General features: G+C 36.1%; 2 protein-coding genes across 2 annotated transcripts in view; one reads left to right on the plus strand and one right to left on the minus strand.

The window, feature by feature from the left end:
* Positions 1-5,411, plus strand: part of MGST3 (microsomal glutathione S-transferase 3) — a 23,610-nt gene extending 18,199 nt beyond the window's left edge. The window contains exons 3-6 of the mRNA XM_074266481.1: positions 247-320; positions 1,458-1,515; positions 4,593-4,665; positions 5,160-5,411. Of these exons, the coding sequence (XP_074122582.1) occupies positions 247-320; positions 1,458-1,515; positions 4,593-4,665; positions 5,160-5,296 (342 nt within the window). The 3' untranslated portion in view covers positions 5,297-5,411. The remainder of the gene's footprint in view (positions 1-246; positions 321-1,457; positions 1,516-4,592; positions 4,666-5,159) is intronic.
* Positions 5,412-34,600: 29,189 nt separating this feature from the next.
* Positions 34,601-53,631, minus strand: ALDH9A1 (aldehyde dehydrogenase 9 family member A1). The gene is made up of 11 exons (XM_074266482.1): positions 53,315-53,631; positions 51,328-51,473; positions 47,338-47,467; positions 46,126-46,260; positions 44,667-44,863; positions 43,527-43,667; positions 41,804-41,992; positions 39,468-39,555; positions 36,828-36,969; positions 35,415-35,527; positions 34,601-35,100 (listed from the first exon to the last, which is right to left on the minus strand). The coding sequence occupies exons 1-11, from the start codon at positions 53,496-53,498 to the stop codon at positions 35,006-35,008; spliced, it is 1,560 nt and encodes a 519-aa protein (XP_074122583.1). The 5' UTR covers positions 53,499-53,631; the 3' UTR covers positions 34,601-35,005.
* Positions 53,632-72,089: the final 18,458 nt, after the last annotated feature.

Below are 72,089 nucleotides of genomic sequence, written 5' to 3' on the forward strand. Positions count from 1 at the left end.
TTATAATCTATCAGGAAATAATATGTAACTATATAAATAAATACAAAGTAGCTGCTGAAAGCAGGGCTGCCTCTGAAAAAGCCATCTAAGTCTTGAAGCAAGTAAAACCTTTAAAGAGCTGAAAGTAAGGAGGGAGTATGTTCCAGTAATAATTTTGAATATCTGTCAAAAATACCTTCGAAAATTTGCATTAAATTATGTGAACCTATGGCATAAGGACTAACATGTGCTCTGTGTTTGTTTTAGTATCCCAACATGTACAGTACTGATCCTGAAAATGGGCACATTTTCAACTGCATTCAGAGAGCTCACCAGAATACGTGAGTATGGATTTAAGGTTTGCTCATGGGGCTCTAGTTTCTGTCCTTGTCAGGCAATCAGAAAAATTCCTGAATTCCTGAGTGTTCTGCCTCCTATTCCAAAGCTTCCTTCTGAGAGCCTGAAATTGCTAGGGTTATGTCAATGAGCCATAAGTACTGGCAGGTTCTACTGGGCTAGAAAGGGTTTGATCATAAGCCAAGCAAGAGACTACATGACAAAAAATGTTGAAATTAGTGTGTGCAAAAAGGATTATTTGTGCTCTCTAAGCTTCTTGCAAGCATTGATCACTCAGTGCTAAGTGACAAGTGTACAATCATGGTAACCATTTCTAAGTAGGCATAAGAACTCTGGTGAGAATAACTATAGGACATCAAATCCAGTGTTGCTTCCAAAGGGCTGATATTGGAGCACAGTTTAGGCATAACAGCAGAGAATTGGTGGACTTTGGGTATATAATATTACTTGATCAGTCACAGTTGCTGTATGAAGAAGTTCTGCTTAATTTTTGTGTATGTGAAGAAGGGTATATATTTATTGGAAAGTACTGTAATATCTAAGGAGAGGAAGGTATACATCAACAAACATTTTCTTTTTTTTTTTCATTAATAGTATTTTATTTTTCCAAAAACATTTAAAGATAGTTTTCAACATTTGTTTTTATGAGATTTTGTGTTCCAATTTTTTTCTTCCTTCCTTCCCAAGACAGCAAACAATCTGATAAAGGTTATGCATGTACAATCCTTTTAAATGTATTTCTATATTTGTGATGTTTAAACATTTTCTTTAGGGGGAAAAAAAAAGACTAGTTGCTAACAAAATAGGACACCAGGAATCAGAGTTTCCTGAAAATCTTTGACCAGATAAGATTCCAAATGCAAATTTTTATAGCATCTTTTTTTTTTTTTTTTTTTTTTTTAAATACTGTGAGCAGACCTTGATTCCCTGATCAGGAAGGGAAGAGTGACCTCTAACCCTTATGGGGGATTGCCATTGGCTTAATCCATCCTTTGCAACCCATTTGTGTGGGCAGGAGGAGAGGAAGGAGAGGGTGCTAAGTTAAGATGCTCTATTGCTGAAAACATATTAAACAAAACTTTCATTTCTGAAGAATTAATCTTAATGTATCTGTATTTCAGATTGGAAGTGTATCCTTCCTATTTGTTCTTTCTAACTGTTGGAGGCATTTACCATCCTGTAAGTGGTATTTTCATTTTATTTATTTTTATGAAAGTATTATCTTTGTATCCTATTGCCCTCCCTCAACTGAATAATCAAGAAAAAATATATACAAAATAAGCATAGTCCAGCAAAACAAGTTTCCATATTGACCATGTCCAAAAATATATGTCTCATTCTCTCTTTTAAGCCTATCACTTCTGACTCAGAAGCTTCATTTTCAGTGTTCTGGATTCAGGGTTTACCATTACATTTTATCAGAGTTTTAAAGTCTTTCAAAGCCACTTTATTCTTTTATTGTCATTGTAAAAATTATTGTTCTTATTTTTACCCATTTAACTCTTCATTAGTTTTTAGAGATCTTTCCAGTTTCCTCTGAAATTGTCCATTGTCGGTGGTACCATGATGTCCGATTACATTAATATATCATGATTTGCGTAGCTATTCCCAAAACATGGGCTCTTCCTTAGCTTCCAGTTCTTTACAATACTAGCTCCCCATTCCCACCCCTCCCCCAAAAAGAACTGCTATAAATATTTTTGTACAAATAGATCTTTTTTCTCTTTGATCTCTTTAAGGTATAGGCCTAATGGTAATAGAATAACTGAAATAAAGGCAATCTATTGGGGGAGAAATTTAAACTGCTTTCCAAAATAGGTTCCATTGATTCACAGCTTCCTGTAACCCCTCAGAAATTTGTCATTTTCCTCTTATGGCATTTTTGCCAATCTAGATACGAAGTAGAACCTTAAAGTTTCTATTATTTGCCTTTCTCTAATTATTAGTAATGTAGGGTGTTTTTATGTTGTTGTTGAAACCTATTTGCATTCTTTGACCACTGTTCTATTGGGGAATCACTATTTCTTGGTCTTATACATTAGAATCTATTCCTTTTATAAAAATGTCCTCAAAAGTCTTAGGGAAGATTTAAGATTTCATAGCTTAAGATTTTTTACAGCTTAAAACTACTCCAAGACTTTTGGGATATCCTATATAGTTTTGAAATGAGAACTTTATCAGAGAAATTTGCAAAGGTTTCCCTACATACTTATTTCCTGTCTCATTTTAACTACATTAATTTTGTTTGTACAGAAGTTTTTAAAAATTCTGTTATCTTCATTTTTTCTTTTGCTGTCCTTTCCATTTCTTATTTGGTTATGTATCAATAGAACAGAAAAATATTTTTTTCTTTGTTCTAATTTGCTTATGATGTTACCTTTGATGAATAAGTCATAAATAATATTTTTGGAATTTGTCTTGTTCTTGGTTTAAGTTGTTTGTCCCTACTTAATTTCTGTCAAACTGCTTTCCAATTTCTTAGAACAGTTTTTGTTACATACGAGTCCTTACTCCAGTAATTTGTGATTTATCAAGCACTATGCTACTGTGTTCATTTTCTTCTGTATGTTGTGTACCTAATCTGTTTCACTGATCTTTTTTTTTTTTTTTTAAACTATTATCAAGTCATTTGGTGGTTACTACTTTATAGCAAAGAGTAGTAGTTCTGCAAGACTCCATAGATCACTTTATCTTCAAGGATCCTGGATTTTGGCAGTGTGTTTGCTCATTCCACTACAGCAGATCATGGCAGGTTACATATAACCTCTCAGATAATTTTCAAAATATACAGTGGCTAAGTTCACCTTTTAGCCAACTTGTTGGCCAATCTCTATACTAAGGTTATTCTGAGGCCCAGTGTAGCTCTCACTCAGTTTTTCCAGCTTGATGACATTTTCTGTGGTTTGAGTTACTTGTGTTTCTTTTTCATCACCAAATCTACAGCATAGATGTGGCAGACTCAAAGCACTGCCATGTTATAATTAAGTGATGCAATAGGACTTTAGTGAAAGCATAAAGTCTTTTTTTAGTGCAATGTTTTTTTCAATAAATCTATTTTCTTTCCCTCCCACCATCCTCTCATATTGGAGAAGGGAAAAAAATACAACTCCTATAAGAATATAGTCAAACAAAACAAATTATCATAGTAGCCATGCCCCCAAAATATGTTTCATCCTATGCTGAGTTTATCATCTGTTAGGAAGTAAATAGCATCCTTCATTGATTCTTTGCTATAATAGTTGGCCAGAGTTGCCTTGATCAAAGTTTTAAGTCTTTCAAAATTATTTTTACAGTATTGTTATTGTATTTAATAAATGGATTGATTAGCAGAACCAATTAGATATATGATATGCATCAGAAAATAAACATAGTATTCTAGCATTTGAATCACCCAAAGACCTTATTATGGGGATAAGAACTCACAACTTAACAAAAATCTGGGAAAACTGGAACGCAATATACAAAAATTAGATATAGTTACATCAACCTCTCATACTGTATGCAAACATAAGTACTTTATGAATGTGTGACCTGAAGAATGACAAAAAAAAAAAATAAAAGAATAAGGAAACATAAAAGACTAACACCTGATTCTGTGGATAAAAGAAAATTGAGGTAATCCTAAAGGTTGTCTGAATTCATGACTGTGGCTTCTGATGTCACCAGTTCACCTGACCCATTTTACAAGTCCTATCTTCCCCATAAGTGTCCCCTCCTTCCCTGTCATCACCCAAGTTTTTGAATATCCATAGAATAATAACAAATCAGAATTCTATCTGTACTTCAGTATTTCTGGGCTTACGGAAACTGAGATAATAACAACAGCAGCTAATATTTATATATGTCCACTATATACCAGGCACTCACTGTGCAAAGTACTTTATAAATATCTCATTTGATCCTCACAACAACCTTGGAAGGTAGGTGGTATTATCTCCATTTTACAGATGGGGAAACTGAGATAAACAGAAATAAACTGAGATAAGTGACCTACCCAGAGTCAATCAGCTAATTAAATGTTCCAAGCCAGGTCTGAAGTCACATCTTCCTGATTCCAGACCCAGTGCTCCATCTACTGCCCCATTTAGCTGCCTAACTTCTCAGATATACCTGACTTTTGGGAAAAGGGAAGATATAAATATGCCAAATGCTAAAAGGGTTAAACTGTGTAAAAAAATTCTGCCAAATATAGATATTAAATCTAATATTTTTCTGGGGTTTTTGGTGATATTGAAATAAATCTACTTTTGTTTTAGCGCTTAGTTTCTGGCTTGGGAATGGCATGGATCATTGGACGTGTACTTTATGCTTATGGTTATTACACAGGAGGTGAGTATATTTATATGAGCTTCCATCCACATGTAATTTGTTCCATTAATGGATAATTTACTCAATCATCTTTCAATTAAACATGGCTTTAATGAAGGTAATAATGGAAATGGGGGTGTGAGGATATACTAGCCTGAGATTTAGATCAATTATCTAAAACACTATTTAGAAATTCAAACTTGTTAATGGTGAGTTTCCCCCAAGCCAAGAGTTAAAAAAAAAAAATTAAAAAAAAAATTAAAAAAAAAAAAGCTAGTTGGGATGAAAAAGCAGGAATACATGGGAAAGAATTTTTCTCAAAAAAGCATGTCTTATCAGATACCCTGTAGTGCTGTTTCATGATAATATTTCTACATAGTATGCTGAATGCTGATAACAGCTTTAGCCTGAAATTATGACTTTCTGTGTTAACCTCCTGAAGATCAAGTGCCTGCTACCCAAAAACACTTTTCATGGAACCTCCTGGTGACGACTTCTTCTTTCTTCTTTTATAGACCCAAGCAAGCGGAGTCGAGGAATGGTGGGTTCTATTGCTCTCCTGGGGCTGATGGGCACAACTGTATGCGCTGCTTTCCAGCATCTTGGTTGGATGAACCGAGGCTTGTCCCATGGGCCTAAGAGTTGTCACTGAAGAAACAAAGGCTTAACTATCTCCTTCTTTGGGATGATAAATGTTTCACATTCAAGTGTGCTTTTTTCTTTTTCTAAATACAATAAATCTATTTGGCATCAGCCTCATACCTATAGCTCCAGAAATACCAGTTTCACTTTTGGTCTTTGGTGAAAAGCGGGTACAGAAATAACTAGCCACGTGAACTACCAAAATAATTAGCTGCCTCTGAGAAATTAAATTTGCAAAAGGGTATTCTTTTTATCTTCTTAGTATGAATAAAAAAGGTGAATTCATCTGAAGAAATTTTTGGAGTAGGAAATTAATCAGACAAATTACATAACATTTGGCTTCAATTACCTTCTATATGAATGGGTGGTTTTTGTTGTAAATTAGCCACTATGAAGGGGAGGAAAGAAATAGTGCATGTATAGAATTTATGTAATGTAAACAATATTCTAAGTGATGTGCTGGATGGAGTGCTGATCCTGAAGTCAGAAAGACTCATTTTTGTGAGTTCAAATGTGGCCATAGACACTTCCTAGCTGTGTGAACCTAGGCAGGTCACCTAACCTCATCAGTTTTCTCACCTGTAAAATGAGCTAGGAAAGAAAATCACAAACCACTCCTATGTCTTTGCCAAGAAAGCCCCAAATGGGGTCGGAAAGAGTTGGACAGGGCTAAATGACAACAACAGAATATTCTTTAGAGCTAGCATAAGTCTTGAGGTCAAGAAAGAAGTGAAGAAACAAGCTACCTATCATATATTGTAAATAGTCTTATCATATGAACCTCACAATAGCCCTGGTATATAGGTACTATTATTGTCCCCATTGTACAATTGCTAAAACTGAGACAACTGAGTGCCCAGAGTCATAATTTGTAAGTACCTGAAATGGAATTTAAATTTAGGTCTCCCTAATTCCAGGCACAGCATTGTACCAGGACAGCATTGATTTTTTTTGGTCCTAAATCTGAAATTATCTTTAAACTGCCCACATGACTCATGGGGATTGCAGCATCAAGTGTATTGCAAGTCTTATTTATTTAATAAAAGTCCCATTTCTGTTGATTATTAGAGCAATATTTGTTTTCTCCTTCAGAGACTCTAAAACCATGATTAGCTAGCTAAGGGAGACAGCAAGCATAAGCTTGAATTCTAACCCTTGGAAGAAAAACGTCTTCCAATCTAAGAAACTAGAGTTCTTTAAAAAAAAAAAAAAAAAAAAGTTTTATTTGGACTAAAATGAACATTCTGGATAAAATCATAATTTTTAGAAACCTAGAAATCTCAGAAATTTGGGAATATAAGGCCAAAAAAAAAAAGAAAAAAAAAAAAGAAAGAAACTGCACAGGCAAGTAAGGAAACAAAATATGAAGGAATTTAAGTATGATGATGAAGTTCTTTTGTCTTTGAGCCTCACCAAGCACCCTAAAAATCCAATGTAGTTAGCAGCAGCACCCTTTACCTAATGGAAAGGACATTTCTTTCAATGTTTATTGCTTGAAGTAATGCTTTTAAGAACCGCTAAGTCAAAGAAAATTTTAAATTACACATGAGATAGATCATAAACAAAAGCCTTCAACAATCCTTCCTTATCTTCAACAACACTTTAATCAGTCTTCCATTCCCTTAGTAATGAGAATTTCATCAGTTAAAGTCTCCAAGGTACAAAGAGAATTAAAAAGTGATAGTACTGAGGAAATAAGAGGAAAACTCCTTAAAAAAAATTAAACATGGGACAAGGGGAAGTGTTCTAGAATAAAATGTTAAAAGATAATAATTATCGTAATAATCTCAGGAAAAAAAAAAAAAAACATGAAGTACCCATAATGATTCTGTAAGAGGTTGGAGGACTTAATAAAGAGTTGAAAAGAGGTATAGACTGTCTCAAATGAAAATTATAAAACTTCCACATAGAAGACACCCAGGAAAATAATTGATTAAAAAAAAAACAAAATGAATGATATCAAGTTGTATTTTTTAAAAATATTGAAAGAGTATGTGAGATACCTAGAGCAGAAAACAATTGACTCAGAAGACAAGGCAAAAAGAGAATGCAAGAATCATAACCTTATCATAAGACCATATTAAAGCAATAAGCCCAAGTACACTTTAAGAAATCAAAAAAGAAAATTTATCAAAAATCAAAAAGTTTCCCAGATGATCCAGAAGTCAAAGTGTAGTAGCCTGGTAAGAATTCACGGATAGCAACCATAAAGAAACTCCAAATACATGGCTGAAGCAGGCACTGGGAAGCTAAAAGCTTGGTCAGATCAGAGATGACAAGAGCATTCACTGCATTCTGGGTCGTTACCACTTATCTTGACTTTTATCTCGCCAATAAACTTCAGTGACTCAGAAAGAGAGAGTGAGGCTGCCAATTTTGCACAATTCTGCCTCAGTTCAATTCACTCACAAATCAAGACATCAGCCCATGACTTTACTGATCCTCTTTGAAAACAAAGGCCCATATGCCAAACAAAAACAATATGTCAAGATTCCAAATTCCCTGAGAGTGATAGATATAGAAGGTGTTCCTGAAGTTTAATAAGGTTTTAAGTTATTAAAACATACATACATATAAAAATATATACATGTGCACATATATATGACCTATTACATATACTTTATTATGTATAGTATGTATATATGACATATACTATATATTTAACTTTTAATATGTATTACAAGGAAGAGCTAAATTATAGCTCAAGTGAACAAGCATTTGTTAAGCATCTAATGTGTCAGACACTGCACTAAAGAACTGGGGATATGGGTGGAGGGGTGCAGAGAAGAGAAGGAAAGCATGCATTTTATATCCTCTCAAGGAACTCATAGTCTAATGGCAGAGAATATATATAAAGAACTATTTATAAATAAGATATATACAGGATAAATCATAAATAATTCTGGAGAATATGCACTAGTGAAATTAGGAAAGACTTTTGTAGAAAATAGAATTTTAGCTGAAATTTTTAAGGAAGCCAGGAAATCCAGGAGTTGGAGATGAGAAGGGAAAGAATTCCAGACACAGGGAAGGAGGTAGTCAGTAATAATGAACAGAGTCAAGAGATAAAGTGTCCTATATGAAGCCACACAAAACTGGAGGAGAGTAAGATATAAAGATTAGAATGGTAGGAAGAGGCCAGGTTTTGAAGAGCTATAAAAGCCAAACAGGAGATTTTATATTTGATACTAGAAGTAATAAGGAGCCATAGCAATGAAATAGAAGAGCACAGAATAACAACTTACTTTGTATCAAGCACTAGAGTTAGACATAGAAAAGTCGGACTTCAATCTTTTCTCAAAGATTTCACATTCTAAATGGGTAAGAACACATAACAGAAGCTTCCAATTTATAGCAGATGGAAAAACTCAAAGGTACTTAGAAAATGTCAAGCAAAGTAGAAGGTCAAGATGATAAGGTCCCAGGGAAGTTAAGTATAATGATAAGGCAAATGCTCTCTCCCAACCAATGACTTTTGGAAAGAATAGGTTCTGGGGTAAGAGTAAAGTGAGATTCAGAGTTACCAGAGAGAAGTGGGATGAGAGAGAAACTCAGCATTTAGCTGAGAGTGTGTGCCTAAAACCTGTAAAGTCCTGTTGTCTCCAGAGACTGCGGATCGCTCTCTGGGCAGAGATCTGCTGTCTCAACTCAATCTCTCGGCCGCCAACTCTGACCTAGAGCAGAGACTTCTCTTCCTCCAGAGAGCTGCCCTCTTTTATCCTCCCAGAGAATGGGCATGGAATAACTCAGGGGCTTCTGGGAAAAAGTACTTCAATCAATGAACTAGCTACTCTTAAACATTAAGCTCCTCCCCAGAAGTTCAAAGGGGTAAAACTCCCTTTAAAGGCCAGAACTAGAGAATTGTTAAGTGCCGACTTAGCACTTAGTAAGAACCTAATATCTCATTATCTCATTAGCACTTAGTAACAACCTAACATCTCCCCTTTTCTTTTGATTTAAAACATAGGGTGGTCATGACCTTGAAACATAAACCCATCAATATGGGAGGCATTACACATAATTACATAGATTACATAAACACATAGTAACATAACACATGCCAGAAGTATGTAACAAATAACATGATCAAATAATCATAAATTGAGAATTTATACATGTCCATAAGTCCATTGTCCATTAGTCTCATCTTGTGTTAAGAAGTCCAATGATTCCTGCTGGGTTTAAAGTTCTTTAACAGTCTTCTTATTAGCCATGCTCTTTCAGTGTCAGATGTTTCTTAGATTTTCTCCTTTGTTTTGAGGTCTTTCTCTTTTTCTGTCTCTCTCCAGGCGCTTATTGCCACCTATCTGTTTCCTTCTTCATCTGTTTCCTTCTATCTGTTAAAATACAAGCAAACCCTCTCTCCCAGGCAGTTAACCTATCTGATTTCCTTCTATTTACCACTTTCTTGGTCTCTCCACATCACCTGGTGATTATCTAAGGACAGTGGAGCTGCTCGCACTGGACACTGCCCTTCTGGTGGGTTATAAAACCTGTCTGCCGGAGCCAGTGCATCTTTGTCAAAAATTAGAAAATTAATGGTATAGAGAACTAAATTTAGAAGTTCTCTAGGGTTACCTGTGGCTCCCCCTTTCTTTTGTTTTTGGAGGAGTGTCTTAATGTCTCTGTTTCTTCTATTATTGCCTGACCTTGTGGATTAAAAGGTATTCCAGTGGTGTGTAAAATCTTATACTGCACACAAAAGTGTGCAAAATTTTTAGAAGAATATGCAGGTCCATTATCTCTTTTTATTTCTTGTGGCACACCCATAATTGCAAATGCTTGGATAAGGAATTCAGTGACCACTCAGGCTGTCTCTTTTGCTATTGGCACTGCAAAAGTGAATCCTGAAAAGGTATCTACCATCACGTGGATAAAAGACAGATGACCAAAAGATTTATAGTGGGTAACATCCATTTGCCAGATTTCATTGGGTTTCAAACCATGAAGATTCTTCCCTGGAAGGAGTATAGGAGAGTGGAAAGGAAGGCAAGCTTTTTACTATGCTCCTAGCTTCCTCTCTTGTTATTCCAAATTGTAAATGTAAAGCTCGAGCAGCCTGATGATATTTAGAATGAGATTCTTGTGCTTCCTGAAATACAGGGCTACTGGCTAACATAGTTAAAAGGCTATCTGTCTTTGAATTTCCATCAAAAATAGAACCTGGAAGTCCGCTATGTGAGTGGACATGCAAGATATAAATCTTGCCTATATGCTTTCTCATTTGCTCTTGAAGTTCCTTAAAGAGCTGATAAATATTAGAGGCTGCAAATTTTATTTGGGCTGTGGCAATTCTTTGTACTACACCTACTGAATAGGCTGAATCAGTAATTATATTTACGTCTCCTGGGTAATAAGTAAGAGCTAGCATGATAGCAAATAATTCATTCTGTTGAGTGGACTGAAAAGGAGTCCTGACTACTCTCTTTATGGTTAAATCATGAGAGTATACAGCACAAATATTTTCTTTGGAGGCATCTGTAAAGATTGTTGGTCCTTTAAGAGGAACCTTAGAAACCTTTTCTTCAAAAATCCATCGCCAATTATGTAGTAGCCGGGTTATCTTTAATGGAGACCCATGTGCAAAATTTGGAGCTGTGGCCAATAAAATTTGCCATTCTGGGATGGTCTCACAGCATACATTAATTTGTGCATTAGTATAGAATGTGTATATTTTTTCAGGACTTATCCCAGATAATTGTATTACTCTCTTAATAGCCTTTAATAAAATTCTTGCCACAAGCACTGAGTAAGGAGTAGGGCTTTGTTCTGGTTGTGCTGGGAGGTTCACCCACTCAATCACACTGTCTCCTTGATAAAGGACTGCTGTGGGTGCCTCTTTTGTAGCAAAAACTGATATTTCCAAGGGTTTTTGAGTGACTCAGCCACATTGGATAAAGCCAGTTCAACTTCTCTCAAAGCCTCTTGTGCTTCTTTTGTAAGCTGGCATGGGGAATTTAAAGCACTGTCTCCCCTTAAAATGTCATATGGAGGTTGCAGTTGATTGGTAGTTAAACCTAACACTGGTCGCATCCATTGGATATCTCCTATTAATTTTTGAAAGTCATTTAAGGTGTTCAACTTCTCTGTTCTTAAAGAAAGCTTTTGTACTGTGAGTGTCTTAGGATATATTCATATCCTAAATATTGAAAAGGAGCATGTCTTTGAATTTTTGCTGTAGCTATATGCAGTTTGTAGTACTTTAGTGTTTCCATGGTCTTTTGTAGACATGCTTCTAACATCTGTTCCTCAGGTGCACATCCCAAAATATCATCCATATAATGTAACAATATTACTTTTGGAAAGGCTTTCTTACTGGAGCAAGAGCAGCAGCAACATACATTTGGCACATAGTAGGGCTGTTTTTCATTCCCTGTGGCAAAACTGTCCATTCATATCTTTATAAGGCTCAGACAAATTAACACTAGGCACTGAAAAAGCAAATCTTTTCATATCCTCCTTATCTAGAGGAATAGAATAGAAACAATCCTTAATGTGTATAACCCAAAGAGGCCATTCTCTTGGCAACTGAGTAGGAGATGTAAGTCCAGGCCGAAGAGTTCACATAGTTTTCATCTGTTCATTTACTCTTCTTAGATCAGTTAACATCCTCCATTATCCAGATTTCTTTTTCACCACAAACACTGGGAAATTCCAAGGACTTAGAGAAGGCCACAAGTATCCTTGGTCAAGTTGTTCATTCACTATGTCTAATAAGGCCTGAATTTTATCACTTCTTAAGGGTCACTGTTCTACCCACACTGGTGGATCAGCCTTCCACTGAATAGGAACCGGTGAAAGTGCAGGTAGGCCTTCAACAGCAGCCCTGCCTAAAAAGCCAAAGTGCTTATTTGTAATCCTATCTACTGTAAAATGTCTCTTCCCCACAGATTGATGGGGATTTTTTCAACCACAAAAGGAGTAAAAACTCCAGTTTTACCTTCAAATATCCATCTCAAAGGCCTAGCACTAACTTCTGCTGCTATTGATCCTCCTATCCCAGACATGTAGGTGTCTGCCTTAATCTTTGGCCAGTGACTGGGCCAATTGGCACCTCTAATAACTGTACGATCTGCACCCATGTCTACCAATCCTTCAAATGGTATTCCATTTATATAAATAGTAAGCATAGGTCGGTCAGCTGTCACAGCTGCTGTCTAATATATTCCTGGATTTTGTTCATTGGAGTCAGAATCTGGGCGACTATCACCAAGATGCTTATTAGGGGTACGTAACAATAAGCCTGATGCTACTACTTCTCCTGGTTGATAAATCACACGTTGTCTGCCTGTGTTAATGACTGGGATATTAGATACACGTTCTCCAGTCTCCCACATCAGTGTATGGATGGACACTGTTTTGTAAGCACTCTCAGAAGGTGAAATGGTTAAGCCTACTGTGCCTGGAGGCAAAGGATCCATAGGCTGAACAGGAACAGATTTCACTTCTCCAGGGAGTATCTCAGTAGTCTCTAGTGCACACAACTCTATTTTTCCTAATTTCAATCCCTTTCTTCCATCTGATTGCCTTTTGCCTGATTGATCATGTTTTAAAATTCTCTGGATGTAACCTCGGCTGCCATCATGCCCCACTTGGGGGGCTGAAGCTGGGCCCCGCCTCTCATTTCCCTGGTCAATCTACATTTGGAGGCCCAGTGGAGAACCTTGTGACATTTTGGACATGGAGTTTTAGGTCTTCTCTAATCCTGTCTTCTCACTCTATCTCCATATCTCTCTAGGAACTTCTTGAAACCTTCTAATGTTCTCTCTCCATTATAGTCAATTACCGTTCTGTCAGCACTTGCAGGGAAGAACTTTAATATGGGGAAACTGTGGACTTTAACTGCCTTTACTTCATTAGCTGTTGAGTCCATCTTGGCGATGACTATACTTTCATGATCCTTATAAGTCTCTCCCAATTTGTCCCAAATGGGAGCCAACTGTTTGCAGTGACCACACCAGGGAGCATAGAATTCTACAGACATTCTTTTTTTCATCAAAAGCAATAATGCTATATATAATACTAATAATATTATACTAATATGGCCTATAAGAACTATACTTAAACTAGGGGATTCTGAATAATAAAAAAATAGGATTAGATCTGAGAAGATTAAGATTGCTGCATCTCAGTTTGCCTTTTTATTTCACAGTTACTATTATTAACTATATTTCCCTCCATCTTATTTCTTTCCCTTTTTGTTCTATTCTTCTCTCCTTTTACCCTATCCCTCCTCAAAGATGTTTTGTTTCTGACTTCTTTCCTCCTTTCTATCACCCCCCTTCTGTTATCCCCTTCCCTTCCAATTTCCTGTAGGGTAAGATAGATTTTTATACCCAATTGTGTATGTTATTCCCTTTTTGAGCCAATTCTGATCACTCTTCCCCTCCACTGTAAAAGCTTTTTCAAAAGGAAAAAAACTCTGCCTTTTTATGTGTGATAATTTACCCCATTCTACCTCTCCCTTTTCTCCCAGTACAATTCCCTTTCACCCCTTAATTTTATTTTTATGTGTCATCCCTTCATATTCAACTCATACCTGTAACCTCTGCCTATATATACAAATTCCTTTCAACTTTCCTAATAATGAGAAAGTTCTTATAGATTACAACTATCATCCCACATAAGAATGTAAAAAGTTTAACTTCATTAATTCCTTGTGATTTCCCCTTTCTGTTTATCTTTTTATGCTTCTCTTGAGTATTGTTTTTGAAAATCAGATTTTCCATTTAGCTCTGGTCTTTTCAAGAATGGTTAAAAGTCCTCTATTTCATTAAATATCCATTTTTCTCCTGAATGATTATACTCAGTTTTGCTGGTCAGGTGATTCTTAATTGTACTCCTAGACTTCCTGCCCTCCAGAATTCCTAATTCCAAGTCCTCCAAACCTCTAATGTAAAAGCTGCTAAATCTTGTGTTATCCTGACTGTGGCTCCACAATACTTGAGTTATTTCTTTCTGGATGCTTCAAATATTTTCTCATTGACTTAAGAGTTTTGAAATTTGGCTATAATATTCCTGGTAATTTTCATTTTAGGATCTCTTTGGGAAGGTGATGGGTGGATTACTTCAATTTCTATTTTCCTTCTGGTTCTAGAATATTAGGGCAGTTTTCCTTGATAATTTCTTGAAAGATGCTGTCTAGGCTCTTTTTTTGATCATGGCTTTCAGGTTTCCAATAATTTTTAAATTATCTCTTCTAGGTCAGTTGTGTTTCCAATGAAATATTTCACATTGTCTTCTATTTTTCATTCTTTTGATCTTGTTTTATTGTTTCTTACTTTCTCATAAAATCATTAGCTTCCATTTGTTCAATTCTAATTTTTAAGGAATTATTTTCTTCAGTGAGCTTTTGTACCTACTATTCCATTTGGCCGATTCTACTTTTTAAGAAGTTTTTTTTTAATTATTATTCAGTTCATTTTTGCGTCTCTTTTACCATTTGGCCAATTCTGCAAAAGTTTTCTCATTTTTGTACCTCTTTTACCATTTGGTTTAGTCTGTTTTTTGAGATGTTGTTTTCTTCATTAATTCTTGTACCCCCTTTACTAAATTGTTGACTTGTTTTTTGTGATTTTCTTGCATTCTTCTTTTTCTTCCCAATTTTTCCTCTACCTCTCTTACTTTATTTTCAAAATTCTTTTGAGCTCCTCCATGGCCTGAGATCAATTCATATTTTTCTTGGAAGCTTTGGTTATAGGAGTTTTTAATTTATCTATTTTGATCATCCTTATCGCCATATGTATTTTAACACCATTCTGGAAACATGTATCTAAATTATGCTTAGGTTCTATGCTTCTCTAATAAGTTATACAACTGTAACTTCAAAGGTTCTCATCACCTTAAGGAAACCCTTCTACAATGAGGTAAACCTTTCATTCCTCTCCAATATGCCAGACTCTCCCTGACTTCTCCCATGATATCTTGCCTTCCCTGCTTTTTAGCTTTCTTATATGTATTGTCTTCCCCCATTGAGGGCAGGGGCTGCTTGCATAATATTTCCAGTGCTTAGCATAGAGCCCAGCTTAATAACAATTTACTAAATGCTTGTTGACTTGACTTTTATGAGCCACTTAACTTTTGAGATGCAAGGATAATTCTTACCAAAAATGGTGAAAATTCATTTTTGCTGTAATCTTAAGCTATCACTTTATATCACTGAAGGACCAAAATCCACTGATAACATTATAGAAAACTCATTTAACATCCTGTGATCATGCTGACTGTCCCTGTGGTAAAAAAGGAGATAAAGGGGAAAGTTTAATTATTATTGTAAAGATATTAGAAGACATCGGAGCTAAGACCTTGCAAGCAGGTTGTGCCATGAACTTGGGATAACAACAATCTTTTTGCACTCTGAATGATCTCACCCTCTGAAAAAATGTCTTGCTTTGTGAAATTTAACTTCTGTTTGATTGCTGACTTTAGGATCTTTGTTCAACTCATATCACCCACAGGTTAGAGGCCAGTTCCAATCCAATTGACATTATTAACAGAGATCAAATATATCAAAGTATCAAATAGGTCAAATTAATAGAGATCAACATACATTCAAAAAGTTTCAAGGGCTATTTAGTAAGATGTAAAAATCTTGATAAGAAAAATATTTTAGAATTTCAATGTTGTATAAAGTCTTCAAAACTCATTACCAGCTTATACAACTACTTTTTTAAAGAAGATAGCATTGCTCTATTTATGCTGGCCAGCTCACATATTTTAAAAAGGGGTCTTCCTCAGTTATTTATATCCTACAAACACAGAGCTCTAAATCAAACCAAAGATCTGAGTTCTTTATTCCAACTTGAAAATAACTCTCTGGTTTAAAGCCCAAAGTCTTCTAAATCTTAACCTTATCCATTATCTGATAAATGGTATAAAGATTTTCATGAAAACCTGCCAACTATTAATTAAGAACTAATCAAAGTTCATATACTCTGTAATTGTTCTAGATTTTAAGGGAAGGACAATCATTTTTATCTTATAAACCTTTTATATGCATTCTAGAGCTTAATGGAGCAGATTCACTTGTGGCCTCTTCCAGTTTAATTTAATTTTAGCATTAAGTCTAAGAGTGAATTTCAGTGTCAGGCTGAGAACCATGGCATTGGAATGGATTTAGTTCCACGTGACCCAGCTTTAATCCACTTTCTCCAAAAGACACCAGCTCACAATCTTGTGGAAATACCAGGGGCTAGCCCAAAGAAATATTATTAGCTGTCTTTACTGCTTCAACTTCTATGTCCAGTGGAAATGTGCATAAATGGCCCAAAGATTTCATTTTTCTCACAGGTAATGTGTGCATAACCTACAACTTACTGAAAGCATTGCACAAAAACATACTTTAACTAACCAATCCACAAGCATTTATTAAATGCCTAAATATGCCAGATGCTGATAATACAAAGACAAAAAATGAAATAGTCTCCACTCTCAAGAAACTTATGCTCTGTCAAGGAAAGCAGCATATTTTCATAACAAGGTCCCAAAAGTATCTTCATATTTACGTATAATGAAATATAAGTCATTGTGAAAATTGCAGCCATATGACTAGAATGTTCTCAACTATCCATCTCCACTTCACTTTTTATCTCTGTGAAGTATCCCTATGCCTTGTCATGCTGAACCCTCTTGCAATTCTCGTTACTCCATCCCCTCCTATCTCATCTCTTCTGGCACTCTATAAATAAAAGATTAAGGAGGCATAGATGGCTAATACTTTGTTTGAAAAAAAAAAAAGGCTTGAGATTTTAATGAAATATAAAAAGATAGTATCTTATTGTCAACAAATGGCAATTTTTACAATTAAAACCATCTCTGTCTTCAAAGAACTTGCATTGTAGGAGGCATGTGTGTGTGTGTTACAATGTTTATGGGTTTCCTAAGAAACTTGTTTTTTGTGATTTTCTTGCATTACTCTCCTTCTATTTTTTAGCTTTACATGTCCAAGTGCCCTTTTCCTTCCCTTTGACCTCTATATAACATCTTTCAATTCTGACAGGGTTTAAATCTCTCCTCCAACTCAGAATCCATTTTCTTGCCATTGAAATTTTGCTTCTATTTTCTTTAGAAATCCCTCTTTCTCTTGTATCCCACAATGTTGAAAGATATTCTACCACTCACTTCATGTTCTGATCTAGGTTCAGAATTAGCTTCCATTTGGGATACAGATAATAGTCATTCAGCTTCTGGTGGAAAAATAAATATCATAAGTCATTGCACATTTTCCCTATTAGTCATAATGGTTGAGTTTTTTTGGCCCTGTTTTGTAAAAGTACTTGTGATTATTTTCATTTTAATTCTAAGTACCTAGTTTAAAAAAGTCTATAAGCAATAAAAAATTTTAAAGGTTAAAGTTCTTTATATATAATTTGTTTTATCTACTAATTTTCTCCATAAGTCTCCATTTGTTCCACTTATACACTCTTTTCTTGCCTTGATCTGCCTTGTCATTTGCCTTTGCCTTCTCCTTCTTGAATCTGTTTCTTTGTCATTTAGTAATCCTCCTTTATTCTCTTTAATATTTTAATTTCCTCCTTAATTGTCTTTCTTCTTGCTTCTCTTACATTCTGGAAGTAGAACCAAAACTAGTATATGAACCTAGAGATTACATTTTTCTTTAATTTCTCCCAATTTTTGACGACTTTCTAACTCCCCACATCTAATCTCTTATCTTTCATCAGCTCAACTCATTCTAATTCACCTCCATGCTTTCCTTTTTCTTGAGCAGATCAAATTCTCTCTCTTCCTATTCCTTCTCCTACCACCTTGAACTATTCCTACTGCCATTAGCTTAGTACAGGTCATCATTATCACCTATCCTACATTTTTTTGCACCTCCTAAATTTTCCTTTCTTTTCTCCCTTCCTTCCAAGCTTCTTTCTTATGGCTAACAAATTTATCTTCTGATTCTAAACCAATCCCAAATTAGGCCATCATGGTGATTCAGGTTTGGGGTCTGAATGCAATAAGAAACTTATACGTCACAAAATGCAATAAGAGCAATTTTATTCACAATAATGGATAAAAATAATAGAATTCTAAGCTTTAAAAATATATATAAATTTAGATAAAATAGCTAAGCACTCTTCTTCTGCATTCAACACAGCAGCCACAGACAGATCAAAAAGGCCTTCCCAAAAGGGCAAGGAATTGCACTAAAATCTCCAATATCAATTCCCCAAAGGCCCAACTTTTTATGCTCCAGGCAACAAGGAAGCCATATAAGGGACCAATCCTGTCCATTCATGTTGGGATTGCCTCAGAATCAAAGAAATGGCCATCACATTCCAAGGATGTACTCATCAGGTCCCTTTGCTCAAAAATGTTCAATGGCCCTGTATTGCCCACTGAGTAAATTCAAATTCTTTTGCAAAATGCTTGACAATTTTGTGGTTTCTGCTGCATTTATAATGTGACATGTTTCTTCTGCAGCTTGGAGTTTCCTTCTATAGTTTTTCCAAAGCTTTCACTTCAACAAAAAATAAAAAATCTTGACAAACTATAGCTCTGGGACTGGAATTCAACAGAAAAATTAGAGCTGGTTCTAGAAATGTTGGAGTTATAACTGTGTTTGTAAAATAACTGAATCAAGCAATCAGTTAGCATTTCTTCATTATCTACTAACTTGTGCTGGACAAGACAAAAATGAATGAGTCCCTGATCTGAAGGTACAAACATCAGTGGGAAGGGATGAGGCACTAAAGGAAGGAATGTAGAGAGAGAGGAGAGGAGAGGAGAAGATCCTAAAGAGAGGACAAATATACTTAGGCATGTGAGAGATAGAAAATGATGTAGCAAAAATAATATGACAGATAAATTGACAGACACATACATATGCATATAATATTTATGCATTATATATGCATGTGTACAAATGAATGCATATATGTGTATACATATGTATATAATTTGTGGGTATATACATATATATTACACACATGCAAACACACATATGCAGGGAAGTTCAATATCAAGCATTACTCTGACTTTCCTGAAATACAAGAAGACAGTACTTCCTATTTCTGGCCATATTGAAGCATTAAATAAACATCATTGCAGTGAAGGAAAAGACAGAGAGAAGGCCTTGATTATAATAGCACATTCCCCCAAGAAAAAGTTGAAATACTGATTTTTTTTTTATCAGAATCCCTCCATATCTTCCCACTGTAAAAAAGACATATGAGTAAATGTTAAAGCTTTAAAAAAAAAAAAAAAAAAAAAAAAAGGAAATGAATTCCAGAAGAAACAACAGAGCTTCTTTCATAATCTAAAAAAAAAAGAAAATCAGAAAGAGAAATCACACTGAATTGAAAATTCTCAATAGAAAACTTATACATGATATTCTATTACTAAAAGGATACACTTATTTGTTAGAAATTTCATTACTAAAGCCAAAAATACTTTGGGAGACAACTAATATTGTGATTTTCCTCTTTGTCAATCCCTCTAAAACTAGTCAGTCACTTAGTCAAAAATACATTCTTATGGCCTTAATCATGTACCAGGCATTGAGCTAGCATTCCTTTGGTATACTGATGAAGGAAAATTCCTTAAACTGAACACTGCCTTTACCAGTTCTTTGGGAAAGTAGTGTACCCTTTTCCCCTAGCCAAAGAGAGGGTCAGGGCATGAGCCAAGCCTCAAAAGCCTGAGGATGATGAGAACTTCCCACAGTGGAAAGTATGGCTCAATCTTGACTCCAGTTGCAATTCTGAAGGCCCTAGATCCACAAGACTGAGAGGAAATCCAAGTAAGATTCCTATCCCTTTTTCCTGCACTAGTTTTGGAAGCTATCAGAAATAACTTCCTTCCTTCCTTCCTCATTACCTCTGATTTGCTACAATGGTGGATTCATAAGAGACCCAAAGTCTCCCATGCTTGTGATAGGTCCATTATAGACAGGTCCAATTAACACCCTATGAAAAAGTCAATATAGCCTTAAGACTCCCTCAGACTCAGAGTTCTCAATATTCCCTGTGGAGTCAGGGATCAAGAATTTTTGCTACCCTGGAGATGGAGGAAGAGGAAGGAATCTTTCTGCCTTCTCCAAATATGATATCTAGCAGTTAGAGAGTTAATTCAAGAGGAGACAAAAAAAAAAAAAAAAAAAAAAAAACAACCTTCTGTTTGTGGGAGACTTCCCTGAAGTCCCAAGAGAGTAGAATTTGAGAGGTTTCTTACAGGTCTTAGATAAAAGTCCTTGCTCTTTCCAAAAGAATACTGCTGTTCCCCTTTTGAGAACTTCAGTCTTGCCTGAAGCTGGAGGCAATGAGGAACAAGCCCAGTATGTCCAGTAGATTCCTTGCCCAACAGAAACAAAGAGCCCAGCTGAACAGTCCCACTATGGGAAATAAAACAAGCACATAATAAGAAACAAAGACAAAACCCTCATCTGCCTCCAGAAACTCATCTTCCTGTAAATGAACATGAGCTCTGAAACTCACCTCAGAGGTACCTCCTGCTTCTGGAGCCCTGCCTAGAATTGGAGAGGGCAAGAGAGATAGATAGTGCAGACATTGGTCCTCTGCTTATGAAAAGGGTCCAATCATCCCATCATTTCCCCAGTAGTTGCAGGACTTCTTCATGCCCCTGAGTCAGATAACCTTCCCTCTGCCCCCTGATTTTTGGCTTCTTTTTTGTATATTATCCTTTACAGTTAGTTGGGAGCTCTTATTATCTCCAGCACTTAGTCCAATAAGCTAAGTAGGAACTTAATAAATATTTATTGACTGACTTATTTGACTTATTCTATATTACCAGAGTTGTGCGATCATTGCAGTTTGTGGCTACTCTTCTAATGGGTGCTAAATGTTTTTATGAGAGAGGAGAGAATAGATCCCAGATCTATATAGAAGATGTTTTGTAGTTTTTATTCCTATTATGTCATCTAACAAGTTCCATTTGTCCTAACTGGGTTTACTGGATGATTGTGAATGGGAAACATATTGACATTGATAAAAAGCTACAGCATTAAAAAATAAAAACCCACTGTAAACCCTAGAATCTAGGAATATTAGCCATCCTTTCTTTGATGACTCAATCTGCCAACATGAGTGCAAGGTGAAAGAGTGTCACTATAGTTTCTCCAGAACAAAATCTCACCTTAAAAGCCCCAATGGAGTCAGAATAGGATTCTGAATATTAATAGGATCCTAATAGGATTAATAGGATCCTAATAATAACAACCCCAAATAGAACTTGACCATGTTTTCTAGGGAAAAATGCTGACTCAATCCTTTAAAATGATCCCTACTTCTAGGATTATTAACATGAAATTTATGAATGTTTGTTTAATTGAATTAATTACAGATATTTATCTGCACTAAAAGGAACTTTAAAAGCCATCGAGTCCAATTTCCTAATCAATACAAAATCTCCTCTACAACAGCCTTAAATAATTGTTTATACTTATCTTTAGTCTGAACACTTTGGTCAAAGAGGACTCCCTACCTTATAAAGCAGCTGGTTCCATTTTTACACAGTTAACATTTGAAGAAAATCTTTAAATTGAATTGAAATGTGCTTGCTTAAAATTCCTATCACTATATCCCCATATATTCTAAACCCAATAAAAGTAATCTTCCTTCAATTTTCCCATAACAGTTGGTCAAATATATAAAAACCTGTAAACTCTCATGTCCAGAACAAACATCTCTGGTTTCTTCAGTAATTTTTCAAATGACATTTTTTCTATAATTTTTATCTGCCTGGTAAATGTTAGATGGGCTTCTATTAATCAACTTATCTCTGAAAATATGGCACCAAAAGTTAAACATAGCTCTTCAAATGCATTCTAACCAAAGGAGATCATAGTAGCACTCCTTTCTCCCTTTATATTTCAAATCAATAGAGACTCAGATGGCATTATTTCAGGTAGATTCATGGCACTGTTGATTCATAAAGAGCTTACAATTCACCAAAACCTCTAAGTAGTTTTTAACATATGCTGATGTTAATACAAGATTCTATCATCCTATCCCTGGCACACTTTCTTTTTTTTTTTTTAACCTAAATTTAGCCAGATTAAATTTCATCTTGTTGGTTCAGGCCCATATTTTTAGCCTGTCAAGATTCATTTGAATTCTGACTCTGTCATCCAGCATGCTGTCACTTTTTTTTACAGTTTTACACAAGTCATAAATCTTATTAGAATTTTTTCCTTGGTTCATTCAACTCATTTTACAAGTTCTCTCTGGTGAAAACAGTATCTTGTTTTAAATAATATTTACAGGTAAAGGGAAAAACTGTCATATATGTAGGACTACAAAAACTGTGTTGTGTGGAATTAAATATGCAATCAGTTGCAATTCAATGTTATAATTTTTCCCCATTATTTGAAGCTGCAATTGACTGTGGCAAAAACATTCTATTCTATATATACATATTAGCAGTCAGGTGGAAATAACTGAAATAAATAGATGATAGAAACAAATAGTATATGACCTAACAAAGAAGAATAGGACACTCTCTGACTTTTTTTTCACTTATTTCTTTACCCAAGAATACATTGTTAGTGTGCTCAATTGATAAGGGGTCCCATTCTTGGGTCTTCCAGAAGGGGGTCCCCAATTTTTGTCTTGAGTTTGTTTCACCACTTCTTCTGTGGATTTATTCAGAATTTCTCTTTGCATATACAATCTTGTGTCATTATAGTAAACTGGAGACCAAAAAAAAAAAAGAAAAGAAAAGAAAAGAAAAAAGGAAACTGAATATGCAAGGGAAAGAGTTCTCAGCATAAGAGAAAAGATTTGCAATTTAATAAATTTCCCATATTAGAAGAAATCCCAATGAGTATACATAACTTTTCAAACAGATATTCTTGTGAATCTTTTGTTGTTTGGCGGGACACTGGCAAGAAAGGAAATTTTTAAAAATTTCCTTCAAGTCATACAATAGCACTAATCTTATCCTACTTCTTTTTTTGATATTTATTGATTGATTGATTGATTACAAATTTTTATGCATAAGTAATTTTTCAGCATTGACAATTGAAAAACCTTTTGTTCCAACTTTTCCCCTCCTTCTCCCCACCCCTTCCCCCAGATGGCAGGTTGACCAATACATGTTAAATATGTTAAAGTATAAGTTAAATACAATATATGTATGCATGTCCAAACAGTTATTTTGCTGTATAAAAAGAATTGGACTTTGAAACAGTGTACAATTAGCCTGTGAAGGAAATCAAAAGTTCTTACCCTACTTCTTAACAATAGCCATTCAGGGTTTTAAATTCTATTTCAGTGGTGATAATATAGAGCATGATGGAGTTGCCAAGTGAAAACATTTAAGTACTTTTGACTTTAAGCCATCAGCAACAATATGAAAAATGTCTTAAATCATGAATAGAGAAATAAAAGTTAAAACATCTCTGAAGTTCTACTTCAAACCCATCAAATTGGTAAAGATAATCCAAAGAAAAAAAGATAAACATACTCATTCTTTACTCTGCACTCAACTGTGAAATGATCCATATTGTTTCATAATGCATTCTGTTTCTGGGATGATACATAACATTGGTACTGATAGTGATATGTGTGTATGGCCTCTATAATGGAGAAACTACCTCGGACTAAATTATTGGTAAATGAATGAACATTGGGATGTGCTCTAATAAACTATACCAAGAGTTCCTGCTGTGATTTTATTTATTTTTTATTTTTGCTAAGAAGAGAGGAAAAGGAGGTCAAGAGTTTTTTGCCTTAAGTATAGGAATGTAAGACAAAAGTTGCCATCTCTTTCCACTTCCTTTAATGTTATTACTATGTGTCTCCTCAAGGCTTATTGAAGCTTCAAGGCAATTTATATAGCTCAAGCATTAATTTCCAGGAGCATCAAAGAAAATATAAGGACAAATGGAATATATCATTGTATTTGTCTGTTTAACCTTCTTTAGAAAGATTTATTAAAAGGCCAAGAGAGGAATATAGACTTTAACATCTTTGAGAAAGGTGGTAGTAAGAGCTGAAAATAATTTATTCTGGCCTAAGCAAGAATGATGACTATGGAGGGAGGGTATGTGGATTTAGGGGAGGGAAACAATTAAAACAGATATTGATAACTATTTTAATGAGTGTTCTATAAATCTAGATAGATATCAACTAATTAACAAAAGTGCTTTTAAAAAAGTTTTAAAGTTATGAATAAGTATGCTAGCCCAGGGTCATATCATTAGGGAAAAAAATTTAAACTGACAAACATATTAATCACAGAAAGAAGTTTTTTTTTTTTTTTTTTTTTTTTTTTTGAGGCTAATCTGAGCAGACTACAATGACAGTAGTTCTCTGAATAAGAAGCTATAGACATTACAGAGGCAGGGCAAATGATGTCCACAGAGGTGGAATGGAATGACTTTTAGTCAAGAAAAATCCTGGAACCATTCAAAGGAGCTGAGAGAGGTCAAACCCAGAAGGAATGAGATACAGTTGGTTGCCAATAGGTGGACGTGAGAGACATGTTGGACCATGACACTCTTGAATTACAGAGCATGAATGTAGCAAGCTCTCCTCTTCCCAATTGACCTCTTACTCTATGGAAGATTATATTCTTCAAGATTGATTTTCTCTATTTGCAATGTGCATATTTTGTAATTTTTATTTTGTATTTTGTATATATGTATGTATATATGTATTTTTGTATGCCTATATGTGTATTTTGTAATTATATCAATTAAATGCTTTGCAATTTGATTTATGATTTCTCTTTAGTTTGTTGATTGAGAATGAACTAACAGGAACTCAATCATATTTACATGATTACGTTTAATTTAAAAAACTCACCACATTCAATCTGTGATAGCCGGAGTTCCAGAATTCAAGGGAACCCACTAAAAAAATTCAAAGAGGGTAAAATTATCATAGAGGCATCATAGAGGTCATAATAATTACTGAACTATGATATGAAGGAATAGGTGGTAATGTAAATCTCCTAATTCCTATTGAATATAATTAGGGGAAAATGTTGGTTCCTTACAATAGTCTTCACTGGATGACTTCATTCTTATTCTCCTTTTCCCAATTATGAGTTCTTCCTGAAGCTTCCATTTTGGTGATTGGCTCAAGTAGTTGATGCTTCATTCCCCTTCCAACTCTGCTTCTTATTCTCAGGGCTTTACTCCCATGCTCCCATGTGGGTATTTTGCCACTCCCACTCTTTTTATCTCCTTTTTGTATTTTGTCCTACCCCATTAGAAAGTAAATTTCTTGAAAGTAGGAACTATTTTTGTATATTTGCACGCCCAGAGATTATTTGCCATTATAATTAGAAAGAAAATGGATAATTTGCAATATTTGTAAAACATTTCTCCAGTAAAGGTCTCATTTCTAAAATATATAAGAACTTATTCAAATTTAGAAGAACCAGAATCATTCCTCTATTGCAAATGATCAAAGGATATGACATATAAGAAGTTTTCAAATCAAGACATTCAAGACACCAAGAAGCAATTTTTTTTAAAAAAGCTCCAAATTACTAACAATTTAATAAACATAAATTAAACCAATTCTGAGATTCTACCTCACATGCATTTAGATTAGCAAAGATGGCAAAAAGAAAAGAAAATGACAATTGTTGGAGAAACTGAGGGGAAACCAGGTATACTAATATATTGGTATAGCCTTTCTGGAAATCAGTTTGGAATGTTCTCTAATAGTCACTAAATTATGCATTCCCTTCAATACCATCATTAAGCCCACTAAGCCTATTATCGAAGAGATCTAAGAAAGAGAAAAGAGATCCATAAGGATAAAAATATTTATAGCAACACTTTTTGCAATTTCAAAGACCTAGAAACTAAAGAGGTACCCATCTATTGAGAATTGGCTAAATAAATTATGGTATAAAAAGCAAATAAATAAATTATGATATATGGATATAATGGAACATTATTGTGGCATAAGAAATTATAAAATATATGGTTTCAGAGAATATAGAAAGATGTGTATGAAATGATGCTCAGGGAGGTGAGCAAAACTAAAAGAATGATTTGTACAATAACAGCAATATAAAGGAAAATATTGAAAGACTTTAAAAAGGCTAGAAAAAAAGTTTCAATAAGCAGAAAATTGAACTTATCTATTTAAAAAGAAAAACAAGCTGTGGAGATCTGGGCTCCACAAACAATTCTATTATAATAAAACAATTGTGCTCTGAAAAATCATAGCACTATGCAAAATTGTGCAACAAAAACCACAAGACTTATGAGGGAATGGGATCAGATAGATACATAATACTTAAAAACTTCATTAGTGATACATTTTTAAAAATTGAAATAGAAGCTGATACACGTTAAATTGTTAAGAAGTATATAAATAGTACAAGAAATAGTGTTGCATTACCAACTTTGGGCTACTAACACAATTCCCATGGACCTGGGTCGGCAAAGTCTCCCATAGGTTGGACAGGTAGCAACTCTAAATCTCAGGGGCAGAGGCCCCAGCAGAAGGTGGGGAAAGGGCATGATCATTCTTGGCTCTGCACTAAAAAGTATAAGTAAATATTACATTATACTTTGAAATAGAACTGAAGTTTTGCCTTGTAGAAGTTCTGAGTTATTGTGAAGTGATGCAGTTATTGTGAAGGTGATGTGGTGAATTAGATGACAAAATCACACAAAAGCATACATGAAATTCACATTATAATCAAAATATTGCCTAATATATCAATTGTTCTGGAACAAACTTACATTTTCAAAGCAACTGCTATGGCAAAATTAACTATATAATCCTCTTTTTTCTGCCGTACCATATAAATGGAAAAGCCCATCTTATTTGGCTTTTTGTTAAATTCATAATAATCCTGAAAATAGATTTTAACATAATTGGAAATTAGTTACTTCATGAATTCCCAAATTCTAAGTTTCTCAAGAAATCTAGAAATACTAAAAGATCTTGGGAAGAAAGAACAGTTTATTGGATTATTCTGAAATTATAGGATTAAGGACACATTATGCAGGCTGTTTCTTCTGAATAAGCTATCCTATAAGGTATGGTAATAAGCTGTGAGCTAGTTATAACCAAGCCCATGTGATAACTTCCGAGTTCAAATTTGCCTTCTTGTATTAGGGCCTATTGTTTGTTGGCTAAATTATAGACATTTGTGACATAATGGGTTGCACAACAATCAAGCTGGTTTTCTTTCATCTCCTGTGACCTTCTGCTTGTCTCATTTATTATTGTTCTTTCTTCTTCATACTTTCTCTATTTTATCTAACTTGTATAATATATATGTGTGTGTGTGTGTGTGTGTGTGTGTGTGTGTGTGTGTGTGTGTGTATACACACACACACACAGAGTCTTGTCTCTACCATCCCTTATAATTTAAAGCCCTTTTTATTATATTGGTGGAGAGGGACAAGCATTTATTAAGAGTCTACTGTGAAGGTGCTGGGTGTTTTTGCTTATTTCATAGTTGAGAAACCTGAAGCACAAAGAGGTTAAATGATTTGCCCAAAATCAAAAAGACAATAAGTGTCTAAGGTCACTTTTGAACTCAGTTCTTTCTGACTCTGAAGAGTGAAAAGCTTGAGGGATCTGAGACTTCTTAACAGCATAAAATCGAGAGATACTTCTGTTCTGGGCTGATTTCCTAGTGATTTCCCTTTTTCTTCTTATAAGAAGTCCAGAGATCAGCTTGCCTGCCTTGGTTTAAATATCAGAATGTGTACTATATGCGCATGATTGGGGCAGCTAGGTGGCACAATGGATAGAGCACCAGCCTTGAATTCAGGAGGACCTGAGTTCAAATCTGGTCTCAGACACTTAACACGTCCTAGCTGTGTGACCCTGGGCAAGTCACTTAACCCCAGCCTGGGGGGTGGGGGGGGGGAAACTATGTGCACATGATTATTAATGAATTGATAGTGAACTAGATGAGGATATTTAAGAATATGACAAAAGGCTGTCTCTCTGCCTTGGAACTGCAAATGTTAAATGATTTATCCAAGTGGTTGAGTGATAGAATCAATGATTTGAACCATGTCCTCTAATGTCAAATCCAAACCTTTCTGCTCTGTACCATGCTTATCACATTTATGGATGAGGGATTCATCAGAAACAAAATCAAACTCATAAAGAGGGGACAAGAAAAAGAGAATGAAAAAATAAGAGAATTGAATGGAAACACACAATTAACAATAACAACTTTGAATGGGAGTGGGATAAGCTTGCCCATAAAGTGGAAAAGGAAAGAAGAATAGATTAGAAACCGGAATCCAACTATATATTACTTATATAGGTTGATTCAAGGCAATTCCAATAGACTTGGAGACTCTAGAGAGACAACTATGGAGACTGAATGTGAATAGAAACAGTATTTTCACCTTTTTTTTTTTGTTTGCTTTTTTCTTTCTTGTGTTTTTTTCTCCTTTTGGTCTGATTATTTTTTGCACAACATGACAAATATGGAAATATATTTAAAAGAATTGCACATATTTAACCTGTATCAGATTGCTTGCTGTCTTGGGGAGAGGGAAGGACAGAGAAGGAAGGAGAAAAAAAGTTGAACACAAAATCTTACAAAAATGAATGTTGAAAACTATCTTTACATGTATTTAGAAAAATAAATTTAAAATATATACATGTTGTTTGTAAGAAAACACTTGAAACAGAAAGATACACTAGTTAAAATAAATGCCTAGGGTGGAATCTGAAGCAAAAATGTTATAGCTAAACTTAAAAAGACAGAGATATCATGATCTCAGTCAAAGCCATAGCAAAACATACATTGAATGAACAGAATCAGGATACAAAAAGCCATTAAGTCAAGAAGAATAAAGTGGCAAATGTACTTGTGGTTTAAATTAAAATAAAACAAAACTCCACAACAAAAGATGGGAGAAACATGGTAAAAAAAAAAAAAAAAAAAAAAAAAAAAAGTTTCTGTGGCAAAAAAAATCTGGGAATTATTTACATAAGTATTAATTATTCATAGCATTAATTAATCATAGAACTTGCATTGCATGTTTCAATATACCAATAGTATAATATGGCACTTAAAATATCAATGCAATTTTTGGCCTATAAGAGCAATTATTTCCACAGCAAGAGATTTTAAATATCTACTATGCAGTAAACAAAAGTGCAAATCTTGGAGTCGGGAAGATTCATCTTCCTGAGTTCAAATCTGGCCTCAGACACTTCCTTCCTGGCTGTGTGACTCCAGGTAAGTTACTTTACAATATTTGCCTTAGTTTCCTCATCTGTGAAGTTTTATATCCATCAGCTCAGGAGGGCCTGAGTTCAAATCTCGTCTCAGACTTTTAACACTTCCTAGCTGTATGACCCTGAGCAAGTCACTTAACCCCAACTGTCTCAGCAAACAAACAAACAAAAAAAATGGGGTTAGACATGACTGAAACAATTGAATAACAATAAAGCTGCTGGAATTACAGATGTGAAAAATGCCAGTTTTTAATCTAAAAAAGCTCATGGTGCAGTAGGGGAGGTAAGCACATACATAGGTATGACTATAATGCAAGACAAAACATGAGTTCATAGAAAACAAGAACTATTCCATAAAAGCTTTGAGGATGCTATACTTCTAATTAGGGACAGATAGGAAAGGTTTCATGAAGAAGGTAGTTGAGAAGGATCCTGAAGGAATCTCCAAAGGAAAAGCTCCTAAGAATTATTCTGCTTGGAGGTGAGAGGGAAGGCTGGTATTTGCAAATGCAGAGACAGTAGATGTCAAGGTAAGATCAAAGAATGGCAAGAAGCCCAGTTCTAATTGCCCCGAGAGTACATAAGGGCAGCATGCTCCAAGGCAATGTGATGTAAGAGGACAGACTGAAATCAAGAAACAGAAAGTTTCTTGGCTGAAATTCAGGACCATAGATTTAGAGATAGGAGTCCTCTGGTCATATACTATAGCTCTCATTTTAAAGATAAGCCTAAGAAGTCAAGTCACTTACCAAGGTTAACATTTAATCTAATTCCAAATCTAAAACATTTTCCATTACACAAGTAGTTTATATGAAATAGGGACATAACATAATGCTCACCTCCTATGCTCAAATAAATCTGTGCCCTTCTTCCCTTTACAACTTTTCCATGTCTTCCCTTAAGTTCATCAGAATATCCTTTAGAGGTCTTCCTCTGTCCTGTAATCAGGAGACCATCTGGGTCCATAGGGGTCATCCATCAATCTGTTGCCTCTTGTTTTTGCCAGCTCATTTTCTCTTTCTGCATACTTGCTCTGATGACTTTTTATTCAAGTTGTTTCTAAAGTTCCTTATTTGTAATTTTGCAGAATGCTTACATTCAGCATATGATCCTCCATCATTTTCTGCCATATTCATTTTTAGTTTCTGGAGACTGATATTCCATATCTCACAGCTACATCCTACCAATCTAATACTGGTATTTTAAAAGATGGATTTTTGAAGAAGTTAGGAAGTCTCATATGAACTGATGCAAAGTGAAATAAGCAGAAACAGGAAAACAATTTATACACAGTATGTGCAATAATATAATCAATTGAAAGACTCCTCCTGATCATTACAATGACCTACCACAATTCTAAAGGAGTCAGATGAAATTGACTCTCCAGAAGAAGAAATGAAGCATTTTTTTTCTTCCATTCTTAGTCCTTTTTTTAAAGGAATATGGCTAGTGCGAAAATTTTGTTTTGCATGACTACACATATTTGTAATGGATAGGAGAGTGCCTTCACAATGGATAGAGGAAGAGAGAAGTGGGAGATGATTTGGAACTGAAAACAAAATTTAAGTTTAACAAAATATTTTCCTTCAAGCATTTCAATATTTCAAGACTTGCTGAAATCAACTTATCACCTGTTCACAAGATAACCTAGAGAATCTCATCTATCATAGGGAATCCCTTCTTCAATTTGGACTTTCAAATTGGATCTCCTTTAACACAGCAACAAAAATCTTCCTATTTTATGCTCTGCCTTGCCTAATGTTTATGATCAGGAAGTTACTGATTATTATCTTATATCATTCAAGGAATCCTGAATGGTTTCTGAGACACCTTGTAGAAGACAAATTCCAAGACAGCATTTTGTTCAACCAAATCACATACTTTTTCACAATTAACAACCAACATAGTGAAATTATCTCATCTTTCTGCTAATAGTATTCAGAAAAGATGTAGAATGCCAAAATACTGCTTGTAAAAAGGCAGCATGTTTCTTACTAATAGTTTCTTATGTCTTCACTAAGATAATTCACTTATAATTGTGTATATATGAGAAAAGAGGCCTCTCAGTTAGTAGCTGAATGTACCCGTTACCTTTCCAGGGCATCAATAACATCAAGGTTTTTTCCATTGTTTTGGGTATCTTACCCCTTCCTCCTTCATTTTGTGGATTAATCCTTGAATGTCTTCACAATTGACATGTCTAATGTGGCTCTCCTCTCCCTATATTTGATACAAACAACTACTTTTTTCCATTTTATTTTTTTTTAGTGGCATTTGCCTTTTATAAGCACATCTAGAACTATGAGATTCACTGAGATGATTATACCATCTTTAATGGTGGAAATAATTTATGAAAATCCTTGCAGGCCATTTCCATTTTTCTTTAGCTTATTATCCTCATTCTGGTGTTATCCTTCAGTTCCCTCTTGACTTGTTGAAAATTTCAAAACAAAGTGAAGAAATAGAGTAAAAACCCCAAGTAATGAAAGTTTGGTGAAACTAAACAGCAGTCATCTGGAAGGAACTGCCTCCAAATTTCCATCATTCTTCCTTACAAGAGTTATTACTTTTTTAATGTTTTAACCAGGGCTACCTTCAGTTGCTCTATTTGTCAAGTGTTTGCTGACTAAGGTATCCTTTTGTCTCTTTTGGTCACATTATGGCAATTGATTTTCATCTGTTAAAAGTTCTGTAAAAAATCATAACTAATGTTGACGAAATTGCTTGCTATCCATTTTTTGCAAACAATAACTTGTTTAAACATTTCAGGAGTAAGTCATTTAATTGCTTGTCATATTAGTTTCACATTATTTTCTGTTCTATCTTGGTTCAACCAAGTCAATTGTCTAGCTGATTCTGGGATGTTTCTCACATCAATAGTTTGTTGAGGTTTTTTTTCTCATTTATTAAAATCTAATCTAAGAGGTGGAGCAGTGGGGGAAGAAGTGAATTCCAGGCATAGGGGGCAGGAGTATCATACAACTGTATGAAGACAATTTGGAACATGTGAGAGTCCCCTGAATGCTGGTAAAATAAGGAAGGGCCAGATTATGAAAGACTTTAAACACAATAGCCCAAGTGGTTAGTAACAAGGATCTGAAATGGGAAACTAAGATTAGGGACAAAAAAATGGAGTGAAAGAGTTAAACTTAGTGCCTAGTCATGGGTAATGATGGTGAGAGAGATGACTGATGTCTTCAGCTTGGATGCCATCTACTGAAACAAAAGTTATGAGGAAACATTAGAAAGGGACACTTCCCATCAACAGGAAAAGAGAGCAGTGGAATATGCAGTTCAGAAAAACATCTATAATTTAAATGTTTATAATTATATTATAATTTAGGAATATATATATATATTGAAGATATAAAAATAAGTTTGAAAATAAGATCTAAGAATCAGTTTGTAAGTTCCTGCACTAAAGAATGTGCATTTCCTTCTTCCTTCTTAAAATCATTAGAAATATTCTCCAATTTTTTATGAGAAGCAGTGTGAATAGTGGAAAGGGAGATGCTCTCAAAACCAGTAAAATCTAAATTCAAGTACCACCTCTGACATAGATGGATTGTGTGACATTGGGAAAGTCACAATCTCTCAGCGCTCTATGGAACCCTAAGACAATAACTGCAGAGAATGCACTGCATGTAGAGGGAGTTTCTGTACCAGGAGTTCCCTAGATCAATGACATCACAGATGTAGTTTCTATCCTATTTTTTGTTGTTTCCAAATCTATCCTCCTCAGAGAAATATTCCTTTTAATTAATGAAATGCAGTTAATAAAGCACTTGTTCCTGTTCTCAAACAGTTTATATCCTAACAAAGGAGACAGCACACATGAGATAAGAGTTCCCCTTCTCATGTAGGCAAACGGCAAAGAACCTTAGGGGTATCTATCTGTGATGAGCAGAGAGGCCATGGGAGAGGTAGAATACTGGGAGGGGAGGGGGAGATGGGAGGAGGCAGTAGCTCTGGCCCAAGTCTCTGCCTGGGGTGACCAGATCCATGCTGAAACAAGAGCAACCAAAGCAACCAGATGAAGAAGAGAGAGAGCAGGAAACCAAGTGAACAAAAGCCCCAGAGACTACCTAGCAGCACTCAATCTAGTCCCATGATGAATCCAAGTGGAGTTAATTTCATTGCCCTTCCCTTTCCCCTTAAATTCAGAGGTTTAGCTCCTTACCTTCCCAACCTAATTCATTTCCATGGTGTGGAGAGGCAGGGGCTTTGAGACCTTTTCTCAGGGAGCTGAGAGCAAAGTCAGAAGGAGCTTTCCCCTTACATTTTCAAAATGTTAAAAATGGGCAAAAAGAAAGCTGTCTGCTTCAACACATGGATTTCAGATCTGCTTGTAAATTTTATTTTTCTTGATGACCAGTTGTCAAGCTACTAATCAGGTCAGTAGCTGAACGGAAACTTTTATACAAATAGAACAAAAACAAAAACAGGAAAATCAACGATTAGGGAAAAAAAAGGCTCCTGAACAAGTTTCACAAAGAAGTAGGATCCTATTAGTCAGTGATCACTTCTTCCTATATTACCATTAGAAGAGGAAAACATTCAGCAGAGACCAGGAATGCCAGGAAAGCCGAGGAGCGCCATCTGTCCCATTAGCTCCATCTAAGCAGAAGGAACAGACTGTCTGCATATCTAGAGAAGAGGAGCTTCTAGAATTATACTGGGACAGGGGATGATGTGATCTTGAATCAAACTGAGAGGGAGGAATGTGGGAAGTGAGACAGAGAACAGCAAATTCATAGTTCTCACTGCATGCTCTCTTCCAAGATAGAGGTTCAATGAGGTCCTGAAATCATAAAATTTTTATTTCTCGCTTTTTTTTTTTTTTTTTTTTTTTTTGCTCAGCACATATATTTAAATTCAGTTAAGCCAGATGTTCTTATAAGGGGATTCTAAATGAGATTTATTTGCTTCAGCTTAATTTGAGTGATTCACTCCTATATAAAAACTTTTCTACTAAGGATTTGCCAGAAGAGGATATCTCAAGAAGGAAGTGAAAGACACTTCCATAATGACTCAGATAATAAGCAGTCTTCAATATGACTATGCTAAAAATTCTGTTCAATATTTCAATTTAATAATTCTAACAAGTAGGAGAGAAGACTATCTATTTTTTACAAAGATGACTATCTCCAACAACAGGATGAGAAGAGGATATTTATTAAAAATAATCACTAAGCAAAACTATCATTTTAATAACTTTAACAGGTTAGAGAGAATACCACTGCTGGAGATAATCTGTTAAAGTCTTAGGCAATCCTGCTCTCCTAGAGAGAACTAAGAGTTGGCACTTTAGGGTCATGTAGAGATTCAGAGCAGAAAAAACCCCCAGCTCTTTTGGTTAATCTGAAGAAAATGTTATTACATGTTTTTAACAGGGAATCTGGGCTGGGAAAAGACGGTCACTCAATCCTCTCCTCCCAAAGGGCCAGAATTCCAAAGGCTGAACAGGACCAAGTCCCAGTTCGTATTCAGTCATGTTCGGTGTCAAGATGCTCATCTTGCGACTCCACCACATGATGCTGTTTTCGCATTTTTGCCTCAGCTCATCAGAATACAGACTCCACATCACCCATCTCAACACAGACGGTCTTTAGTTGTGAATAATACTCAATTGTCACCCGGCCGTTCTCTCTGCCAAATCCTGAATGAAAGAAAGAAAGCCTAAGTGACTGAGAGTGAGATATAATAAATGTTTTTTTGACCAATAGTGTTAATGTAAAATAGCAAGTAATGTTCTAAAAGTTTTGTGAATATCACTAAGACTCTTTGCCTGAATTGGGGAAGATTTTGATCACAATGGAAGTGATTCCATCAGCTAGAGAGGAAGCATGTATGTGTACATGTTCGATCAAGCACATATGCACACATTTCTGAGTTCTCCAGTACTAGGATGTCTAAAGCCTCAAGTGTCCCTAGGGTATCCCTCATTTTTCTCTTTTTTCCCATGTTCCTCACCTGACATCTTATAGCCGCCAAAGGGCAACTCCACTGGGCTAACATTGTAATTGTTAATGTAGCACACTCCAGCTTGAAGCTCGGCTACCACTCGGTGAGCCCGCTGGATGTCCCTGCGGGGAAAAGAAACAATTATTTATTACTTTCAGAGATCAAAGTTTGCAAGCAACCAACAGGTTTCAAAGGTTATTCAGCCAGGAGAATGAGTAAGAACCAGTTATCACTTCCAAAATGGTTTTAAGACCTTTGCCTTTGGTGCAGAGCAGATAGGGTTTTGGATTTTATGGGTTCACATCATATAGCTTCATAAAAATCAATGGTGACTATCAAGATGTGCAAAGCATTTCTCTCCCTTTGTGAAATAAGGTCAATGTTGACAGAACAGAGCAAAACCTGAGGCCTATAAATTCAACTAGCTCAAATCCTAGATCCTAAAAAGGGCTTTCTGGGATATTGTGGTCCCTATACATGCAGCTCAGAAGCACAGCAACAATGGGGATTCTGCCTCATCTCAATGGACAGAAGGATGCATATCTCCAGATTATCAAACACACAACATAAAATAGGAGAGGGCCAGAGTAGCCCACTCCTATTTCAGAACCTTCCTGCAGCCATCTTTAAGGCTTCCCTCTCACTGCCCAGATCCAAGCTGAGTCAGATCCTATCCATTCTATCTTCCTAATCTCGCTGGCAGGTGTTCCTTTTCTTTTCTGACACTGCAGGGACTACTGCCCTTCTGGTTGCTCTCCCTGACTCATCTTTCCCCATTCCAGTTCATCAGCTGCCAAAAAGATCTCATCTTGTTTAAATAACTCCTGTGGCTCCCTATTACTTTAGGGATCAATTTCAAATCCTTTGTTTGGCATTCTTGTTATAACGTACTCCCTCACCCTTTCCAGTCTCCTTATATCTCACTGGCTTCCTGACTATTCCTCACACAGGATGCTCTATCTCCTGATACCTTCTCCCTATCTCCTACCTTCTTTGACTTCTTTCAAGTCCCACTTTGTACTTCAAAAAGCCTTCCTTGGATCTCCCTCCCCTTAATTCTAGTGCTCCCTCTCATGATTAACTTCACCTTATTCTGTATATATTTTGTTTATGTATAGTGTTGTTAAACTGTGACCTACTGGAGAGCAGGGACTAGGCTTTTTGCCTTTCTTTGTATCCTAGCACATAGTAGGTATTTAATGTCTGATCAAATGGTACAAAGCCAAAAAAAACCCTATCCTTGCTCTCATGTTTACTAAGAAAATCATTTTCACTTTGCAAAGTTCTGACACGAGGACTTAGCTCTTGGCTCCTACCGACAAGCCTGGGCCATGAAAACCAAAAAGAAATGCCAGAACAGCAGCACCTGGACAGAGATCCCAGCCCCATTCTAGGAAACAGCTTCTAAAAAGTCAGGCACACCTGGTGAAGACACCAGCTGCCAGACCAAAGTTGGTGTCGTTCGCTCTCTCAAGGACCTCCTCCTCTGTGTCAAAGGGCAAAATGGACATCACTGGTCCGAAGATCTCTTCCTTCACACAGGTCATGGCATCTTTGCAATTTCCTGTAAGCAAGAAAAGCAAAACAAAAACATACATTAGGGAAGTAGTAACTGGTCTTGATACATGAAATTATGTTTCTTGTCTATATTGTTGAAAAAAGCCTTTATTCGACAGCCCTAAAGTCAGGAGGACCTGAGTTCAATTTTGTTCTCAGATACTTAACACTTCCTGGCTGTGTGACCCTGGTCAAGTCACTTAACCCCAATTGCCTCAACAACCAAAAACAACAAAAAAAAAGCCTTTATTTACAAGTACATACTTCTTTACCTAACATGAAAATCTGAAATAAGTTTAATAAACATAAAACAGATAAATGAAGAGCTAGTTATTCACTTTATGATGAAAATGAATAGTTTTTTTATACTTAAGCTACCCTAATAGCATTACTGAATCGACATAGGCAGAAACATGAACAGTGATTTATTTCATGACTTGGCAAACCACAGCAACTCTAGCCCATTTCTTGCTTTTGGTGGGAAAAAAAAAAAAATTCGTAGCTTAACTGCCATACAAAAGCAAAACTTGGCCCCAAATGAAGACTGCCAATTCCCAATTTAGATAGCAACCTCCTCACCAGACTTCTCAAACCAATGGGCCTTTAATACAATCTACAGCATAAAAATTACGATTGTCTACAAGGAAGATGCTGCAAGATAAGCACTAAATTAAGAGGCTCTAACACCCAGGAGAAACAGTTAAATTATAATTACTTTAGATCTAAAGGATTTTTGAAAATTCATAATCCAAATGACAACTATTAACCACAATATTTAATTAACTAAAAGACTTCATTATTACCAATATTTGGCAGATAATAATGAATGTTATATTATCAGACCGTTCTGCCAATCATAAGTCTGTAGACCAGAACTGTAATATGATAAAGAGGAATGAGGGAGATGAAACATGCTCCCCATCTCCAGATAGACTGTTATGGACTCCAGAGTGAATATGGAGGCACATTTTTAAGAGACATAGTTAATGTGGGAATTTGTTTTAGATGATTATACATGTTTGTAAGGAGTTTCATTTTTCTTGTTTTCTCAATAAGGAGAACAAAAGGAATGGGAGACAACTGATACCTGTAAATAAAATAAAATTGAATTTTTTTTAAACTTTTAAGAGAAAGAGAAAGAAAAAAATGAGAACAAGACAGGAATCAAATACTCAAGGAGCAGGAAGGGAAAAAGTGGCCCAATTCTTACATAAAATTTAAGTCACTAGACCTTTATTCAGAAATAAAAATGACCTTCAATCACCTATGACTCTCAAGGGAATGGAGACAGGTGAAGACTACTTCTATGTTAAGAACTTTCCTTAGCCCTAAGTTCATAATTTTTAACCATACATTGAGAATTGCACTGAGATGAGGCCCATTTTCAAAGTTAAACTGCATGTATACCTGTGTCCTGGTCTTTATGCCAGGTTTCTTTAACCATTCTCTCAAACATACACACAAAAATATCACTCCAAAATTTATTAAAAATTAGCTTGTTCTTATCATTAAGATAAAATATACTAACCTATCATAAATTTTTATTAGCTCCAGAAATACACAAGAGGCAATTAGTTAAGACTGTTTTATGTTATGTGAGGGTACATAATTAAATAAGTAGGAGAAAATAAGTAGAAAGAAGAAGGGGGAGAAAGAAAGGGTCAGAATTGTCTTGCCAAGTTATGTTCTAATCTTCAAAAAGCACAAAATCAAAGCTCTTCTTCTCTGAACTTAAAGATAGCTAAATTGGATTCAGTGAAACTATATTTTTATATTACGGGCCTTCATGTGTTATTCTAGATACAAGTTTTCTTGTGTTAATCTCCTTACCCCTACTTCTCAGGGTTGCTCTGAAGATCAAATGAAATAAAAATTCTAAAGCATTTATTAGCACAGTGCCTATAACAAGCAATAAATAAATATTACCTATCATTGTTATTATTATTACTCTTTAATTTATATAAACTGCTCTTAATTGAGGAAGAAAACCCTTAAGGCAGGACCTGGCAATCAATGCTGATTTCAACACGTATTAAACTGATAAAGCTGTCCGTGGCCTCCATCTCTTGGTACAGAGGTGAAGGACTGTAGGAGAAGCAAGAGACATACATTTTCAAACAATACAAAATAATTCTTGGGATCTTCAAGCATATACTTGATTTTAACACACATTATAATTTACTTTTCTTCATTTGTTACAAGGAGACTTTATTTTGAGAGTAATGAGGTGGAGAAAGAGGGATTAGTGATAATGAGGCAAAGAGAAAAAGAAAAATTCCACTAACAAAAGCAACTAGGGAGCAGAAGGAAGTTCAGAAGACAGCAGACAAGCAAGATAATGTTGGGATTACCCTGTTCAATGTTCTATTTCTAAAACCAAGCTGTAAGAAACAGATTCATAGCTTCTTATGGAATCTTCTTTTTTTTAATAGTTCTCCTTGTTTATGGTCCTGCTCACAGAATTAGCTTCCATACAATTCCAAATGCAAGGGCAAAAGGACATACCTAGAACACAGGGTGTCATATAGTAGCCATCCTTTAGTTTGGGATCCTCTGGAACATACAAGTCTCCACCACACAACACCTTAGCACCCTACAAATAAAACCAATGTAGATTGTAGGTAAACACAAGTCTGCAAGATAAAATTCTCCCAGGCATTTCCCAATTATGCTGCCTGTGCTTAGCAGGGGAGGCCAAAAGCATGAAGCTAAGGAGATCCTGGTCCTGTTTCACAGGACGTATAGAAAAAAAGAGTTTTAAAAATTACCAGGAGAGTTCATTGACCCTCCCTCTTCTCAATGACTCTCTCAAATACTTTCCTGATTTTTCTTCCAGGTCTCAGCCCCAACCCACAAACAGATGGTGTTTTCAATTCCACTCTTCTCATTATGCCATATGGACATTTGGTAATCCAAGTTCAAGAAAGAAATTCGGCTAAGACACACAGACCTGGGAGTCACCCATGGAAAGATCTAATGGAATCCACAGAAGCAGATGAGAACACCAAGGGAAAAGTGAATATCAAAAGAGAAGGGAGAGGAGCTACAGCACAGACCGAAGAGGAGATATATAAGAGAGAAAGTATGCATCCTACCCAGACAGCAAAAAAATATATAAAATAGTTTTAAAAATACACCAGTAGGAGCTCCACTATCAAACACTTTATTATCTCCATTTCAGAGACAGAAAGAAATGAAGGAACTTGTTCAGGATCAGAAAACTACAAAGTATCTGAGGCTGGATTTGAACTCAGATCTTCCTGACTTCAGGCATGGTATTATACTGCATTCTTCAGTCTGTTGATCCACAGAAAGACAAGAATCAAATAAAAGGCAAGGACCTGTTTCTGGCAAAATTAGCATACAGAGAATGGTTAGAATAAGTGATGACTTGGGTTTTAATAGCATGTTTCCTCAGAAAAGTTAATATATTAAAACCCTTCTACCATCTGCTCCATAATTTCATATCAAAAGAAACCACACATGGGTTAAATTTCAGTCTTTCAACTAAATGGATTGTGAAGGAAACAAGAAGTCTTCTACAAACAAAACCATAAATGAGAAGTTTGGAGGCCTTGGTGCAAAGCTTTCAAATTATGCAGGGTAATTAATGAACAGGACCCCTTCCACCAGCAGCAGGAAATCACATTACTGGAGGTGAAAAAACATAGGCAACATAGAGATGATTTCCAAAACAAGGAATCCCTCCTTACCTTCCCTCAAAAATGTATACATGCCCTCTCTGACCCTCTTGAGGAGATCACTAAAAGGATACATCCATCTCTCCAAACTAAACAGAGTCTACACCCCACCCAAGTGGGCTACAAATGACCACAACCCCAGGAATTCCTATCCCGTGTCCTGTAACCAGATGTTCGAGAAGTCCAAATCCCACCTTTGAAATCATTCTACTTCTGAACACCTGTAATCCTTCTAGCATTTCCAAGTTCTGAGATAGCTGAATACAAGAGAGTTACTTTTCTTAAACACAATCTTGGGTTACATATATTGTCAGAAAGTTTCCCCAATAAAGTTCTACAACCATCAAATCCTGTAGCTCCAACCTTTTGTATTTTGTGGACTTATGATTCTATCACTTAACATATTGGCCATTCCTCCCAACTTCTGTCATCCCTAAGAATCAAAAACTCAATAAGCATTTATTAAGCATCTATTAGGTGCCAGGAAGTGTGCCAAGTGCTAGGGATTGAAAAAGGGACTTCTGTGTCTTATTTTAACAAATTTACTCTAGACGTAGGGTTATAAGATACAGAAATGTCTAGGCAATGTCTCATTCTTTAAAGAACAAGATGTAAACACTGACAAACAAAGATGCCTAGAGAAGTCTTGCTGTCAGTAATGTATATGATCGGAAGTGTTAACTATCATATATTATTAGTCCATCTAGAGCCACCGCCATCTAGTGGCAGCTCTCTGAAGTAGTAGGCCAGAAAAGAGGGATTGGGACAGGATACCACGGACATATACCTGGGTAGGAACGGGGAATGTCAGGAAGATGGGACTCCACTATGTCTGAGGGAAAAAGCCCAGCACCTAGTTTTGTTGCCCCTAAAAGTCATTTGAGGCAGAGATCTGGGAAGGAAGTCAAAAAGTGGGCAATAAGAGAAAATAAGATTTTTAAAAAGAGGGAGAAGTAATCAAAGATCTTGGGGGAAAAAAGCCTAAAGACTTTGAACATAAACAGATAAATAAATAGTATATGGCGAAGAACGCTTTACAGGTTAGACTAGTAGTAGCCAGGTAGAAATAAGAATATAGAAGAATCAAATATTGTAATAACTGACAAGAAAAATGAAATCCACAATCTCCTTATTTCTTACCTCCTTCTTTGCTTGCTCAATGAACCCAAGGACATGTTGCAGATGTGATTGATTGATGAGGGGACCCATTCTCGTGTCTTCCTGAAGAGGGTCCCCTATCTTTATCTTTTTGGTTTGTTTTACTACTTCCTCTGTGAATTTATCCAGAATTTCTCTTTGCACAAATACTCTTGTGCCATTACAGCAAACCTGAGGGTGGGCAGAAAACAAAACCCAGAGCATAAACTGTACAAGAATAATAAAACCTAAAATATGAAAAGCTTAAGAAGAAAAAAACAAGAGTTCTTGCTATCCCTGAGCATTTTTCAGTTTTAGATACCATCCAACAAAAGACGTAGTCTTTTTCATCAGACATAAATTTATTCTACTGGATTTATGATTTGGGAGTTTTTAAATTATACTGTGTAGAAGGACATGGGGTGTGGGAGGGGGCAGCAGAGAGGAGTTAGTACCAAAAAAAAGTTTAAGAATCACTGATTTTTCTTCTCCCAAGAGAAATCATTTAGTTCAAATCTTACTTCTGTTTCTGTTCTAAGGAGAATCATTTTTTGCAAACAAAAAGAGCCAAGGAAGGAGTTCAAAATACAACATAAATAGGGAGAGAAAAGAGAACACCCAAATTTACTCAAACCTAGAAGCGTGGTAAAACCGGCAGATGGGACTGCTGGGCTATTTTAAGTCACCTTTGGAACCTCATGGTAAATGAGACAAGCAATACATAACAAGAGCAAATGTGCCAATTTTCACAAGAACGGAATCTGTGAAGTGTGAGCCTGTGAGCCTGACTTTGATTCTAGCAAAGTTACTGAGCATATTATAGGGATGATTTGTCTAAAAAAAGATGAGGTGATCACAGAGTTACGCTCACTTCATCAAGAACAGGTCAGGCCAGATCAAGTTTTTTTCTGATCAGGCTACAAAAATGAACAATGAGGGTGATTGCTAGAGAGTTGAGCAAAGAAAAGAACTGATTTAAAAAAATTTTCTCATGCTCTTGTATGGACAAGATGGAAAAAAAAAATGTGAGTTAGACATAGTATAACTAAACAGGCTTGGAACTGGCTGAATTTCATGATTTTAAGTTAACTTAAAAGTTCTCTAGTGGAGTTGTCCTTGGCACTTTGCTATTTGACATTTTCATTAGTGATTTTGATAAAAAGCATAGCTGGTATATTTATCAAATTTTCAAATGACCCAAAATTAGGAAAGGTAGCTAAGACACAACTGGGACTCAAAAAAATCTTGATACAATACAATAGATACCTTCAAGTATATGAAGTACTGGGATGTTGAAAGAAAATTAGATTTGTTCTTCTTGGCTTCAAAAGGCAGAAAAAGAAGCAAAGGAAAAATTATAGTCACTCAGAAATGAAACAGGAAGTATTGCAAAGCAGGAGATTCCCCCTCCCTCGCTAGAGACCTTTTATCCAAGACTGGATGACCACTTGGTATGAAGGATGTAGAGAAATTCTAATTCCCCTATAGGTGGGGATATATGGCCTCTGTATTCCTTTACATTTATGAGATACTTTCATTCTGTGACTTAATCCAATTAAAAATTAAGTACTTCACAATTATTTATCTTTAAAATTAAAGCAAGTAACTAAACATCTGCTTCCTTCTCAGCTCCCCCAAGAGGAGCTCAACTAATGAACAATTGTCCTTCATATACAAGAGCTTTTTACTACTATCAGCATTTCTTTTCATAAGGGAAGATGCATACCTCTCCTTGAGTAAGGAAGTTGGCCATCATTGCCCCCCTCACAGCATTCTCCACATCACAGTCTGAGAAGATGATAAGGGGAGATTTGCCTCCAAGCTCCAGGGTGACAGGTTTGACGCCTTTAGAGGCCAGCTCCATGATCTAACACAAAGAACATTCACAAATCAAAAGATAATCACCTTATTTTCCTCCCTTTTTGGCCTCCTCCCACACATCATCTCCCATGAATACTGGTGATTGGTCTTCAAAGCCCACAATGCTCTGGAGCTCCTTGAATCCTTGGTGTCCTTCAAGACCCAGCCCAAATCCCACTTTGTGCAGGAGTATGTTCCCAGGTCCACTTACTTACTGCTAAAGTCTTCCCTCTAAGATCCCTTCCCTTTATAATGCATACATCTTCTATCTAGTTATTTATATTTTATCTCCCTTTCTGATACCACTCCCTGTACTGGAAAAGGAGCTCCTAGACAGCAAAGACTGTTTTTCCCTCTTTCTATATCCCTAGCACTAAGCATAGCTCCTGGTACACAGTAAGCACTTAATAAATGTTTGTTGACCAGCTGGTTTGGGGATCTAAGCGTATTTAAAATATATTCTTCTCCACTGATGCTTAACACCAAATGCTTATTAAACTTCTAAATTAGAACAGAAAATAAGCCTACACGAATGGTTAAAAAGGTCTTTTTGCAATTATTAGGCATGAGGTGGACTGGAGGTCAAAGCATATAGTAAGCTGGGAAAAAAGGAGGTTTATCTAAAAAATACATTTTAAAACTCTTTTCAAGTCCCACATTCAAAGTAGTAAACCACTAAACAATATAGCGAAACAGTTACCTCTGAAATATTAAACTCATCCTCTGGCACATACAAATAGAAGGAGATAATGATTTCCACCTTAATTTGATCCTACATAAACATACCATTTTAACTGCCTGGAGTCTGCTGACTGCCTACCTTAATACCATTTTGATTAAGTCTAGACTTTCAATCAAAAACACACCTCCCCAGTACAAGCTAAGGAAAAAAAATTAAAATCAGTGGATAAGCATCTTAGAAAATCTGCTAAATTTGAAGGACCACAGCATCTAACTGATCAATGTGGGAACCAGATCCCAGCTGCCCAAGCACCCTTCTAAGCACCTTCTTGCCAGTGGGCACACTGCCAGTGAAAGAAACTTTGGCCACATCCCGATGCTGGCATAGAAACTGGCCTGTGGCAGCCCCACCTTGCACCACGTTGAAGAGCCCCGGAGGCGCCCCAGCCGCAGTATAGATTTCAGCCAACAGCAACGTTGACACAGGCGTGAAGGGAGAAGGCTTAAAGACCATGGCATTTCCTGCACAGCAAAGAGAAGGACAGCTCTGGTTGGGAAAGATTAGCAGGGAATGTTAGAAAAGACTTACATGTTAATTTCCTTTCCATTCATCTTTGTGCTAAAGAGTACATTTCACTTTTCTTCCATACTGGTTCTTTCCATTTAGTTCATTCCCTTTTAAAAGGATGACACTCTCCCTATCAACTTATTTCACTAATCAATATCAATGTGAGGATATGGCTCAAAATGAGGGCATAAATCAATTGAAGAATAAAATTTCAATAGACTCCCCAATTATAATGTCTTAGATCTATCTATTCCATACATTTCTCCAAAAAGAATTGAACTTCTTTCCCTCTAGATGATTACTTTAAAACCATCTGCCATACTCAATGCCTCTTGCTTTTTTCAACTTCATTCTTTGTCTTACCCCTCTGCAATCTGATTGGATTTTGACCTTATCAATCAATGGAAAGTGCTGTCCAGGATTACCAATAATTTCTTTTTTTTTTTTTTTTTTTTTTTTTTTTTTTGAGGCTGGGGTTAAGTGATTTGCCCAGGGTCACACAGCTAGGACTAAGTGTCTGAGAACAAATTTGAACTCCGGTCCTCCTGAATTCAAGGCTGGTGCACCACCTAGCTGCCCCCACCAATAATTTCTTAATTGTCAAATCCAACAGTCCTTTCTCAGTCTTTATTCTTCTTGACTGTTCTATAGCTTTTAATGCTAGTACCCAACTAGCATTAGTTCTGGACATTCTCTCTCTAAAGTAGTCATGACACGTAACTCGTCCATCTTTTTTGCAAATCTCCATCCTTGGCCCATTGCCTATGGATGAGTGTCCCCTAGCATACGGTACTAGGCCCTTTTCTCTTATCTCACTATAATCTCTTCTGGTGATCCTCATAAGCAGGTCCTGTGGGTCCAACTCTCATTTCTATGCAGCAGACTCCTAGATCTGTAAAACTAGCACCACTCTCTCTAGCATCAACTGCAGGTTCCATCGGTATACCAGACTCCAAATGTCTAAAGCAGAATTTACCTTCCCCCCCACCAATTTTCTAACTCCTATTTATAGTGAAGGCACCTTCACCACCTATCCAGTCTTTGGCTGTTTGGAATACTCTTCTACTTTTCTCTCTCTTTCAACATACAGGGACTGGAGAGCAAGTTTTTGGCACATGCACTAGGGCCTCCCTTTCCTGAGTTACATATAGCAGGAATACATTCAATAAGAATTTATTGCTTTAACTTGAACAGGCTGTAATGTCCACAACCTTACCACAAGCCAAAGCTGGGGCAGACTTCCAACTAGCAATCTGGAAAGGGTAGTTCCATGCTCCAATTCCAACACATACTCCAAGAGGTTCCCGTCTGGTATAGCCAAATGATCCACCAGGCAGCTGGACATGTTCACCTAAGGAGAAACACAAAAGGGAAGATACAATTCTATTCTCTGTTCACAACTCTGTTATCTTCAACAAATACCTCTCCTTGGTCAGACTGTCTCCTTGATGTTCTCCAAGCATAACAACATGTTTACGCCTGCCATCCTGTTGTCTTTCCCACTTAGTCCTAATTCTCCACTTAATCCAATTCCCCTCCATCCTTCAAAACCTAGCTCAATTCTTACATCACCCATGAATCATTAATTCTCTGATAACTAGTTTACACGGATCTCTTTCATTCCTAACTAAACCTGAAACTCTGTGTGTGAAGATGTGTGTGTGTATATATGTATGTATATATACATATATATGTGTATATATGCACATATGTATAAATATGTGTGAATATGTAAACCTACATACATTTGTGTATAAACACAAACATGCAAAGATACACATACGTGAGAGAGACAGAAAAAGAGAGGGTTGGAGAAATATTTACATTATGAAACTAAAAAAGTCATTTTTTTCCTTTACTTCAAATACGTAAAATCTGTCTTTTCAACAACACTGCAAACTTTTTGATGGCAGGAACTGTGATCCATACTTTTGTATCTTACATAATAGTTTTGGCCACATGATGAGTAATCAATAAATAATTTCCCAAATACTGAATCTTAATGGTGACAACTTAATCCTCATTCCAAAATTCAGCTAATCATCTCTTTTATTAAACAGAAGGGGTCACTGGAATATAGAGAATTAAGTTGATTTATCCAAATTTATTCAATAAGAATATAGTAGAAGCAAGAAGAACATTGCAAATGGATTCTCACACTAATAGTTAGCAAAACAATTAACACTTTCCTGGTCAGATGGCCCCAGTCAATCAGTCAGAAAGTGTTGAGAGTGCACAGGTCACTATACTAGATGCAAACATCTAAGAACTTTCAGACTTGTGGGTCAGAGCACAAGAGACACCAATATGAAATAACTAAATCAGGTAAGGGTTTCTCCAATGAAGGTTAAAATCTTAACTCCCATTACAATAAATTTATCCTAGTTATGGCTGAAGACTCAGTGCCTTATTAACAGTATGATCTTACCTCCCATGGAAGCAGCCAATCCTGCATAATATTCTAAGCACTGCCAAGAAGTATCAATATCTAATTGAGCCTCAAAGACAGATTTTCCATTGTTGATGGTTTCCATAATCGCTATTTCATCCCTCCGTTCCTTCAAGCAATGAAGAAAAAACAGATTAAGGACATAATACCTTCTGAGTGTATTCACGATCAAACCATTCAAAATAAACAAGATGTCTAGTTTTTGCAATAAAAAAAAATTGTCCCTTGAAGAGAATGAAAAAAATGGTAATAACTATGGAGAAAAATAGAAACACAACTACAATAGTAGTTCTTCCCCAAATACTTGTAGAATTGATATCAAATTAAAGTTTCATTTTAGGGTGTTACGAAAAGAGGGTTAAGAGAAATCTATTCATATCATACACATACACCTATGACATCAGGGAAGTAATCCAATTTACTTACATGTCATGGTGTCACCTCCCTGATATCATGGTCCTCTTCAGAATAAAGGACAAACAACAACAACAACATATACTTATATCTACACACACACATATTTATGTGTGTGTATGTAGGTAGCATATATATGTAATACGTATATGTATGTGTATATATTTATTTATTTATTTATTTATTTACACTATATATTTAATTAGTTTAGTTATATTTAATGAATATGTATACATATTCTCTAAAAACCTTAGAGAATTTTTAAAAAATAATCTGGTACACAATTGGCATTGCAATATTCATAAATATTAATCCCTTGAATTCTATCCAAAGGAATTCAACAGGCAGGAATTACAAAGTAATTCTTCCATCAAACTTGGCACATGATACTCATTTGGAGTCCTGGGTTTGCTCAGCTCACATTCCACAGCTCCCCAGAGATATAAAGAAATATAAAAAAGGAAAGCAACAATAATTACAACCTTTGGAAAACAGGCCCTTCAAGAAAATTCTAAAAAGAAAGTGGATTCATCTAAAAAGAAAACCTTACTTCAATACCCTGGAATACAGACACACACAGAACAACATAAAAGGATAATAGGGCAGACAAACAGAAACAACAAAAATTAGGCAGCTCTCCATTGTCCTTTGGGAGTTTTACTGTAATTCTTGGGAGATTGCAGGATTTTTCTGGCTTACAAGAAGATAGCCCCGATGAACCCTGATACTAATAAGGTAGATTTTTATTTTAGGGAGAAGCTTGGGGTTACTAGGACAGATGCAATGAGCACAATGCCATTTGCAAACAAGAGCTTCTGGAGGATATCACAGAATCCCTCTGCCATTGGAATATATACTGGAGATGCTCCACAACAATGGTCAATGTCTTGATGAGCATATACTCTCTTTTTTTAGAATCTGTTTGTTCCAGAGTATGGAACACAACATAGCATTTTCACTCTTTCTGTTGTTATTTGCTTGCAATGTGTTTTCTTTTTCAATTTTTCTTTTCTTTCTTTCTTGATCTGATTTTTCTTGCAAACAAGATAACTGTATAAATAGGTATACATACATTAGATCTAACATGTGTTTCAACATATTTAACGTGTATTGGATTACCTACTGGCTGGGAAGGGGGTAGAGAAGGAGGGGGAAATTTGTAATAAAAGGTTATGCAAGGGTCAATATTAGAAAAATTACCCATGCATATGCTTTGTAAATAAAAAGTTTTAATAAATTAAAAAAAAATTTTGTTTGTTCCTAATAGTGAACAGAGAATACTCTTCTATGACTTATCCTGCCACTTTATTAGGAGCCTCTAAGAAGTTTTAATCTAGCAAATAAAATGTTGTTTCTTATAGTCAACAAATAGTAAGCACAATCTTATCTTATATTGGCCACATCATTTAATCAACTATGAAACCATAATGATGTGGTCCATTGTATAACATCATCTATAACGGCCTGCTATCATATCCATATTAAGAATGTCCCTGCTGTATATGTGGATTATTGTCTGAAATTTTTAATAAAGATGGAAAAGTTGTTACTAATATTCTTTAAGTTCTCTTAAAATTATTTGCTTCCTTTTTTTCTACTGACTTTCATGTTCAAAGAAATCTTCCAATTCTGGTTTCTTAATTGTAATAAATGTAAATGGATGACTGCTATCAATTACTGAACCAACCATCAGTGATCTTCCACTGTAAATGAACATGTCAGCAAAACAGCTTATAAATACATCTATTCTAAGTCCAGTTAGCAAAATTCGATTTGGCAACATTAATCAACTATATGAAGTGATAAAAATAAAGATTTTTCTGGACCAACAAGGTTAAGTACTAAACATCCCTAAATGGCTTGAATAAAGTTATAACATATAGAAAGACAAAATTAGTGGCTAGGTGTAGGTATTCTGTTTTATTATAAAAGTACAAGAAGCAAAAAACTTAGGAGAAAAAAATTTATTGACTTTTTGACTTCAAGGTTATGAGACACTGGAATATTTCCCAGAAAAGACTGGGAAATCTCATTCTCTCAATTCTTTTTAAAACAAGTTTACAGACGTCCTTTGACACCGATTTAGGCCATTCTGCAGAGAGAATAGAGTGTAGTGGCTAGGCCTTTGAGATTCTTTCTGTCCTTATGTTATCATTTCCTATGTTCTTTAAGAAAAGATCACTTAATTAAACAATTACATATCGTTATTAATAGATGTTTTGACATAAGACAACAAAAAGCACCTGAATATTTCAGAGGGCTTCCTTCCATCCCCCCAAAAAAGCTGAGAATCTGGGTTCCTTCCTAACAATTCAGAATGCCACAGAATCAACAGAGATCTTTCTATTTCTTAAGACATAAAGCTTTCCAGACCTCACTTCCGAGACCTAGAGGAAGTAAAACTCTCTACTACCATGTACCCAAAAGATTTCCAATCTTATATCTCAAAGGATTTGCCTAGCTAAGTTTAGAGAAGTTCATCAATGTAATTACTACCAAGATGATGAAAAGTTGAGAAGTCATTCTCACATCTGTCAAGGGCTTTTTTTTTTTTTTTAATATTTTAATAGTTTTTATTTACCACCTATATGCATGGGTAATTTTAGAGCATTGACAATTGCCAAACCTTTTGTTCTAATTTTTCCCCTCCTTCCCCCCACCCCCTTCCCCAGATGGCAGGTTGACCAATTCATGTTAAATATGTTAAGGTATATATATATACATACACGTGTCCATACAGTTATTTTGCTGAACAAAAAGAATCGGACTTTGAAATAGTGTACAATTAAGGGCAGCTAGGTGGCGCAGTGGATAGAGCATCAGCCTTGAAGTCAGGAGGACCTGAGTTCAAATTTGACCTTAAACACTTAACGCGTCCTAGCTGTGTGACCCTGGGTAAGTCACTTAACCCCAATTGCCTCAGCAAAAAAGAAAAAATTAAAAAAAAAAGAAAAAGAAATTGTGTGCAATTAGCCTGTGAAGGAAATAAAAAATGCAAAAAGACAAAAAAAGAGGGATTGGGAATTCATAGTCAACTCCCAGAGTTCTTTCGCTGGGTGTCAAGGGCTTGTAACCTGCATTTATAGCAAATTCCTAAAGAAATCAGAGATTGTGCATCATTTTGAATAGTATATAAAGCAAATTAAACTGAGTGTTTGTTATCTAGAAAACAGGGCAAAAATATATGAAAGAAAACATATATATATATATCATGAACTTCAACAGATTCTTGAAGACAATAAATAGGCCAGAAAAAGTTAGGAGGGTCACTGAAGGTTCAGTGGAATTAAGAAGGAAGGAAAAAAGAACATAAAACGATAAAAAGTGAGCAAACTACAAGGATGAATTACTGTCAAGCAAAGATAAACCAAGTATAAGGGCCCATTTACAGCCCTATGTGATCAGCTGAGCTAAGCAAATAGAACCTCCTCCCAAACTAGATGCCATATCATCTAGTTTCACAGTAAGCCCAGGCATCATAAAGAACCAACTGAACAGTTCAAGGGTAACTTTCCAAAGGGGAGAGTCCTATAAAAGGGAATAAAACCAACATACTCTAATTATCCTGGCGGCTTCCAGGAGGATTCGGGAACGTTCCATGCCTGATTTTTTCTTCCATATTTTAAAAGCAGCTTTTGCATTCTGTACTGCCAAATCTACTTCCTTCTCTCCAGAGCAAGGGAAAGTAGCTATGACTCGGCCTAAGATGGGAATAAAAAGAAGAGCTATTTCCAATATAAACAGTCATGCAGGAAATATAGTTAGGAATGTGCAGAGAATAAAGCACTGGGCCTGAAGTCAGGAGTGCTTGGATTTAATGCAGCCTCAGACACTATCTCTGTGACCCTGGGCAAGCCACTTCATCTCTCGGTTTCCTTAACTGTAAAGTCAGCTTCTACCTCCCCGAGTTATGAGATTCAAATGCAATATTTATTTTACATTTATTATGTTATATGAAAAGCCTGACATGGTAGGTGCTTAATAAACGCTCATTACCTTCATCTTCCTTCCTTCACCAGTTTCAACACCCTCAAAACAAAGGATGGTCTAACTGTGGAAGACAGTAACTAGCCCCACCTTTAGAGCAGGAGAATCAAACTCAAATAGAAAGAGACAAGCACATAACACACTGATCACATATTAACATATCTGTCATTATATTTTATTTATTTGGCCATGTATTTCCTAATTACATCTTAATTTTCCCAATTTTTAATTATTTTAAATGTTTCCCAATTATATTTGGTTCTCAGCAAGTCCGTTTGCCGCCAGTGTTTTTAGCACAGAGTTCCTTCTAGGACCTCATCGGCAGGCTTGCGGGATAGCTCTGATCCCAGAAAAGGTTTCTTAGCCTCTGGCCAGGTCTGTCATTTACACTTGCACTGAGTCACTTACTCCATTAAATTGTTGTTAATATCACTGCTGGGTTGGCTAATTAGGCTATCTCCCTTCTGGGGCACCAAAACTCTAAATTGAGCAAACAGTCATTTAAAAAGATTTTAAAAATCGATTTCCAATCAATATCGCGCAATCTCTGAGGCAAAGAAATCCTTCTGGGAGCCGAGGGACTTCCCAGGGCGGTTGTGAGTCTCTACTACAACTTCTAAAATAGGGGTTCTCAGTCTGGCCCGCTGAGGTGTTTATGGGGGGGGGGGCTTATGGCAAATGGGCTGAGGGGCGGAGACAGAGCGTGAGCTTTTGTTTTTACTACAATCCGGCCTCCCACAGTCTGAGGGACAGGGAACTGATGAACCCCTATTTAAAAAGTCTGAGGACCCCTGTTCTAAAATGTCCTTCTGCTCTCCAAATGTGAGTAACGTCTTATAAACCTTGAGTCCCAAACAGCTGTGGCAAAATTTACTTCAGGCTCCTCCTTTCCCAACCAGGACCACGGAAAGAACTTTGTCCCCAACCTGCTTTTCTACCCCCTGCCGAGTCCAAAAACCTGGCCAGAGGAAAAAAAAGCTTCAGCCTCATTCTCCCACTCTCATCCCTCCTCCCTCCTCCCAAAGTAGTTTCGGACTTGGCACCCTGGGAAGCTGGGAGCACGGCGCCTGGAATCAACAGAACCTGAGTTCAAATCTAGCCTCGGACACTTATCGGCTGCATTTAATCATTTAAATCTGTGCCTCAGTCTTCATCTGAAAAGGGGAGTGGCTGACATTAAGTGACATCTACCTCCCAGGGCAGAGGCGAAAGGGTCAGCACACTAACGCGCGCCCTTAAACATTATCTATCCCACCCTGCCTGGGATTACTGCCGTCCCGGGGGGGTCGCGAGCATGGCAGGGGGCCACGCTCACCGTTCCGAAGGGCGTCTCAAACCCTCCTTCTCTGGCTGCTACTGCACAATATGGGAGCCTCAGGACCTTCTCTCCATTTCAGAGATGGGGAAACTGAGGCCAGAAGTCTAGATTTAGCACCGCCCCCTCCCCGTCTTTCTTTTCTCCTCTCCATCTTCCTCCCCTCCCCCTTCTCCCTTCTCTCTGCACTCCCCCCTCCCGCTTCGAGCCCTTTCCCGCCCTCCCCCTCCTGCCAGTCACCCGTAGCCGGCTCGTAAGCCTTCTCGGTGCCGGAGTCGTCGGCAGGCTGCACTCGGCTCCCGCCGCGGTAATTGAGAGGCTGCGAGACCGTGAAACTGCCGGTATGCATAGCGGCGCAACCGCGGGGCGGGAGCACTCGGAAGAGGGCCGCGGCCACTGCTGGGCCTGCTCGGAGGAAGAACATGGGGGGCGGCGGAGGGAAGGGGAGGGGAGGGTCACTCCCGGGCGTCGGAAGAAGAGGGGCGGTGAAGGGGGCGGGTCTAGGGCAAGCCCCGCCCCCTAGGGCGTCTTACCAAACTGTCGGCAGAGTCGCCCCCGCGGGACCGGGGGCGTGGCGTTCAATTTCTCTGCTGGACTCTCGCACCTTAGAGAGTCGCAGAACTCCGCGGAGGAAGGAAAGGAGGAAAGGAAGGGAAATTCTTTTAAATGCTCATTCTGTTTGGCTGTGCCAAACAAAAAATACCCTGTTTTCATCGGATTTTCTTTGGAAATCAGATGGAGCATTCCATGATTTTGTGGGTGCAACTCAACGTCATTTCTGATGTTGAATCACTTGACGTCTTTTCTGGGTCCGCAGGCCCTGTGTGTCCCTCCAGGAGCAAGGACCAGGTTTCGGGACTCCAGAGCCTGATTTTTCACAGACTGGGCTAGAAACATAACTAGTACACTTCCATGACCAGTTTTGTTCTTTTCCCTCTTGAAAAATAGTTCTCGGGCAGCTAGGTGGCGCAGTAGATAGAGCACCAGCCCTGAATTCAGGAAGACCCCAGTTGAAATCTTATCTCAGACACTTAATACTTACTAGCTGTGTGACCCTGGGCAAGTCACTTAACCCCAGCTTCAGAAAAAGAAAAATAGTTCTCCTTGATAGAAGAAACAGAAACAAAAAAGTTGAGTAATTGTCTTTTCTCCAGTCACTTCCATGCCAATTCACACCAAGCGATGCGCCTATCCCTTTTTTTAATCTTTCTTAATCCCAACATTCTTTAAAAAAAAAAAAAAATACTTTTTGTTGATCTCAGCACCCACCATCAAGCTCAGCTCAGTTAGCATTTCTGACATTATTCTTACATGATCATGCTGGGCCTTTGCTTCATGTCCTCACTTCAGTTTCATGGATGTCTTTAAAATCTAGGTTGGTTGTTGAATTCCTTGTCGATTATCCATACCAATTATCATTTGAAGTCACCATGCATTTATTAAGTACCTTCAACAAACCTGGTACTGTGCTTGGTGCCAGGAATTCAAAGAAAATGACAGAAAAGGCAGTTCTTTCCTCTTTGGGAACTCACATTCAGTTCAAAGGGGAAGACAACTTGCAATTTATTTATAGACATGATATATACTAGATAGACTGGGGATCGTGTCAAAGGGAAAGCACTAAGAGTAAGGACATTGGGGAAAGATTTCTTGCAGAAGGTGGACCTTTAAATGGTACTAGAAGGTAACCAGGAGACAGAGATGAGAGGGGAGAAAGTTCTAGACACAGGGGGCAGCCTGGGTCCATCAATTGGGAGATGGCATCTCCTGTGATAGGAAAAACAAGAAGAAAGCCAATGACATTAAATTTCAGAGTTAGGAGGCCTAACATGGGCCAAGATACAACAAAAAGACTGAGAAGGATTGGTCAGACAGAGAGGAGAAGCATAAGAAAGCATGGCCACAAAAACCTGTAGAGAAGAAGAGTATTAAGGAAGATTGAGAAAAGGCCACATAAGAATTGTTCATTTTTGTATAAAAAAATTTCATTTTTTAAAAAAGTAATTGGGGTAAATGACTTGCCCAGGGCACATTTGAATCTGAGTTCTTCCTAATGTGAAGAATGTAGAAAACCCTTACCCAAAATGACTACTCAGAGATCACTCAGTAGAAGGCAGAAAAGTTGTTTATTGAAAAACTTCCAGAGGATGAGCCCTCCCATCACGAGATAAGAGAGAAAGCTCATGGTAGGAAAGCTGAAGAAGTAGTAAAGATACACAGCTTTTATAGAAGAAATTACATCACAAGTAACAGAGCATTGAGAAGGGGAGGGGAGGCTTCTAATTGGTTGTTGCTATTTGGAGATGTTGGAAGGGAAGGTTTCTGTTACAAAGGATTACATCATTGAGAAGCATTGAGGAATGGGTGCCCTCTCCCCTTAATTGAATGTTAGACATGGGTGCCAATAGACCTTCAAAATTTAGATTACTGAGCTCACAGCATTCAACTAATAGTCAAAATATTGATATAGTGATAAATGTCATCATTTCAGGTCAAGTAAAAATATCTAAAGTTTAAATAAATATTGGCTAACACAACATACTTATGCAGGTCACAGAGACATAGAAATAATGAATAATAAAATACAGAAAAAGAAGTTAAACATTCCTGTAAGTTCTTCAACGTATCTCTCCATTCCCCACACTAACTCCAAGACTGATAGTCAATCCACTGTGCCACCTAACTGTCCCGAAGAATTTTATTTTTAATAATTTCCCATCTTACCCTGCCTACTATTCTGGAACTTTCCTACCTTTTTCAATTTTCAGTCCCAAAATCCAGGATGTATAACAGACTATTTTCTTCTGCTGTTCTATTCCAAATTCAAGAAGAGTGTTGTCAGTTCAGTAAGGATCCTATCATACCTACTTCAGTAATCAGTTTCTTCTTGTTGGCAGGAGTCTGTACCAGATGAACAATTCCTCTTCATCCATTTTTGGAATGATGAAATTATCATTAAAACAATTTGATGACATAGCAGCTACTCTGCTTTTGGCCAACATTGACCTTCAGATTTCCTAGTGGTTAGAGACTTTCATCACTACTTTATCATGTCTCTATGAAGAGATCCGTGGCCTCTTGTCCAAACTACTCATCAATAATGCTTCCTTCTGTTCATGTGGTCTGTATATAATCCCATGTTTTTCATCTATTAAGTCTCTTTTAGTGTTCACCATACTCCCTCCCAATTTGGGGGACAAGTGGACAGATTTCTAGTGATAGTAGAAAGAAATCAATTTTCTTGAACCTACTGAACAAGCTAAGAGGTTCTATAAGTCAAATATATTGATCATGTAACTAATTAAAACAATCATAAAAGTCTACGAAGTGATGGAAAAGGCTCAGAAAAATACCCATTTCCAAGGGCAAATAGCCTTATTAACCTCAGATATATGCATTTATGCACAGTTTAAGAAAGCCTAGAAAGGAGCAGTTCTGCAGGTACAGAGAAAACTGAAGAAATTCAGAAAATCTGATGAGAAGTAAGAGAGTAATAACAAATAAAGAAGTAAATGGTGCTCTAATGTCCCAACCTGCCAATATTGCCTTCTGGAGAAAACCAATACAGCATAGATCTGTTCCAGGACATATATATACTGGCGTATTTCAGGATATTTTTTTTTAAACTTACACTTTCTCTGATTTCTGTTTACTATATTTTTGGACACACACATAGGTTATTTGCATTAAGGGTTAATTTATGGAAACAGATAATGCTAATAAGTGATTTTTTTTTTAAAGAGTCAATATGTGATCTGCAAGAATGCATTTGTATTGTAGCCCCTATTTCTATTTGAGATTGATACCATTACCTTGGACTAACAATATTTAAGGGAGTATGTTGATACATATGAAACATATATCACACATATATGTATATATATATCCTATCTGTGTATATATATGTATATATATACATATATGCGTATACAGATATATATGCATATATGAGGAGGCTAGTGGCAGTCAGGAAGTTGTTAAAATCCCCTTTTGGTCAGAGCAGAGGTTCAAAATGAAAGAATTCACGAACCTGAAGAGTTTTAGGTGGCAAAAATGGAAATTTAATGTTGGATAGGAAGCCAGTTTTGCTAAGAGACTGATTTCTTTAGTAGCAAAATCCTATTAGGGAAATGGAGGCTGGCACTGAGAAGAGAATGCCTTCTCAGCAGACAGGGTCCTAGAAGCAGAGCAAGCTGCTTTGGACCTTCTGCAAAGAAATGAGTACAAAGAAACTTATTTTATGTGTGGCTCTTGGTGGGGAGTTGGGACAGCCTAAGCTGATCAGGATTTCACAATTGAACGAGAATTTAGAATTTCCTGAATAAGGATGTGACTTTTCCAAAAGATCAATGAGGTGCTTTTGGACCAAGATTTCTAACTGAATAACGACACAACTTATCTGGGGAGATATGCCTTCCCCAGGAGGGCCTGAGACTCCAAAGGGATCACAGATCAAAAGGGAACAGTTTCATAGTAGTAATTTTTAAAGGAACACAGTTTCACTCCTCCTTCATATATACACCCATGTCATTGTTGTCCAAGTGTTTCAGTCATATCCAATTCTTCATGACCCCATTTGGGCCTAGATACTAAAGTGGTTTGCCATTTCCTTCTCCAGCTTATTGTACAGATAAGGAAACTGAGGCAAACAGGATTAAGTCACACAACTACTAAATTTATAAGGTCAAATTTGAACTCAGGAAGATGAGTCTTCCTGATGATAGGCTCAGTGTTCTACCCATAATGCCATTTCCCTATCCAATCCTGTGTCTCAACTCTGTTCATTTGTCCTCAAAAACTTAGATAACATCCTTATTCTTACTTAGCAATTTTTTTATGAATATGTACATTTACAAAGTGACAGTATTTTCCAAGTAACACTCTTAAAGATTCACAGTATATGTCCCAAAATCCAAGATTTAACCAATTACCAAACAATTCAATAATACTAATCAGTAGTCATAACAATAAGTGTCAGCAAATTATCAGCCAGATAATAGGTAATGTACATCTATGTAATAATAGCAATTATGTGACAATATTTGCTTTGGAATTAATAACAAGCATTTACAGTCATATACAATGGAATAGAAGAGTTTGGAGAGACAATAAAGAAAATAAACCATTAGCAAATTCCATTTTAAAAAGAGAAAAACCAAATTACTAGAATGGAAAATAGGAAGAAGAAATGAAATTATTAGACACTAATTTGAATAAGTAGTGATGTTTGTGAGGTCCATTATAGAATACTGGATCTGGAGTGATTTATATTTGATTTCAAGTCTGTTCTCTATCCCTAGCTGTGGGACCTTGGGCAAGTCACTCTCTGTCTATCTCAGTTTCCTCATCTGTAAAATGGGGATAATGGTACCTACTTCACAAGGTTGTTGTGAGGTTAAAATGAGATAACATTTGTAAAGTCTTTGCAAAGTTTAAAGCACTTACATAAATGGTAGCTATTGTTATTATAATCAATAAAACGTCAAGGTAAATTAAATAGATGATTGTATGCAAAAATGTAAAATGCCCAGATTAAAAGAAAAAAGAGAGAGTTTAAGTAACTCAGAGTCAAAAGAAAGAAAGAGAAAGAAAGAAAGAAAGAAAGAAAGAAAGAAAGAAAGAAAGAAAGAAAGAAAGAAAGAAAGAAAGAAAGAAAGAAAGAAAGAAAGAAAGAAAGAAAGAAAGAAAGAAAGAAAGAAAGAAAGAAAGGAAGAAAGAAAGAAAGAAAGAAGTTGAACAGGTTATAAATGATTTCTCAAAGAGGGGGTAAAAACAAGATCAGATGAATTTGTAAGTGAATTCTATCAAACATTCAAAAAAATAATTCTAATGATACACAATCTTTATAGAAATAAGAAGATAAAGGATTCTACGGAATTTTTTCTATCTATAAATGTAATCTTTATACATAAACCCAGAAGTAATAGGACAGAAAGAAAACTATGTTCCTAAATTTCCAAATAAAAACAATATCCTCAATAATATTGAAGCAAAATGTTTAAAATAAAGGAGCAAAGGAGCTAAAGCAACAAAAAGTGTTATGTTATGATAGATGAGATGGTTCCAGATTAGGAAAACCATAAACATAATAATAAAAAATGTGAACAAATAAAATCAGGTAATTATATTAATGGATACTAAGATTTCTGACAAAATTCAACAGTTCCTTTTTTTTTTTTTTTTTTTTTTTTTTTTTTTTTTTTTTTTTACTATAGCTTTTTATTTACAAGCTATATGCATGGGTAATTTTACAGCACTGACAATTGCCAAGCTTTTTAACAGTTATTTTAAAACAACTAGAAATCATATAAATAAGTAGACCTCTCCTTAATATGGACAGTTAGATGGTACAGTAGATAGAGTGCCAGGCCTAGAGTCAGGAAGATCTGAATTCAAATCTGATTTCAGCCACTTACTAGCTGTGTAACTCTGAGCAAGTTACTTAATTCTGTTGGCCTCAGTTTCCCCATTTGTAAAGAGCTGAAGAAGGAAATGGCAAATCACTCTTGTATCTTTGTAAAACACCACTACCACCACCAAAAACCCAAACAGGGCATGAAGAGTTGGATGACTTAAATAACTAAAAAAAAAATCTAAGTGTTTAAAAATGGCAGTGCTATCTATATTAACTTATTTAAGCAGTGTCAAACCAATCAAATGCCAAAGGATTACTAAATCGACCTAGACAAAATAAAATTTATCCAGAGAAACAAAAGATGAAGGATCTCAGGGGAAACAGTAAAGAAAAGTAAAAGGGGGATCCAGTACTACCAGATATTATATTATACATCAGTAATCATGAAAAATATTTGATACTGGCTAAAAATTATTAGTTAACATATAAAAGCAAACAAAAACACAGTAGCCTAGCATTCAATAACCAGAGGTCCCTATAACTGGGAGTAAGGACACATGAGGAACCAAAAAGCTGCTGTGGTAGAAATTATCTCCTACCATATATCAACATAAGCACCAAATAAATATATGACTTGAATTTAAAAGGTCATATCATTATCATAAATTAGAAAAGTCAAGAAGAAATTACATTTTAGATCTATGGAAAAAACAAAAATTCATGACCAAATAAGAATAGAGGGAATTCCAGAAGATAAAACAATTTTGTTTATAAAAAGTTTTTTTTAATTGCCCAAACAAATTCATTTGAAACAAAAAGGAAAAGTTAAAAGGGAATAAAAATCTTTGTAGTGAGTTTCTCTGACAAAGGCATCATAATGAAATATGTACAGAACTGATTCAAACTTATAAGAACAAGAACTACTCCCCATTTGATAAACTGTTAAAGAATATGAACAGGTGGGGCAGCTAGATGGCTAGGTGTTGAAGTGTATAGAGCCCCAGCCCTGAAGTCAGAAGGACCTGAATTCAAATCTGGCCTCAGACACTTAACACTTCCCAGCTGTGTGACTCTGGGCAAGTCACTTAACCTAAATTGCCTCAGCAAAAAAACAAAACAAAAAAAGAATATGAACAGGTAGTTGTCAAAGGAAGAAATTTAAGCCATCACATTATAAAATGCTCCAAATCAATAATTAAATACAAATAAATTTAAGATTCTATCTTATACTCATCAGATGGGTGTAAAGTACGGGCTACCTCCCTAGAGGCCTCAGGCTCAACCAGAGTCAGGAGGAATTAAAGTCCTTGGTCTTTAGGGAGCGAAGTAAAGGAAGTAGACAAGCAGAATCCTCAATTGTGGAGCCCAGAGACACCAACCTCTCTCTTCCTCTTCCTGCCTCCCTCCCTCCCTCCCTCAGCCCTCCAATCCTAGCCTCTGATTATCTTAACACTAAACATTCAGCAAGCACCAATGGTGAGAAGAGCCATTTATCCAAATATATGCTAATAGAGTCATTATATCACATCAAATAGGTAATTAGCCTTAAGTGCTCAGGTTGTCTGATTCAAGCATATCTTTTTGGAGTTTCAGCCCTCTACAAGGCTGACAAAAGAAGAAAATGACAAATTTTGAAAGAGCTGTGGGCTCACTAATGTTGGTCCAGTCATTCTGGAAATCATCAGGGAACTACAACCTTCAACCAACAAAAGAGTATACTTTTTACCCAGAGCAATGTCCGAAAGAAATCAAGGAAAGAGTAAATTGGGCCATATAAAGTAATTTATAGCAACTTCTTTTTATAATATCAAATAACCAATCATTAACAAGATAATTCATTAACTGGACAACAGGAAAGAAATCGTGATATATGGATGTAATATAATACATGGTACATTAAGAAATAATGAAAGACGATTTCAGAACTCCAGGGATTTATATCAAGTAATATGGAATATAGTTAATGCAAGAATACAAGTGAACAGAAACAGGAGAATAATTTATTCAATGGCCACAACAATGTAAAAGCAAACAATTATGAATGAATTAAGAACTATGATCAATTAAACAGTTGGAAGAATATCAAGTGTTCATGGATAAGCCAAACTTATATAATAAAAATGACAATTCTTTCTAAATTAATCTACTTATTCAGTGTCATGCCAATCAAACTGCCAAGAAACTATAGACTAGAAAAATTTCAAAATTCATCTGGAAAAGCAAAAGATGAAGAGTTTCAAGGGAATTAATGGGAAAAAAGCAAATGAAGGTGGTCTAGCTATACCAGGGGTCATCAAAACCATTTGGCTAAAAAATAAAGTACTGAATCATTGGAATAGGTTAGGTTCACAAGATAAATGGTCAATAACTATAGTAATCTAGTGTTTGATAAATCCAAAGACTCTAAGCTTCTGGTTTAAGAACTTATTATTTGACAAAAATTGCTGGGAAAATTGGAAAATACTTTGGCAGAAACTGGGCAGAGACCAATACCTAACACCTATACCAAAATAAGGTCAAAATGGCTTTATGATTTAAACATAAAGGGTGAGACAGATAAACAAATTAGGAGAACAAGGATAGTATACCTTTCAGATCTGTGAAGAAGGAAAGAATTTATGGCCAAAGAAGAACTACAAAACATTATGAAATGCAAAATGCATAATTTTGAATATTAAAAAGTTTTTGTACAGTGAAGCCAACATTAGAAAGGAAGCATAAAACTAGGGGGTGAGGAAGAATTTTACATCCAAGAGTTCTGATAAAGATCTCATCTCTAAAATATAGAAAATTGACTCAAATTTATAAGAATACAAGCCATTCTCCAACTGATAATCAAAGGATATGAACAGACAATTTTCAGATGAAGAAATAAAACCATTTCTAGTCACAGGAAAAAATTCTCTAAATCATTATTGATCAGAAGAATGCAAATTAAGGCAACTCAGAGGTACTACTTCACAGAAGATAACGATAAATGCTGAAAAGAATGTAGGAAAACTGGGACACTAATACATTGTTGCTGGTGTTGTTCTGGAGAGGAATTTGGAACTTTGCTCAGAGTCATAAAACTGTGCATACCCTTTAATCCATCTGTGACTCTACTGTCTATCCTAAAGAGATAATAAAGGAGGGAAAGGGACCTACATGTACACGAGTGTTTGTGGCAGCCCTTTTTGTAGTGGCAAAGAACTGGAAAAACTGAGTGGATACCCATCAGTTGGAAAATGGCTAAATAAGTTATGGTATATTAATGTTATGGAATATTATTAATCTATAAAAAATGATCAGCAGGATGATTTCTTCAGATAGGCCTGGAGAGACTTACATGAATTAATTCTAAATAAAGTGAGTAGAACCAAGAGAACATTGTACACAGCAACAAGATTATACAATGATCAATTCTGATGGACGTGGCTCTTTTCAACAATGACACGGTTCAGGCCAGTTCCAATGGTTTTGTGATGATGAGAGCCATCTGCATCTAGAGAGAGGACTATGAAATAACAATATAGTATTTTCACCTTTTTTGTTGTTTGTTTGCTTTGTTTTTTCTTTCTCATATTTTTCTTTTTGATCTGATTTTTCTTGTGCAGCATGAATAAATGTGGAAATGTGTATGGAGGAAATGCACATGTTTAACATATATTGGATTACTTGCTGTCTAGGGGATGGGTGGAGTGAAAAAGGGAGAAAAATATGGGACACAAGATTTTGCAAGGGTGAATATTGAAAACTATCTTTGCATATATTATCTCATTTGATCCTTACAACAACTCTGAGAGGTAAATCCCATTTTACAGTTGAAGAAACTGAGGCAAACAGTAATTAAGTGGTTTTTTTCCGGATCACACAGCTAGTAAATGTCTGAGGTCAGATTTGACCCAAGGTGCTCCTGACCCCAGGCTCTGCACTCTACCCACTGCTCACCTAGAAATCTCTATTACTTACTTCCTAACAGAGAGGTAATAGACTTATAATGCAGAATGAGAAATATTTTTGCACATGGTCAATGTAGGAATTTGGTTAGCTTAATTATGCATGTTTGTTATAATAGTCCAATATGGCCAAGTTTCCTCCCATATATAAACATGGTACTTGTTATAATTTTTCTTGATGCTCTTATTTAGCAATCTCTTTCCTAAAATGTAGGGACAGGAAGAACATAGAACTCTCTAGATGTGATCTGATAAGGGCAAACTAGAAAGGGACTTTCACCCCTTCTAAGTGTCACAATTTGTAGAATTATTCAATTTACACAAAGCCCACATATAGTTATTACCCCTCCCCCCCAAGCTGCTACCCGATTTTTTGGAATAGTCATTCTCATTCCAACTTCTAGCAAGTATGTTTGCCTCAAATTCACAATAATGTCAGGGTGAGATAACTTATTCATCTTTATTCCACTTCATGACAATGATAAGAGACCCAGTCCTTCAATCTCATAATCCTTTGAACTATAGAAATTTTGCATAACAATCATGTTTCTATATAGGAGGAAACTTGCCATATTGGACTATTATAACAAGGGTCCAGGGGTCATAGTTTAGAAATTACCAAACTACTTAGAACTCTATCCATTCAAGAAATTGGAGTGAATGTACCTTTCCAGTATATCCTTGAGGAAAAATGTAGAACTGCGATAGAGTGAAGGGAAATATTGAGAAGGTTCTAACTTTAAAAGCATTTTGGATTAGAAAAACCAGACTGGGGGAAGTCTTGAGAAAAGATAGTTCCTCTATACAAACATTGTGAATAGTATGTTAATTCATTACCCAAAAGTTTCTAGGAAATTGAATTTCATTTCAATGAAAAAGAATACAAGAATTAACTACAGAGAGATAGAGAGTGAAAAAGACTTAAGCACACAGCCCACGTCTCATTAAAGGCTATGCATTTTCTAAACTGGGGGCTCAGAGCAATTGCAATGGAATTCATAATTTTTCATCTGAAATAAATTTCTAAAAGCAGAAGACGTGTCTGCAGGAGCAATGAAAATTGCCCCATCTAGTGGTAAGATTGTATAAATCCATGTTTAAAGTTTAGCTGTGCTCAGATATGCCATCTAATAGCTAAAATAATAAATTGCTTTGAATATTGACAAGGAGAATTTTTCAGAAAAATACGAAAAGCCTTCATACTCTCTCATTTGGGTTGTAAACTCCTTGTGGGAAATGGACTACATTTTATATTATTCTGTATTCCAAAAAGCAACTAGAAAAATACCTCATACTCATTCAATAAAAATTTGTCAATTTGAATTTGCTTGTTTCTTTGTGCTCTTCAGACCCTTAACTATTCTTTATATAAAGATCATTGTGTATACTGCCGCCTTTTGGATTCATTTTAAGTTTGCCAAATATTTTCTCCTAAGAAAGATAATTTATTTTTAAAGTATGATTTAAAAAAAAAAAAAAAAAACTCTTCCATACTGGGGCAAAATAGAAAATATATTGGATTAAGAGTCAGCAGACCTAGGTTCAATAATTATAATAAATCACATCTATAAAGCATTGTGAAGTGCTCTGTACTTTAATGATTACTATGTAATTATTTCCTCCCAACAACATTATGATGTAAGTACAGTATTATCCCCATTTTACAGATGACAAGACTGAGGCACACAAGTGTTAAACAGTATGATCACATAGAATCTGATTCAGGATTTAAACTCTGTCAAGTACTACTTCTGTCACTAGCTCTGCCACTCAGTGACTCTGGGTAAATCATAACCCCTCCATGCCTCATTTGCTTACTATGAAATGAGATTAAAATGTCAGCTGAATGTAGGGATTGGGGGAGAGTGGGAAGGTTGCACAATGCCTGGCCAATAATAGGTGTTTAATAAATGTTTATTGGTTGATTGGGAAGTATGCATTTTCTACAAAAAAATATAATTCTTTAATAAAGTCACACTAAAACTTAATAGTTTCTTCTTATAAGCAACCTACTGTACTAGTTAGAATTAAATTTGATGTTATATATCTCCTGTGCAGCACTGGTAGTATAAAGTATGTAACACCAATCTCCATATTGTCCTAATTTCCTGTTAATTTCAAAATTTAAGTTTGAGATAACTGAATTTGGAATTCATTCTTGATCTGTCCTCATTATTCCATACTGACAAAATTTTCACAAGACTTAAGGTCTTTGTGTTTGGGGTGGAAACAGAGCATAGAATTAGAAAGAAGTTTGACCTGGAAGTTGAATGGATGTCCATCAATTGGAGAATGGTTGGGTAAATTATGGTATATGAAGGTTATGGAATACTATTGCTCTGTAAGAAATGACCAGCAGGAGGAATACCGAGAGGCTTGGAGAGACTTACATCAACTGATGCTGAGTGAAATGAATAGAACCAGAAGATCGCCCTACACTTCAACAATACTGTATGAGGATGTATTCTGATGGAAGTGGATATCTTCAACATAAAGAAGATCCAACTCACTTCTAGTTGATCAATGATGGACAGAAATAACTACACCCAGAGAAGGAACACTGGGAAGTGAATGTGAATTGTTAGCACTACTGTCTATCTACCCAGGTTACTTACACCTTCAGAATCTAATACTTAATGTGCAACAAGAAAATGGTATTTACACACATATATTGTATCTAGGTTATACTGTAACACATGTAAAATGTATGGGATTGCCTGTCATCGGGGGGGAGTGAGGGAAGGGAGGGAAGGGAGGGAAGGGAGGGGGGGATAATTTGGAAAAATGAATACAAGGGATAATATTATTTAAAAAATTACTCATGCATATATACTGTGGGGGAAAAATTCTAAATAAAAAAAAAAGAAAGAAGTTTGACAATACACAAAAAAAGACACTAATGGATGCAATGCATACATTTTCCACAGATATGTAGACATGATCTCTATACATGTATGTGTGTATGATCTGCAGGAACTTTAAAATACTTAGTTTAGTCACACTAAATACAGTACCATAATTCCTGTGTATGATAAATTGACAATGGTAAAAATAATAATGATACAAATAAATTGATGATAAAAAATTCCCATATTTACTAGAAAAAGTATGGTTGTACATTTTTGAGAGAATAAAATATTAATATCTGCCATTTCTTCCACAGTTAACGACCTACATTGAAATATTTTTGCTATATTCAAGAGCCTTTAATGAAGGTGTTATATAAACTCAAATATATGTAGTATAAGAAAATGTGACCATAGACTTATAGTATTTCACTGATAAGCTTTCTATGTTTGAATAGTAGTTTTATATAAGATACAAGTACTTTCTGCATGCCTGGAACTTATTGAAATAATCAAGAGAAAAATATCATAAAGGAGCTTAAAGATCATGGATAATTTCAACAACAAATATTATTCATTAACTCATATTAAACATTTTTTAGATTCTACAATCTAGTGAGTTTACACGACATTGATAACATTAGGTCTATTCAACATACTTTATTGGAAAGAGTATTGAATGGAAAATCAAAAAACCCAGGTTCTGGTCCAGAAAATCCAAAAAAACCTGGGTTCTGGTCCAATTCTTACATTACATGATGTGTGATCTTGAACAAATCATTTTGTCCCTGGGCCTTAATTTCTTTGTGTTCAAAATGGAGCAATGAGACAAAGTGGTCTTCCAGGTCTCTCCGGATCCAATATTCTACAAAGCTACATAATTATTAATGAAATCTGATACAATGTTGTACCAATAACTGGAAATAATATTGCAGCTTAAATTCCCATTAGAGGAGTTATTTCACCATCCTCTTTTCCTTAGCATCAACTGCAGAATGTAAGAATATTCCCATTTTTCTGATGATAAGTTGAAAAAATTGATAATGATGGTGATGACATAGTGAAAGGAAGATTTGATTGGGATTCAGGAAATCTGAATTCTCATCCCAACTTTGTTATTAAATCTTCCATCATATGCAAGTTATTAGCTCTCTCTGAACCTCAACTTATTCAAATTTAAAAGGAAGGTTGGATTGGATTATCTAACATTTCATGACTTATGTAACTTGGGGTTCTGCTCTTATAATCCCCTTTCTTTACAATTTACTGTGGAAGGAAATAAATATTTTTATTTTTAACTGTATGGACATGTATACATATGTTGTATTTAACATGTACTTTAACATATTTAACATGTATTGGTCAACCTGCCATCTGGGTGAAGGGGTGGGGGAAAGAGGGGAAAACTTGGAACAAAAGGTTTTGCAATTGTCAATGCTGAAAAATTACCCATGCATATATCTTGTAAATAAAAAGCTATAATAAAAAAGTAATAATAAACAAAAAATATATTTTTATTTTTGTTTTTAATAGGATGATAGATATTATAAAATAGTTTTGGAATAAAAAAGATCATTCCATATCATTAAAAAAAACTGAGGACTCCTAAGCACAATGAAAAGTGTTCAGGCTATGGGACTTTCCTTCCCAGTTTAGGGTAAAAGTGCTAACCCTTTCCCCGATCCCCATCTAGATTTCATCTTTGTCTTGAGATATAGGAAGAGGAAAGGGCATTGGAATAAGTCAGAGGTTCTAGGTTTAAATCCTGGCTCTTGAATCTGGGCAAGTTGCTTAATCTATCTGTCCCTCAGTTTCCTCGTCTGTAAAAAGAGAAATTTGAATTAGGTAATCTCTAGCATCCTTCCCTGCCCTAAATTCTGTACTCCTGTGAGTCTATAGAGTGATATTCCCAATAATAACAAAAGGCAGGAAAGTTTGCATTGGCTTTCACAGTAAGAACAGCTGCTGGGTCAGAAGATCTGACTCTGTGCCTCCCTCTCTAAACTGAACTTGGTAGCCATTAGTGCCCCCAACCTCAAGCAAGCATGTATTATTTCAAGGACATAATCAAAAATCAACATTTATTAAGTGCCTACTATGTGCTAGTCAAGGGAGAGTCAGCAGGATTCCAAAGAAGCTCAGGTCCTGAAGAAGAGTGAGACTTAGAAAAGGCCCAGATCCAAAAGTAGTTAGACAAGAAGTACAGCCCTACAGTAACAAAATTTCAAGCTTTGTGTTGATTATATATTCCATACTCTCCTTCCCTGCCCCCCATCCAGTTCTTTTATTAAAAATAAACTTGTTGAAGCTAGTGTGTATATGCACATGTACACATGCTTTAAAAAAAAAGTCAGGACTTGAAACTTTTTTAAAAGTTTAAAAATTTAAATTTAAATTACAGTTTTTAAAAATTAAATTTAAATTTTTAAAAGTTTTTTTTTTTTTAATAAAAAATATTTTAAAAGAAAGCAAGACGGATTGCTACCGCTAGGTGGCAAACACAGATAACCATTTGGTAATAAAGGAAAAAAGATTGGCGCTGAAAATGGAAGAATTTAGAGTTTAGAGTAATAAAAGTAGAAAAGGGAGGAGTAGAGAGGAAGGGAAGGAGGAAGGGAGGGAGGGAAAGATGGAGAGAAGAAGAGAGGGACAGGAAGAAGGAGGAAAGGAGAGAGGGAGGGAAGAGAGATAGAAACACCATATTTTTTTAAGTTAATATTTATACAATATTTATGTAATTTGTATAATTTTTTAATGTTATCAAAGGACTCCAGTTTGGGAAGCAAGCCCAGGATGAGCTGTCACTTCCCTCTGCTTCTCCAGTTGTCAGCTGGTCCAGAAGTAGTGTTACATCCAGTGCTCTTTAGAGTGAGAGAAGAATCCTTTATTCAGCAATTTTCACGAGAAATGGGTGTACTCTCATGGATGAGACATACCAAGTACTTGGGGAGAACAACCTTTATACTGGTAGCTTGGTTCTTTACCCCTCCCTTCAACGTTTAGTTTGATCAGGTTTACAGTCAGGGTTGGTTACAATTTACTGGATTTACTATCTGAAATAGATTAGATTACAATCAAAGTTACAGGGGCAGCTAGGTGGCACAATGGATAGAGCACTGCTCCTGAAGTCGGGAGGACCTGCATTCAAATCCAGCCTCAAATACTTAATACCTCTTAGCTGTCTGACCCTGGGTAAGTCACTTAACCTGGATTGCCTCAGGAGGGGAAAATAGTTACAATTGATCAGATTCACCATTCAAACACGTTCCTATTTTAAAAGTCTAGTACCTTTTCACTGACCCTAGCTGGTTTGAGTAGACCCTAAATCCCCTTTGTCAGGAAATTTTGTTGTCTAACCAGTTTCTTAGTTCACAGGTGATTGGAGATATTTTAACAAGATATTTCACCTCTCCTCACCCTGCCCCTTTATCCTGTTCCAGCAATATCTATGGAAACCCAACTTCTCATACTTCTCACAATTTCCTCCCATGTTGTTTTTTTTTTTTTTAATACAGATTTGGTTTCCACACCTTGAATATATTTTCTGCTGCCTCCTCTTCAAATCTTTTTTAGTATCAGTTCATATTCATCATCACTGGTAGAACAGTCAAGTACCCTTTAAACTATTATCTTGACCTGGCCCTGACATTTGTACCTTTATCAAGGAGATCTCTAATAATAGTCTTTGAATGAATTCTCTAATATAAGGCATTATACAACATCCCACAACCATGAGGATTCCTATAACTATTATTAGAAAGGTGAAGATTGATAACTGCAATTCCTTTCCATCTACCAAACCAGGATTCTAACCAGGCAATGACAGGACTGTCTATTCCTGAATTCCAAGCTAGTTCCTCAGAGAGGGAGGCAAGCCCCTGCAAAGCCTTCATAATAGTTCCATTGAGGCAATATGATTTGGTATAACAGTACAACTCTCTCCTATCATTTTGCAAGCTCCTCCTTTCTCTGCCAATGGCATATCCAGAGCTGGTCAATTTGCTTATATCATCCTACGGGTGCCATCCAGTTCCTTTTACTGCATTATTGCAATTCCTTTTACTTCATCTCTGGTGTAATTTATTATTTTTTGTTGATTATAATATATGCAATTTATCCAATCTACTTTTTTGTTTATGGTCACCCACCAGAACAAAAAGGGTTCAAATCCAGGGGCCACTTGATTTCTGGATTTGAATTCATCAGGTACCCTTTCCCTCTCCTCCTCCCTTCCCCCCCTGGGAACTCCCATACTGTCTCAGCAAATTTTATCAAACGACCCTTGAGGAACTTTAGTTTCTCTTTTCTGTCAAGGGTAGATTGCATTTCCGAGAGATGGATCTAGGAATACCAATATGAATGGTATAGCCAATTATACCAAAGCATATCCCAGCCCAATCCTTAGGCACAACTGGTTTGAGAGTCTTTCCTTCACAGAACCACGAAAGGTCTGCTTGAGGAATATTCCAGTACTGTCCTCCTGGGTTATCCTCCTAAGAAAGTCACATTGCCCAGGACAGTAAGCCTCTCCACCCCTCCTGGCAGAGTGGTTTTCGGAAAAGTTACAGAGATCCCTTTGGTGTTTGTCCTGATCTCAGGGAAGAGTGCTGCTCAGATATAGCCAGATTATCTTCTTAAATTCTCCCTCATTTTTCTCCATACCCAAGGGGAAGGGAACAACTTGTGCCATTGGTCTGCCAGAAGCACAGGCATAGCAATTGCTTTTGTTCAGACTCTAAACTGTATATTTTACTCATTCAACCCAGGCATTCATACCTTCATATCCCATCTCCTCTTCAATATCTGCTTTAGATCCTTCACTAAAATGATCTTTACCGTCTTTGGGTTAGGCTACTCTCAATACTGGTCAAGTTTGATTCAGGAAAGGTAGCTAGTCTTTCCTTTTTCTCCCAAACTATTATTCTAAATCTCCCCAGTAGATCTCTTCCAGTTACATCAGCTCCAGAACTGTAGGAAATGTTCACTTTGGCATCTGTATTAGGAATGGTTAATATCAAGGCATTATATGTGAAGTTCTCATAATGTGATCCTGAGGCTAGACCAGACTAGATCAAACTGACTTTCTGCTGTATTTCCCTATCAGCAGTGGAGGAAGTCCAACCTTTACATTGGGAAGTGATCTAGATATCACTCCATGCATTACACAGTCTGCCCCTCAGTGGTTTACTGTACTCATGATCAGGGAGTCCTATCTCAGGACAGACATACTGGTCATAGTAGGTCATTCTCCTCTGATTTTCTACATCTCCACATTCAATTATTTGACAAGCATCAAAACTAACTGACTGGGGAGTATCTTCTTGAGTTATGTTTGTCCAGAGTTTAATAGGATAGTTTTCATTCCTTAGCCCCAATTCATCATCCCTGTCTAAGTCTGATCCCTCAGCCATATTAATCAATCCAAATTCTAATATCTTCATAAGAATTAAGATCAGAAAGACAACAAAACGGGTAATTATCACTCAAGAGGTCACGTCAAAGTTTGGTTACCCAATATTACCCACCTTTCTTCAGTGATGCTTGGTTTCTGTCTATATATTTTCTGGAACCGGGATTGGCCCTGGGTCTTTGTACAGGTAAATCTAATCTGGGTCCTGGAAATTTTCTTTTAGACATATCCTGTTTCCATGAAGACTTAACTGGTCCCACCATACAAACACCAAGGGTCAAATAGCCAAGCTAAGAGTTTCTAGTATCCTTGCTTGGGAGTCCAGCTAGGATCATCAAAGAGTCATATAACAAAAAGGGGCACTTTACAGATTTGAGTTTACAATTCAAAGTATATATTTATGAGGGTTTCAGTTTTTAGTCCTTTTCTTCAATTTTATCCATAAGGGATTTTCAATAGGAATTAC

The sequence above is a fragment of the Sminthopsis crassicaudata genome, chromosome 4 (genome assembly GCF_048593235.1).
Source record: "Sminthopsis crassicaudata isolate SCR6 chromosome 4, ASM4859323v1, whole genome shotgun sequence".
NCBI classification, from domain to species: Eukaryota; Metazoa; Chordata; class Mammalia; order Dasyuromorphia; family Dasyuridae; genus Sminthopsis; species Sminthopsis crassicaudata.

What these genes read in the sequence shown, in the direction of transcription:
- ALDH9A1 (XM_074266482.1), bottom strand. Translation starts at nt 53,498, where the DNA reads ATGTTCTTCCTCCGAGCAGGCCCAGCAGTGGCCGCGGCCCTCTTCCGA. An exon ending in TTGAGCAAGCAAAGAAGGAG is followed by an intron (nt 39,556 to 41,803) that starts GTAAGAAATAAG and finishes TTTTATTTGTAG; the next exon opens with GGTGCTAAGGTGTTGTGTGG. An exon ending in TATGACACCCTGTGTTCTAG is followed by an intron (nt 36,970 to 39,467) that starts GTATGTCCTTTT and finishes TCTTGCTTACAG; the next exon opens with GAAATTGCAAAGATGCCATG.